General features: G+C 42.4%; 1 protein-coding gene across 2 annotated transcripts; it reads right to left on the bottom strand.

Annotated features, from left to right (window-relative positions):
* Positions 1–21,797: 21,797 nt before the first annotated feature.
* Positions 21,798–68,417, bottom strand: kitlga (kit ligand a). 2 transcript variants are annotated; one of them, XR_013963985.1, is made up of 11 exons: positions 68,161–68,417; positions 33,228–33,338; positions 31,379–31,435; positions 30,927–31,079; positions 30,355–30,562; positions 28,435–28,509; positions 27,023–27,126; positions 25,609–25,718; positions 24,020–24,083; positions 22,457–23,907; positions 21,798–22,406 (listed from the first exon to the last, which is right to left on the bottom strand). XR_013963985.1 is itself a non-coding variant. In XM_080762437.1 (10 exons), the coding sequence occupies exons 1-9, from the start codon at positions 68,173–68,175 to the stop codon at positions 24,053–24,055; spliced, it is 864 nt and encodes a 287-aa protein (XP_080618563.1). In that variant the 5' UTR covers positions 68,176–68,417; the 3' UTR covers positions 21,798–23,907; positions 24,020–24,052. The 2 variants fall into 2 exon arrangements, 1 of the variants encoding a protein (XP_080618563.1); XM_080762437.1 differs by having other exon boundaries at positions 21,798–23,907.
* Positions 68,418–72,089: the final 3,672 nt, after the last annotated feature.

The raw sequence follows: 72,089 nt of genomic DNA, 5'->3' as shown, positions 1-72,089 counted from the left end.
TTTGTGCTGTTTACTTTCTGTGTGGTTTAGGGCGGCCACCTTTAGGCCTTGTATGTGTATTGGAGACCTATACCTTAGCTTAATTAGTAATTCTCCTCACCTGGGTAGTTAATGTGGTGATTAGTTTGGTCAGAGTCAGTTCAGTTCAAGCCAGCACACTGTCAAGAGCTCTCTCTCTCACAGCATGTTGAGTTAAACCTTTCTATCAGGCCTTGGACAGGATAAGTCTGTAAGATTGTGTATTATTTGTTAAACTTTATGGCTCTTTAAGCATATCTTGGTTCTTAAAGCAATATGCTTGTAAGTTGGTTTTCAAAAAAATTCTAAAATGTTTTGTAATTTGATTTGTTGAATGCATTTTGTAGCCTACAGTGAGTTATTTTTGTAATCTTGTGTGATGCATAACAATAATTAATGTTTGGTTTATGATTGTACAGTATATGACACCAATGACACCAATTTATTCTGTATTGCAGTTTTACAGTTTTGAAGTTAACCTAAACCAAGTCACTGCCTCTTGGAGCTTTATTGGGAACTTTGTTGGCTGTCTGCCAAGCCATACATATGTGTACACCAAACATAATAGTAAGGGCAGAACAGTACTGTCTATGAAAAGATGCATACTTCTCCAGCCATGGCATTACTGTCTATGAAAAAATGCATAGCATTACTGGATACTGGTATAGAACAATCTGATACCAGAGAACTAAATAAATAAATCAGGATTTTCTGAAATATTTATGTAGCCCAGTGGCATATATGCCTGTAGTTCTATGTAAATCCACCAGGGACACTGTCACTTTAAGAGTGCCATGTTCTGGGGGTCAAAGGTTACATTGAAAAACGTCTTGAATAATAAGAAGCAACCTGTATTTGTGGGGATTCTTTGAGAAGATCTTGCTGGTAAAAATGCAATACTTGCATTGTATATTTTCAGATACAAATGTAAACACATTCTTGATGCAGTATAGTATGAGTGTATTTCCAGATGATTAAGAATACATGTTGTTGATGGTTGCAAATTGTAAACAAGAGGTGAAAGCTGAACTAGCTATTATCAACTTGGTTGATATGAGTTTTTGTGTCTTTGTACTGTAAGTACTGCTTCTTTGTATTTCTATTTCTAATTCTACATTAAGTAAGTTGTAAGGTTGATCTCTTTATAGAGGTTACTATAATGTTGTGAATGTAATGTGTTTCTCAGTGGAAAAGGGTGAATCTTGGGAGACCAGTGTTTGCTCAGTGTGCGAGTTGGCCATTCCTCATACACTGTTTGTGGTGAGTTTTAGGTTTAACTCACAATTAATGTCATTTTATGTTTGTTTCATTGAAATGGAATATCTCATTTCATTGTGGTATCTTTCCTCTTTGTTTTATGTAGATAGTGCCACTACCGTATTTTGTTTAGATTTATTTTATGTTACAGGCTTGCATGCCATATTTGCCAAACTGTGGCATTCTTTATACCAATAAGATACACCAACACCAACTTCTTGGGAAATAAAGAACCCCAATATATGTCTGTTTCCTGTGCCCTATTTGCCAGGTTACACATTTATACTAAATAGAATGGTGTCGCTAAACTAAAGTGTGTGTGTGTGTGCGCGCGTGTGTGTGTGTGTGTGTGTGTGTGTGTGTGCGTGTGTGTGCGTGTGTGTGCGCGTGTGCGCGTGCGTGTGTGCATTTCAGCTGGCGAAGGTGTGTGACCCAAACCGTGAGGAGGATGACATGTGGTAGAGATGGAGGAAGAGAGGCTGCGTATGAGAGAAGTCCTTAACGAGGTCAGAGAGACACACTCGCATACTGTACACACATACTGTATGGACACACCTTCATGTGTCCTCCACGTTTTCGTGCAGGGTTGATCAGATCAAATTGTGTCATCATGGACGTATTTGAATTAGTTTTTGTACTGTGTATACCCGATGGATGCTTCATGTCCTTCACGCATGCTGCATGCATAAGCTTACAGGGTAATAGTGTTGACGTTGCATTGTGTACGCGTTCAGGTATACCCGGTATACCCAGGATTGGCCGGATGATTGCGTGATGGGTGAAATGGGCCCTCTCTCCCTCCCTCTTTAGCCTGCCCCAGCCTGTGTGATTTCTGGTCTAGAGGGGTGGGGCGGGTGCCGGCGAAAACAGCCGGTGGTTCCTATTGGTCCGCCGTTCTGAGCGCCCGCCCCCCCATTGCACTAAACATTTTGTACTTCCTTGCTTACTTCCTTGCTCACTACCTTGCTTACTACCTTGCTTACACTCTCAAAGCAAAAGGTTGTCTAATGCATGTGAATATTGCTTATTGAGACAATAATATGGTAATATGACTTGATGAGTTTATGATAATCAGAATGTATGTGGCAGAGTTTTTGTTGTCTTTTTAGGCTAAAGGCAAATTTCCAATATTAAATATATCCATAAAGTGTATACTTAGTATGCACAGTAGCAGGTTGGTGTGACCAGAACATATGTCATTTTAAATGATTAAGTTACAGTAATTAGTAAAGGCATGGCAAGATTATTTTTGTATAGCACATTTAATACACAAGGCCTATACAAAAGAGACTTGTAACTGGTGGTCCTCACTATATCTCCCTCGTGGAAGCAAACGAGCATTTTGCAGCAGGGCTGCGTTCATAAATTAGATCAGTCTTGGAATGAGCAATGCCTTTACGATGATGTTGCTGCAGCGGTCTTTTAGCGTGACAGTGAGTCATGCTCGAGAGCATCCGGTGCCTTTATTGAAAACGACAGTATAGAAGCAACACACCGTTGTGTAACATTTTAGCACTGTTAATAACTCACTATGCCCACTATGTTGTGCTTTATCGCCGTAACCGTATCCATTACATATTTATTGTGTAGCATCTGAGAAAGAACAGGTGTCTTTCATGTCATTATAGTAAAAGATGGACATTGGCTTTTGTTGCCACGCTTTTGTCACCTGGCTTTCAGTCACGGTATTATCAAGTTTCCCCTTTGAAAATCACTCAAAGAGTAAATTGAATAGGGAAGCGGCGCTTTCTACGAGTTGAGAGAATACAATATGACAACACCCATCCAACTGCTTTTGTGGATGTGTGTGTGTGTGGTTCTTTTTGTCTTTTTAAATAAAGCCTCTCAAGGGAAACATTTGGTTTTGGCAGCACCATTAAATCTACAGGTTTGGCATTGTATATGCAAGAATTAAGATCCAAGATTTCGGGTCCGATCAAACTAGGCTACAGTACAGCAAAGATGGTGGAGCATCTATCTGTCGTGTTGCGCTTGTGTATAGTTGGCAGCCAGCAGTGACAATTATTACATTGATAGACAATTTGATATGAGCACTATACATTAGTCCAAAATAGCTTGGTAAATTATAATATTATTGTAGGATCAGAATAACTGGTGTGTACACACGCAGGAAACGTGAAACTCCACAACCTGATCAACTGTCCATATCAGAATATGATGAGCATATAACAATATTAATTGTTATCCTATACTCCATTTGGATGGGTAACGCATAGATTAACATTTTAATTTAATAAATAGCTAAATATTACTGTTGGTTGAAAACATTCTGTGAACCAAAAGTTGTTGCTTATCATGCTCTGTTTTGGAACATTTTGTTTTGATAATCGCTAGTGTCCCCTATAAGCTGTGAATTGACCACATCATCCACAGCAACTAGTGTTGGCATGGCGAGTTCCTCTTACTACAGGTCTGTCATATTGAAATCGCTCAGCGCATGGTGACACTTTAGCTTGGTCAGCTGCAAATATAACATTTTCACTGTGCATTGATAGATAGATGGATAGATAGATTCTTTATTTTTGTGTCATGCACCCAAGGCGCCCAGGCTCAGCCCACATGGACTTATAGGACACACCATACAAATCAATTCAATTCAATTCAAAGGGCTTTATTGGCATGAGAAAACATACGTTTACATTGCCAAAGCAGAAAGAACAATACAACAATACAGCAATACAATCAAAACAAAAATTATGTACTTTGAAGGTCAGAATCTTCAATAGATCAACTTCTGTGTACCAAGATAACTCGATGCAGGTATAGTGCAGGAATATACACAATGATTAGTCTTTAGGGTGGTTGTGTTCCATTTGATATCCTTCTCCTATCACAGCAACTCACAAATCTTGCTGCTGTGTTTGCACATTGTTGTACTTCGCCCAGCAGATATAGGAGTTTTTTGTCATTGGTCATGTTTTCAAAATCGCCGTGTGTGGTTGTAATCTGTGGGAAGTATGTGTCTCTGATGTCTTGGTACAATGGACAGATGGTTAGGAAGTGTAGCTCGGTTTCCACTTCGTTTAGTGTGCAGTGGGTGCATAGTCTGTCTTCTCTCGGGATACAAATCATTGCTTCAATATTGCATTGTGTACAAGAAACAGTTTTTCTTTCTTTTTTTTTCTTTTACACAAACAAAACATTCTGCCTTTTTTCCCCACGCTTTGCATAAAAAGTCTGTTAAAGCAAAAATACCTTTCCTAAAATTAGCATTGATTGAAAAACGCTAAGTTATATATTTGACTTTATTGAAGATTTGATCACATACACTTCATGATTTATCCAGCTTCAATTAAAAACAATTTGCAATGCCCACATGAAGGCTGCATGCGTTGAACCTAATGACGCCTTCTCATGTGGGCACGACGGGGCGAAGACTCTGACCAACATTTCCTGTGGAGCGTTTTTTAGGAAACAAAGTTACGCGCAGAAGTAATGGGATCCTCTCCAGAAATAATAGGCTAAAGTTCAGTGATTCATCTCCGGGGGGAGACGAGTGGTGAATAACGGGGCTTGAAAGCGTTATTCAGGAGCCACTGACTCACACAGTGCTCCGTCACAGAGGAGGGCTGACCTTGGATCAGGTGACAGGGGCTCCAGTTGATGCGCACCCTCGCCGTGCACCAAGGCGACACCGAACAAGAGCCCTCAAGGCCCTCCTTGTCTGACTCACTCATCCCAGCCCCCAGCGCCCCGCCCCCCCTCCCCCACCTCCCCTGTCAATACAGACTGGGTCCTTCCAACAAACACAGGTGATGCACATCTTTGTCCCTCTCACACAGTCTCTGTCATTCTCCTCTCGCTGTCTTGTCTGTCTGTCTGTCTGTCTGTCTGTCTGTCTGTCTGTCTGTCTGTCTGTCTGTCTGTCTGTCTGTCTGTCTGTCTGTCTGTCTGTCTGTCTGTCTGTCTGTCTGTCTGTCTGTCTGTCTGTCTCTTTCTCATTCACTTGCTCCCTGTCTCCCCACTCCTGCCGCGTTTGTCTTGCGCAGCGCGTCTGTCTGTCTCTCCCTCCCCTTCCATCCCTCTGTCTCCATCACTGTCTCTCGTCTTCTCTCCATCCCAATTCTCTCGCCTATCCCTCTCTCCTGTGTAGCTCCCCCCCCCCCCCACCCCCACAAATAATCCTCCCACCACCCGGATGCTTCCGAGGGACGTGAGTGGGAGTGCGCTGTGTGTGTGTGTATGGGTGGGTGTGGGGGAGTAGCCTGTCCGTCTCAGTTTCAGCCCTCCTGCCCAGAAAAATCAATATTGGGAGGTGTCCTGGAAACCCTTTCACAGGAGTATTACAGCACAGCCCTGCGCTCTGATAAGCCTCCTGTTACGTCCTCCCGGGACAGGGCTGGCTTGGGGGGGGGGGGGGGTGGGGGGGAGGGGGCGGCCTGTAGGGGGGGTAGAGCCTCATAAAGGGCAAGACGTGGATCACAAGTCTATTGGTGTGGGCTATTAGTAACCTTAGAGCACCTGACCTGTAACTAGGGTCCAGTGCTGTTTCCCACGCACGCACGCACGCACGCACACAGAGAGAGAGAGAGAGAGACTCGAAGAGAGAAAGAGAGACAGAGAGGGAAGAAGGGGACGCACTCACACACACACACACACACACGCGCACACACAAACACACACACACAAAATAGGACAGTTAGTTACGATAAAGAGCTTTGTGTCACGCATTCAAGAGAGCAGATAATGCCCCCTTTTTTTTGTTAATGTATGCGCTGTCATTGGAGAACGGGGAACGGAGCATTCAAGGCCGTGCATTCAGGACGCCCTTTCACTGTCTTTGGCTGTAATGATTATGCTGTTGCCCGCCCACACACGCACCGGCACACACACACACACACACACACACACACACCTAGCAGAGCGCGTGCGCACACGCACACACGCACACACACACACACACACACACGCACACGCACACGCACGTACGCGTATGCTCACACTCCCTCACACCTTGACAACACCCCCGCAGAACCCATACCCACATACCTCGATCGCTGGCTGTTGTGATTTATGGAGACAATGTTGTGGGAAAACAAACTCTGTGAACTGCAGACCTGCCGGGCGGGTACATCAGTGTCACACAGTCATGCATGCTGTACTGTGGCGACTATTGATCTATAGGTTCTTGATTACATAATGACATTAATTAGCATTTGAGGTTTGCTTTGTTGTTGCACAGGATTGCATTATGCATTTGATGTTTTGATTGATCTTTTAGATGTTTATCTCTGCTGAATATAATAGCACACCTCTAACTGTTCTAGTAGTGAGTGAGTGATGACAGGAGGCAGAGGGAAGAAGTATGCCATGTAACATTTCTCTGGCGCAGATTCGAAACAAACGTATACTGATCCAGACCAGTACGTACTATTATAAAACAATATGGTCTCTGCTCTGTCTGTCTATGCATTCTACTGTATTCTGCCGTCAAAATGTGGAATGTCCTACAAAAACCCATTAAAGATCTGGACTCCCCAGAGCCCCTACTCAAACTCAAAACTTGAGATAAACTTGAGATAAGCTTTATTGGCATGAGAAAACATACGTAACTCCTTGAACACCATGGCAGTATAGCATCCTCTCATCCCGCCTTAAATATTTAATTGTGAGTGGCCGGAATGAGATGATGTATGATGATAAGAGCGCCCCTCACTTCACACGGGTGTGATTTTACTTATAATAGATACAATAAAATACAATACATAATATCAGTAGAAAACTCAGTAGCATCAAAAGGTATGTTTAAAGAGAAAGAACTGAGGGGTGGTGGGATGAGAGGATGCTACTACCATGGTGTTCAAGGAGTTACGTATTTTTTCTCATGCCAATAAAGCCAAGTTTATCTCAAGTTTTGAGTTTGAGCAGGGACTCGGGGGAGTCCAGATCTTTAATGGGTTTTTGTAGGGCATTCCACATTTTGACGGCAGAATACAGTAGAATGAATCTTTCCCCAGTTAGACAGCCAGAGCACAGACCATATTGTTTTATAATAGCACGTACTGGTCTGGATTACCCTCTAATGTGTTTCTGTTTCGAATCTGCACCAGAGAAATGTTACATGGCATACTTCTTCCCTCTGCCTCCTGTCATCACTCACTCATTACTACTAGAACAGTTAGAGGTGTGCTATTATATTCAGCAGGATAAACATCTAAAAGATCAAACATCCACTTTATTTTGACGTTTGTCAAAACAACAAATGCAATCTTGTGCAACAACAAATCAAACATCAAATGATAATTAATGTCATTATGTAATCAAGAACCAAACCAATTGTCGCCACAGTACACCATTGCCAACGGCACCTGGAACCTTCAGATTCCAAGATGGCTGCTCTACCACCTGACCTGAGCCACTTAACTGCCGCATCGCAGTTCGCAGATCACTAATATATTATGCAAATCACATCAAAATCCTGAGTGTTCATTTAAATATTATGGCAATGGTTATCAAAGTGGGGTCTAGGGAACCCCATGGGGTCCGAGAGGGTTCCCCAGCCAAATTAATACATTTTATATTTTACGTACAAGCTCATAACGTGACGCGATGCAGTCTGAGCTTCTGCTATTTTTCCACATATATCTTGTGAATGTGTTTGTGGATCTTATTTAGCCTTTTACGGGACCCCGTGTCCCTTTTTAAAATCTAACTCTGCATGTTGAGTGTGTCACATTTGCATAGGAAACAAGCGACCACCAGAGTCCATTTGGAATGTTGGATACACGTGTCTGTACATGCACGCTCAGAGCTAACAGAACACTGCAGACAGGCCATAGGCGGTAGTCAGTCACCCCTAAGAGGGAAGGAAGTAGCTTCGATCTCTCTGTTTCGCAAGCTTGGCCTGAAGAACCCTCTGGCAGCAGCATCGCTGTAGCCTGTCCTCCCTTCACCGCACCTCACAGCCAGGAGGGCTTCTCTCTCCGGAGAGACAGGACCCAGCTGTGCTCCACGCCGCAGGAAAGGCATTCGGTGACCGGACCCCTTTCGTCTTTTGTTTCTGTGTCTTGACCACAAGCCAAATGAACTCTGACCATGCTGTGCGTTAGCCTCTTAATGGAGTGTGAGGATCTGACTGTATGCTGTCTGGGTGGCTGTGTGAGGAGCGCTGTGTGTGTGTCACGCACACGCGAGCATGTGTGTGGGTTTGTGAGCACGCACTTGTGGTTTGATGGATCTGTCCCTTAAGTATGAGTGTAAGCAACTTGAGGAGCACTCTCAAGTTTATTTTTATGATTAATGATCACCGGATCCAATATGTGTTTCCAGATTATAATGTAGCTATTTCATCAAATTATTAAAACAAACATGTTTAATGCTTCAAGACCCTGATTAACAGAGACTATAGGGTCAAAGGCTAAAGCTGAGTTATTTTGAGAAGGGCTGCCTCCCCTAGCATCCCTATTGTGGGGGTGGGAGGTGGTATTCACCCAAACGAGAGTTGTTGTAGAGCGGGGGAAAGTACATCACCGACCCTGGTCAAGTTTACTAAGTATAGAGGTTTAAGTGGCTAAGCCAGATGACTCAAATAGTTGCTCTGACACGCTTACAGGCTTGTAAAAAAAGGCTTGTAATTTTGCCCACTTATCCATTTACCGTAGGTAGCATGCAGGCTCACAGATGATACAATATGGCCTATAGGGACCAGTCGCAAAAAAGGTAAACACTTGCGTTTGAAGGTAATTGGTGTGCAAGCTTTACTTTAACAGGTTAATAGTCTGTATTTACTACAAGCCACCTGCTTTGAAGATGCATGCACCAAAAAACAACGTCAGCCACTTTACTGCATTACTATTATCCTGTGATGTGACAATTGTTTAAGCTGGTACTCCCAAAGAAGTTAAGGTCTTTAGTTGATCGCACAATTTTCTGTACATTGCGATCCTACTAGTCTTTTCTTTTTCATAGACCTAGCCTATATGTTGGTTTACAAACAAGGAAAATTCTATAAAAAGTATAAGCAAAAAGAAAAAATATATATTTTCCATACTAGCTTCCATGACTTGTAGTTCAAACGATAGGTCTGTGGTTTTGTGTTTGTGGCCAAACACCTCACCCAGCCCTGAAGGCAGCTGGGTCTTAAAAGATCCCTTAAGCCCTATTCTGACATTCTTTTGAAAATGTTTGCCTTGCCCAAAATAAGGATGCTAGGTAAAAGTCGCACTGTATAGTATACAAATGTTGCCCTTGAAGGGCACATACTACAGAACTTTTGTACGTTCATAAATTTACTTTTTGAACACCTCAAGTTCAACGTCAACTAAAACCTTGCTTTGAATTAGATTTCTTCATACCTCGATCATCTATATTCTATAAAGACAATGCATTGTCAAACAAAACAATATCCTTCTAAGAGCAGACAGTTGTCAGCCTCGTCTGCTAAAAACAGGCTATGCCTGCAGATTAAAATATAATATAAGAGTCAAGAAAGACCCTGCTCACTTCACTAAACACTGTCGCTAGGGGAATGAGAAATCCAGACCTGATATCTTCTTCAAAGGGATCCCAAAATGTAAATGTTTTCTTGGTGTACTGAAATGGTTAAGCCGGCTTTATACTGGCATATTCTAAAATCAGATCCCCAATTTTCACAATGTTTTTATTGACCTCCCTCGAGTATAGTGTTCTCACGAGGCGGAAACTTGACACTTTTGTTCATTCTGATCTGCATGGCTCCAGTAATTACAGTGCATTACAACTGCACTTTTAAATATACCGCCTCCAAACACTCCCATTCATGCAAAAACAATTCCCATCAAAGGGATCCTTATCTCGTACCACAAAGGGTGTTGTGTGCATTATCAATTTCCCCCCGTGTGGCAAATACTACGTAGGTAAACCGTAAAAAGTAAACATGCCCTAAAGACACGCATTACAGAGCATTGAAGCGCCATAGGATGTCAAAACACTTTTACTTGTCGTAGCACATTTCATTGTGGCGGGGTCATCCAGCCTCTGCCCTTCTTTACGTTGGATTAACATACCTGCGCCGACTATAAGAGGTTGGATTTAGACGGTTTGCTTTTGAAGAGAGAAGATCACTGGATTTTTTTCTGTCAATAGTAATATACCCTTAGGATTTAAAACCCTTATTTTGACTTTGTGTAGAGCTTAGCCGTCTACTCGTCTAGCACTAAACTTGAGTATATTCCCCTCTAGCATTATCTCATAATTGCTGAAAAGCTTGTGTTTTTTTTTAAAGACAAATATGTATCTTCTATGCAAGGATTTATTTTCTATACAATGTACAATTTACAATTTAGGCATTTAGCAGACGCTCTTGATCCAGAGCGACTTACATTAAGCGAAAACAAAAGCATGGCATACATCACATATATAAAAAGTAGTTATCATGAATCATGTATAAACTAAGAACGTAACAGTGGAGTATCTATGTCAACTATACATACTATACTATATTATATTTTATACAATATACTATAAAGTGCTATGTCTTACATAAAATGCAATTCTAGTGCTGTCTACGTAACGAGCTATAAGTCTGTCTAAAATACTATCCAAGTCTACATAAAGTGCTATCTAAGGGGCTTGGCCCGTAGCAAGTGCTACGGGCCATCTATAAGAATATTTGTTTAAGCCATGAACATGTATGAATGTACTGTACGTAGTAGTATACATTTTGAGCTCCCTTTATGAAGGGAGTTATGAATGTCCACGGCTTCTCTAGCCTCATGAATCAAATCGGGTCATGTTATTGTGCCCCTCCTATATACACGTTTAATGTTTGTTTTTAGTTCAATGTTTGTTTTAAAAACGCCATTGACAATGACAATGTCCCTCGTTACGTCATATTGTCTCTTTATTGTTAATGGCATTTAATGTTTGTGTTGGCACGGTTTGTTTTACATCAACATTACATCACCTAATCAACATGAGTTAGACTTTAATATATTAGCACCCCCCTAAAAGTATTCTATCCTGTTATCCCATTTTGGGCGGGAACCCCTTTTGGTGTTTTAAGCATTATGTTATACTTTAGCTATTGAAAAATAGCTAATTATATTATTTTAGAGCGAATGATTTTAACTCAAATCTTTGCTTCTGGGAGGTCCCTGGAACAACATATTTTCAGATGGGGGTCGGAGGCCAAATACATATAATTCTGGGGGTCCTTGACATGAAATAGTTTGAGCACCACTTAAGACCTGGAGGCGTGGTCAATGCTCTTTGGACACTCTGGTACTTAAGACACGCAAAATACAGCCCTATAGGGTTTTCAGAAAACTATCAGGATTTTAGAAGACATTTGTAGAATCGTCCTCAGGTCGAAATGAGTTATATAGACATAACGGGATAAAAAACATCTATGCGTAGCCAGTATAGTTAGACTTTGATTGATTGATTGATTACTTTATTAACACGTTTGTTAACAGTACAGGTAGTAGCCTACAGTCAAAGGTTAGGCTTAATTAATGGATAACACAAAAAGCCTCATGGGGCTATTTTCCATACTAGGTACTGTAGGTATAGCCGTGTGTGTGTGTAGGAGGTGTTAAGTTATAGTCTACACAGAACGAGTTTCTTTGTGTGTAAACTCTCCATTCAATCATCTAAATACAGCTATGGAATAAAATAGAAGCACTATGTCTAGACCAGAGGTTTTCAACTGATTGTGAACCAGGGACCACCACCTTGACTAAGAATCAACCTGGGGACCAACTGTTGTGTTGAACCAGGGACCACCACCTTGACTAAGAATCAACCTGGGGACCACTGTTGTGTTGAACCAGGGACCACCACCTTGACTAAGAATCAACCTGGGGACCACTGTTGTGTTGAACCAGGGACCACCACCTTGACTATAAAGAATCAACCTGGGGACCACTGTTGTGTTGAACCAGGGACCACCACCGTGACTAAGAATCAACCTGGGGACCACTGTTGTGTTGAACCAGGGACCACCACCTTGACTATAAAGAATCAACCTGGGGACCACTGTTGTGTTGAACCAGGGACCACCACCGTGACTAAGAATCAACCTGGGGACCAACTGTTGTGTTGAACCAGGGACCACCACCTTGACTAAGAATCAACCTGGGGACCACTGTTGTGTTGAACCAGGGACCACCACCTTGACTAAGAATCAACCTGGGGACCACTGTTGTGTTGAACCAGGGACCACCACCTTGACTAAGAATCAACCTGGGGACCACTGTTGTGTTGAACCAGGGACCACCACCCTTGACTAAGAATCAACCTGGGGACCACTGTTGTGTTGAACCAGGGGGACCACCACCTTGACTAAGGATCAACCTGGGGACCACTGTTGTGTTGAACCAGGGACCACCACCTTGACTAAGAATCAACCTGGGGACCACTGTTGTGTTGAACCAGGGACCACCACCTTGACTAAGAATCAACCTGGGGACCACTGTTGTGTCGCAATGGGGGTATGGGCTAAGATTAGTGCTTTCGTAACACATGCTATGGAATACTGTTTCTCAAACGATGGTCCACGGACTTAACTGATATACAGTACTGACACATGTGCCTTAACCTTTATCCCTAAACTTTTTTTGCCATATTTTACTATCTTGAAAAATATTTTAAAATAGTTCAACTAGTTCAACCGATCTACATCCACACAATATCATCTTGTAGATCGGCTATTTGAACTATTTTAATAATCGTAATAATAGTATATTATATATACTGCATGTAAATATGTCAAATACGTGCAAGATATAGCAAATGATGACATGATTATTATGGGCACTTTTCCTAATAATGATGACTCAATCAGGCAACTGGTACACTTCACCATGAGTCACCCTTCTTGACATTCTAAGTAACTGCCTTTTCTTTGGAATTTCTTAACCTCAGACTTCCCAGTAATTATGATAACATTGACACACTTCCACGGAACAGTGCACAGAAGGTTAGTGCACTGTTCCGTGGAAGAAAATACAAAATCTTCACTTTGCTACATTACTAAATGCACGGTCATGTGGGGACCACATGCAATAGCTTCACGGACCACCTGTTGAAAACCCCTGGTCTAGACCAGTATACCTGCTGATGTCACATGAAGGCGTGAATCTGGCTGCTCAGCAGACTTTGGGATACTGAGAGCCCGATGTTTGAAGGGGTTCTCCACCCCAAGAGGCCGATCACTAGTGCCACAGCACTTGCAGGTCACAAGAGCATCTGGTGATGCTGCCATTATGGGAAGCTGGCCGTGGAGAATAAGCCCACATGGGACTGTTTTGTTTTCATGCACGTGTTTGCGTCGGTTCAGCTTCTCAAAGTTGAGCACAGCAGGTCTTTCATTGTAAATGCCCCAATGGATTGCTGGTGAATGAGCTGGTATATAGAGCCTATAGTTCATTATTTCTTTGTTCTTGCTGCTCAATCCTCCATCGTGCTTCACTTTGGTGAAAACGGAATGTACTTTGCTGGCTGTAACACGCCCAACTCCGTATTCACGCCAGCAGGTTGGCGGCTTGCATGGTGTGTGTGTGTGTGTGTGTGTGTGTGTGTGTGTGTGTGTGTGTGTGAATGTAAAATACAGTGTAAAGCGATTTGGACCGTCCATTTACCACATTCAGTGGCGTGTCTTGTGAACAACAGTAGTAAAAAAGCCCCAGGTTCATGTGTGTGTGTGTGTGTGTGTATGTGTTTGTATGACAGCCACAGCCCTCCATGAACTTTCCTTGCACAAACCTGATATTTTCTTAACCTAAGTGTTATATTTTTAACCTGTATTCAACCAGGGAATGTCTTTGCTGTGCACACTCAGTCAGCAAGAATGTGAGTTCAGGGCGGCATGTTAATTGAAAATGCATGCCGTATACAGCTGGCTTCCATGACAGTACACTGAGTACACACGTCCATCATGTATCCAGCCAAGGTTTGCTGACTGTTTTGGCACCACACACGTTCATTCATACAGTATCCACGAGCCCAGTTACTGCAGTCTTCTATGGGTGAGGACTGCAGTCTCATCATTCTCTCTCTCTCTCTCACTGTCTCTCTCTCTGTGTGTCTCTCTCTCTCTCTCTCTCTCTCTCTCAGACACAGATGTAGCTCTGCATGCATACAGCACAGGAAGTCATGCCGGTCCCATGTGGGTTGCAAGATCCACATAATTAGATTTTATTGCTATCTACTGTTTCCATTTCCATTGTTATTTTATTGCTGTTTCGTGTGGCCATTATTGGAACATGAGCCCAAAGTCATACGATTTGTCACACACGTTACCGCATAGTGAAATTTGTTCTCCGCATTTGACCCATCTCTTGGAGCAGTGAACAGTTCATTTGACCCATCTCTCTTGGAGCGGTGAGCTGCAGCGTGCGCCGTGCTCAGGAATCATTTGATTAGTAGATTTTACCCCAATCCAACCCATTGATGCTGAGTGCCAAGCAGGGAGGCATTGGGTCCCATTTTTACAGTCTTTGGTATGACCCGGCCGGGGATCGAACCCCGACCTCCCAGTTTCAGCCAGGGCGGACACTCTAACCACAAGGCCACTGTCTCTGAGCCATGTGTGTAAATTCCGTCTTTTACCTCAAAGAAAATACAACATATGCCAGATAAGGCCCTGTTGTTGCCTCCTCGCAGCACCACAGATCACTCGTGCCAGCAAATGATCAGTGATTTCTCGAAAGTCCAGGAATATTGCTTTGCTATTTCCTCTAAATGCGGACCCACATGTATGTATGTTTGCGGCCAAGGTTCGACTCCTGCCATTGGCCCATTCAGTTGAAGCCTTGCTTGATGAAGATAAGGAGTGGTCTCTGGCCTAGCCTCGGAAAGCCAGACGTTTTTATTTCCAGGGAGAAAAAAGTCCACTTCAATTTGGCATAGAGTAGCACAAACGTTGATCACTCTCTGATCACCCCAGGCTATCTCTGGTTCCTTGCACATATTTGTTTTGATACTGTCTGATTTATGCAGGCTAACATAAATGTATGACCCTGCCTGCATGAATCGAACCTATGAGGCTTCACTCGAAATCCCATATTCCCTAAAGCACCCTTACTGCTGGCTCAAGTTTCAAACGTAAAGTGAACTACTTATTAATCGTATATATTAAACTCAGACCGTGAGAAGAAGCGGGTTGGGAGTGGCTTATTGTCAGTATCAGCCGGTAACACGCGGGAGTTACAATGTGCTAGACCCCTGGGAGATGGATTGCTGAGGTTGCTGAGATTACCATCGGCTCCCAGTACTTCCCGCACGACTTTCTTGCGGCACCAAGCCGTGTTACTCATACGTGGACTTGGCGGTGCCCGGGATCGAACCCATGGACTTGTGGTCCAAAGGCGAGAGCTCTACCGACTGAGCTACCCGGACACAAAGAACTAGATCTGTCATTGTTATATTGTACCAGTATGCCCAGCTAAATCCATTTGGTGTTGCTGGGGCTGAGTTGGCCTGTGGACACACTCTCGGACTTGGGATCTTGTCTTTCTTTTATCATTCATTTTTTAAGAGACTGCTCAGGGACTACAGATGAAATTTAGTTTGGGAAAACTCTGGCTTATTTACATTGAGGTGAAAACTGACATGTTGATTAATGAGCTTTGTCCCTGGACGAAAATCTATCAAAACTTGACACACTGAGCACAAGCCTGCCATGCTGGGTCATATGTTTTGGTCATGCCAATCATAATTCCCCATGCATTTCCCCCATAGAAATTTCAAAAAGTATTTATTTAAAGATATGTAAGCCTCGAACAAAGCCAACTCGGATCGTGACAAATCATGGCAACAAACACAATATTTTGGGCCAAACAAATAATTACAAAGAAGAAAAAGTGTTGTAACCTGCCCTTATTTTTTCTTCTTTCTAATTATTTGTTCGGCCCAAAATAATCGTGTTTGTTGTCATGATTTGTCACGATCCGAGTTGGCTTTGTCCGCCGCGTAAACATCTTTAAATAAATACTTTTTGAAAAGTAAAAGGGAAAATGAACGGGGAATTATTTCCTGGGCCCTCGGGACTGCGACGCTCTATAGCCAATGGCTGTCTCTGCTATAGTTGATCTTCCTACTATAGCCTATTAGTCTACTTGCCAGCCCATAGTGCTCCATTGTGAACCTGGACATGTTGAGTACACCAAGGCATTAGTTTTGCAAATTTGGCTATAATCGAGCGTTTTTAGCCCAATGAGTCAAAACTAATGCTTGGAATGGATTCAGCAACATGAAAACCCCCTAGTTTGACACGTCACATGCTACATAAAGCATGATTTTGAATATTTTGCCTTCTATAGGTTGTTAATGGTATATGGTCACATATTATGCCAATTTAGAAAGTTGCTCAACATAATGCAAGTTAGCATCTGGCAGTTTCTACATGCTGGGGACCCATACTCAACATTTCTAACATAAAACGTTGGTGTACTCAACATGCCTGGGTTCACATTCTGGCAAGTGGACTATATGCCTGGGCCCACATGTATCTTTGCAGCCAAGATTTGACTCCTGCCTTACATAACAGTCTCATCGTTTTTCTTCAAGGTTCAAGGGTTCATAAGGTTCTCCTTAATGTTACAGCTTGTGTGCAGGTGTACTCTGCGTACTGCGTGCAGTACACAAGATGAAAAAAAGAATGGTTTGGCTTCCTTCAGACATTTCAGCAGCATAGATAATAATAGCCTATAAAAGAAAAGAAGGTCAAAAGACAGTAGGCTAATACTAATACTCAAATACTGTATTCAAGCTTTGTCATCGGTCGATTTGCCTGTCTACTTCCTGATTGGTTAGTCATTTCGACCAGGGTTTTCTTCTTCGACCAATGACAAAGCTTCTAGGAACATTTTTACGCATTTACTGACATATGATGTCTGCGAACGCAAGCCTCCGATAACCGCTGGAACAATCAGCACCTAATCTCTTGTGCACACTGCCAGTACACCAAGGAGTCCAAACACATTTTTGCACAAACTACAAAGTGTATATTTTCGGAAACATTCACATCGGGCTGAATTAAACCCTGCCCTGTCCAAATTTGTATTTATACAATTTTGTTGCACCGCACGGCATGTCCCTTAATTGAACTCTTCTACTTTTTGGTAAGGCGCTGCTGCTGTGTATGTGTATCCTCCTCAGTCTCAGCCAGAAGCCCTTTGGGCACATCACTGCTTGGTTATTTCCTCAGTGTCACTTCACTTTGCCTGGTCTTGCCTTCCCTTAAAGTTTACATTCGGTCCACAGCAGTTTTAGGCCCTTTTCTCAGAAGCTGGAGTTGATGGTGTATTAAGCAGGTGGCCCGCAGGGTGCCAAATCGATGTGCAGTTCGGTGTTGCGTGTTGTGTGCTACAATCTCCATATGTGAATTAGTTTTCTTTGTTTCTGACATCAGTGCATGTTGATCATGTTGATCTGGAGGCCTCGTGAAGTTCAAGATCTAGATGGCAGCTACACCATTATTTTCTTGTTGTCAAGCGACACATCACATTGGCCAGGACTCCACATTCATGACTCACACGGATTGACAGACAGATACAGAATAACGGACACAGACTAAAAGATGGGTACAACGGGTATCTGACAATGAGTATAGGTCTATGACCGGTTGTGGCATGCATCCCCAACTCTCATCATTATCTACTTGCATCGTTCCCAGACTTGCTTGGCCCCCAATATGAATTCTGACTATCTGCAGTGAAATGTGTTATCAAAGAAATTAACGTTAATAGATTTATTTCTTTGGCTTTTTTAAGTTGCCCCTTATAGAGGCCCATCCTGATCTACCGCTAGATCAAAATCACATAGATGCCTGCCCACCTCTGGAGTGGTCCATAACAAAAGTCAGTATGCATCATCAGATACGTGTACTTTATTCATATCTCATAGTATGCTTGTTTACATTTATACAAAAATACAGAATACAGTAGAGTCTCACCCAGAATATCAACCGGGCAAAAATTACATTACTTTTGGCACCCAGACTTTTTTCCTGCCGAGAGCCTTTTGATTCTCCCACTGACGCGGGTCTATTTCACTCACTTTAAAAAAGCCTAAAAGCACTGTTTAACCACATTAAACCTACATCCCTATTTTGTGGACGTCATTATCCGCGAAACTCTCAGAAATAGCCTAGGTCTGTATGTTTAATTTCTACTCATCGTGCAGCGTTGTCGCACCACAAAAAAGACCAGATCTACAAGCTTTTAGATCGTCTTTTTTGCAGCGCAACACCATCGGACAACTGCATCTATCTATGATCTATATGGTGAGCTTGTAGGTCTGCTATCCTTGCCGAATGTTTGCCTATTTTCGCCGAATGTTCGGCCCGTTTTCTACAAATGTTCGCCTATTGTGACATACCCAGAAAAGGGACACTGGGGCTCATGTGGTTAAGAAGTGAGTCACTTAACTCTGATAACATCACATGCTAAAGACACCACACAACATCACAACCTCTATAGGAACAGTGCAATATTGTTCTTCTCATTACAAGGAAACACGCAGCCTTTGCTCTCCGTGCATCAATTTCTCTGATATTTACATACTGGATGTTCATAGGCTCTCAAACTGACAGGAAAATGGGAGACCTTTTTTAGTTTTAGGTTTATTCACAGCTTAGACCTGTTGCATCTCGTGTGTGTGTGTGTGTGTGTGTGTGTGTGTGTGTGTGTGTGTGTGTGTGTGCGTGTGTGTGTGAAAAATAACAAATGCTTTTTGTCACGTTCTTAGTAATGCATGATATCTAATAACGGCAACTAACTGACATTAGGCAAGTGCATAATGTCCAATACAGTATGTAACTTGTACATATTGTAAGTACAGTACCTATCAGGTGGATACTCATTACTATAAGTACTTACACAGTGTCATTGTGATCCCACAGTTTTAATATACAGGCCCATACACTATACCTTAAGGCCGATGTCAAGATAAGATATACAATAAGATAAAGATACCGGTAAGCCTTTATTGATCACCGTTGGGGAAACTCAGGTGGCATAGCAGCAACAGCAGTGAGAGGTTAAGTGTCAACATAAACGTTAAGCTAAAATTGATGGAGGAGAATGGGGTCTGGTCTAAGCATCAATACACTGTATACTGCGGCGTGTTCTAAATGTTGCTCAGAATCGCATATTTTAATGAATATAACATTTTCTCGCATGGCTTAACAATACAAACAACACTTTACCACACCAAGCATTTCAGCTATTCATGCTGAAATATACTTTTTCTCTGAACTATATGAACACCAATGTGGTATACATTTTGTTTTTTTTAACAGACTCAATTTATTCCACAATAAATACTCTTCCTAATAGAAAATTCCCAACAGCGTATTCCCCCAAAAAACACATTAAACAACACAGGTATTCTGTACCTGTAGAACTGTTTACTAAAAGGTTTCAACGTCTAAAGAGCATAACATGCAGACAGAGATGTGACAGCTTGTGATGTTTTACTGCTGAAACATGAAAAACCTTGTAATGAAGAAGACTGTGGGCAGAAAATAACTCAAAATAAAACCAGGTTCCTGTGCTGTAGCTACTGCAGATAGTTGTTGTTTACATGTGGGGCTGCTATATATTATAGCAAAAACCTTTTAAAATAGTTCAAATATCCCATCTACAAGCTCACAACGTGTCAACGTAGATTGGCTAGTTGAACTATTGTAAAATGTTTTTTTCAAAATAGTAAAATATGGCAAATGAGTTTAGTAAGGGTAAGGGGTAGCAAGATAGGGCCCGTGATCTTTATCTACAAAAAAACGAAAAGAAAGAATAAAAAAGGTCAATCATGGTTGTGAGATCATCCTATAATTATCCTGCCTTGTAAAATAGCATTTACTTTCTCTCTCTCTCTCTCTCTCTCTCTCTCTCTTCCAACCACAAAGACAGACAAAGCTTTGACAGTTCAAACATCAGCAGTCAGTCACATCCTTCAAACAAGGCACAAAACGAGTGAGTGGAATATGGTACAATGTACAGCAAGACCATAAATAATAGTATACATTCTTGTAATTCTCTAGCAGTCAGTACCCCACCCAACTTAGTGAGATGGGAGCATTTTGTCAATCTAGTTTAGGTGTACTAATAGCTGCCTGGCTTTTTGAAGCTGTGGCAGCCAACCCCGATATTCATATTCATCAAAGATGTAGCCTTTCTTGTGTGACAGATCACAGATCTGATTGCACCTAGTTTCTCCCTGACAGGTAGAACATTCTTCTACTCTCCAAGCCTGTTAAATGTGAGATTGCCGGAGGTGGTGGGGTGTGGGGCTCATTAATGGTCTTTGTACACCCGTGGGGGTTTGAGGAGTTCTTCCGTTTTTGCATACTGTGACAGAATTTTAATGGTGTAGGAGTCCCCATTTACCTGTGGGAAACTGTTCTGCAATTGTTTTTTTTTATGGTTCCAGGTCTGTTAAAAATAAGAGTCATGCAAAGGTTTCACATCGCAAAATGCTGAATTTCCTAAACAGAAAACACTGTTGTAATTTAGTATGTCATTTATGATAGTCCGTATAATGTTTAAATAATCATTCTCAAAGGACACCATTTTTTAAATGTTTATTTCAGGTTCAAAATGTCACATGCCATTTTCTTGACCTGGTAAGAATATATTTGCTTCCGTTTCTACTTTTTGACAAACACAGTAGGAAAGTCATGTTGCGCCATCCCAACTTAATTTTGTTAAAAATAATTTAGAATTGTTAATTGCTGTTAATCATCGGAGGATGGTTTGATATAAAGATTGAAGGCTTGCATGGCATTTCCACATGGCAATGTGCTGTACATGAGTGGATGTTTGACATGATTACACTACGGCTACGCCTTCCAGAAACCTATACAAACTGAAATATTGGTCCTGTCCTGTTTAGTGTACAGTACAGTTAAACACTACCTGGAACACTACGAATGAACCGACCTTGTCATGAGTGCGTTTACATGCACACTAATACCACTGCAAATAATCAGATTATGGTAATAATTCCATTGAAGCGTAAATGTGTAGCATTAGTGTGATTATAACGATAAACTGGGTTTTTTTCCTCGAAAGCTGGTCTTTGCTTGTAAACACTTCTAAATATATTAGGTGAAGGTGTTACATTTTGTCTATCCATATTCAGACCCTAACAAATGCAGACAAAAGCAAAAAAAAAAAAAGCATTTACAGTGCTTGCCCAAATCAATCAAATGACTGGGTAAAAAAACAATGACTTTTGCTTTAGTCGTCTCTATAGAGTATAGACTGTATCCTGATTCAGGAAATCAGATGCCGTTGTTCACCGTTTACATGCATTGCCTTAACCCATTCTGACCGGGAACCCGTTTTGGTGTTAGCATCATGTTATGCTTTAGCTATTGAAAAATAGCAGATCTACAAGCTCATAGCGCGCCACCGAGTGGCGCGCTACGAGCTTGTAGGTCTGCTATTTTTTTTAAATCGAAGAACGACTGACATTTTTAGAATATGATCTCAGGTCAGAATGGGTTAATCAGACCAGTGTGTGTCCAGTGGAAACCTCGTATGAATCTGATCTCAGGTCAGAATGGGTTAATCAGAGTAAGAATGACATAATAGAGGCGTGTTAGCGTACAGCACATGTAAACGCACTCGCCCATATAGATGTTTTTATGCAGGGGTTTTTATTGTGCAAAAGCACACCTGGACACCTGTTAAAGTCAAGACGGAAATGGGTACCTCGCAAATGAATGGGTTTGAGATGAGGACCGTTGTTATTACTGTGGATGTAAAAGAAAGGAACATTTGATGGATCATTCAAGGATGTACAGTATACTAAACTTGATGAGCTTGGTGTGAATTTTCCCCCCCAAAAATATTATTTTGTATAGTAGCTTAGCTTTTCCATTCCTTCAAAGCGTATTGCGCTCATCCTTCCTAGAACGGCATATATACTATACCAACATTAATGTTTGAATTGTGTTGTTTTGTTTGTCTGGAACTCGCCACAAAGACATACATGTAACACATTTTATTTATTTATTGTAAAGCTATAATATTATGGGAAGTCCCCCTCTGTCTTACATTTGGCCCAAAAACAAAACATTTAGCTTAAAACTAAAATCCTGGAATTTTCTTCCCTGATATTCATTATCACAAGGTGGAGTTATTTAAGTTAATGTAAGTTAGTCGATGTACAGTATTTGTCTCTCTACTTCTCCATTCATAACACATATATGTCATATACCAGTAATTACCAGTAATTACAGCATTATACATTGTACAATGTCATTTGTAGAGTTATGTGGTTTTGATGATATTCCAAAGGTTATATTATGCATTAGTATTCAGAGCAAAACAAACTATTAACCACTTGAACCCTAGTGTCCCTATTTTGGGCATGTCACAATAGGCGAACATTTGGCGAAAATAGGTGAACATTAGGTGAAAATACTACTATTCCAACCGGCTATTTCAGGTGAAGAGATTTTATGTAGAGGGGGGAAAGGATAGGGCCAGGGTTAAAACCCTTGGGGACCCCTCTCAAAGTTGTATAGAGTTTAAGTGGTTAATGAATAAAATCAATGTCCTATGACTATGTAATGTACCCTTGAGGAACAACTCCTCCTTAGTGAAATCGTGCTTAGATCACTCCAAAAAAGAAAATGTGCTGTTCATCTCACCGAGCGCAACAGCAGCTCAATGCTGTCACAAATAAATAAATATACATCATATAACCTCATCGGATAAAGTATGGATGAAGCAGAAAAAACAATGCGTGCTATGGGAAAACGCAGATATATTAAAATGTACAGGTAAATAAAGAGTATGGTTAACATAGAGGCCGACTAGAGCAGTGGTTTTCAAACTTTCTGCGCCCAAGACACACCAACGGGCAAATCAAAATATCAAGGCACACCAGGTATACATAGTGGAAATAGTTGACATACGAGCTGACAACGCAACGTGCTGACAACGCAACGCGTTGTCAAGTTTGTTGATTAAATATTGATTCTATTTAGGAAAATTTGCAAAAGCCTATAATGGCGTGCCAAATATAGTGATGTCAGGTTGGTCGGTGGTTAGGATATACTGTATTCACATGTCTGGAATTAGGCACACCTGGACTTGTCTCTCTGCACACCAGTGTGCCTTGGCACAGCGTTTAGGAACCACTGGACTAACAGGTAGTAATTCATGCCTCAGTGCTGCCAATGTCTCTCTGCTTTTGCCGCTTAAAGAAGGGTGTGTGCTGTATACAGCCCGACTCCAGCAATGTCCTGATTGGATCTGTGTATGCCGGAGAAGAAACGCTTTCCCAATGAGTTCATCCAGTCAACAGGTCCTGTTCAGAAGCTGGGAGCTGCTGTGGGGAAGTGAAGGGACAACGTCAATCCTTTCCAATAAGTGTTTTCCGTGATCAGAGAGGATGACCGGTGGATGGGGGTGGAGTGGAGTGGAGGGCGGCCTGGATGGGTCAGCAATAGTCTTTAAAAAGAAAGGCAAACGTATCCATACGGTATAGTAGCAAGCGTGATTCTTAACCGGACGAATCTCGGTATAGTGGCAGTGCCAATTTTTGGAGAGCAGTCACTGGACAGGATGCGTAATGGCGTCTCGGGTATCACTACGGAATACATCTTCGTGTTTAATTCGATCTCCGTTGTTGGGAACTTGGGACACAGACCGGTAGGACAGGAGTGGACGCCTGTGAAACAGACACAGAGAGAGTGATTGTAGGGACAGTTCTTTTTCTTACATGTTGGTACAGAAAATGTTTGTATAGCCATTACTCTCTTTAATATCTCGTATAATCTCACCAATGATGCTGAAGGGAATTGAAGAGATGACAGTTACACTGTATCAATGATGTTCAACTTGTCTCTGAAAATAATGTTTAGACGTGAAGACCGTTAATATCACAACAGGCCCAAAATGAAAAACCCTTTACCAATGAATTTCCAAAACTTTTCCAGAATATTTAACCCGATTTCCAGGCCTATATAACAATCATTCAGCGCAATAATGAGTCTCTTTCTCCTATGTGTAATGCCCAAAGACTAGGCAGCACAGTAACGTAGAACAATTTGATTCCAAACGTTGTGAGCTTGTCGATCTGTTATTTTTGTCATGTACTGTTACACGTTAGGCTGCAATCAAATCACGCTGCATGCATAGAGCGTCGCAGTCCCGCCTCCTTTCATGACGACGAGCGGCCCGAAGAGAATTTCCCATGTTTCAGAAAGTATTTATTAAAAGACAAAACAAATGATTAGAAAAAAGAAAAACAACAAAAAATGTGTTGTAACCTGCCCTTTTTTTCTTCTTTCTAATTATTTGTTCGGCCCAAAAAAAGTTGTCACGGTCCAAGTTGGCTTTGTCCGAGTCTTTAAATAAATACTTTCTGAAACGTCTATTGGAAAAATTAATTGGAAATTTATTTTCTGTCACACAAAGGCTACATCGGGGGCGGGACTGCGACGCTCTATTTGTCGAATAATGACTTAGGCTACATATTTCGTGTACAAAATTAATAGACAAAATCAATGCATAGTCAACAATTCTTCCAGGACCCTTGATAAATTCCAAACATTTTCCAAGACTGGAAAAAGTTTCTTTGCTAATTCCATGACCGTGGGAACCTTGACTTTTGTGCAGGGCCGCTTTTTAACCACTTAAAAGTACATAGTTGTCTGGCATCCCCCAAGGCTCTATACTTGACTTCCTCCATCCTCTTGACTTTGCTCTGCACTAAATATCTTTGCTGACATTGACCAAGCTGCAAGCTCACACAACATGCTGCGATGCAACACATGACACGTAGCCTGCAGAGTTAGTTCAGTCAGTCACACTCAAGGGAGTTCATGCCGTGCTCAAAGGCGCATTCTATACTCGAGGGGTTAACATGCTGCATTACTACAGTATGTGGGCGTATGCAAGACCCACATCTCATTAGCTGATGTGGCAGGCAGCTGGCGGGCTACTTAAGCTCACTAGTCTGCATGCTCTTACTGCCTGCCTCTGCTTATGGTTCCTGGTTGTATGTGATGTTTGCTCCCACCGCCACCCCAGCACCCCCGGTGGGCTCTGTTATGTATGCTCCCCGTGGGGGTTTTATTGTATATCTATGTCCCTGCTCTTAATGTTTTATGTTGGTGCTTAATCGTGCCGAGCAGGGAGAAAACCCAGCAGAGCCGAACGCCAAGTCAAATATCATATGCACACTTGTATTCTCATTCTATAATACATATTGGTTAAATCTATTTGTGTTGTCTGACTGAAGTGAGATTGTAGATGTGCTATTTTTAAACTAATTCGCCACAGAATAGGGACAGTAGGCTGAATCTGCATTTTGGTCAGTTGGCTGTATGCATACAAGAGACAATACAATAGAAACAACATGGCTTACTTTTCAGTTATTTCAACAGTAAGGGAAGGTGCAGTCACTTCTGACCCTGCGAACAGACCTCCTTCTCCAGAGTTCTGCTCAGGGTCTTCCCGGTTCCGTTTGGATCGGACCTGTGTGAGTAAAATAATGCTTTACATCCAAGCCTCCCATTTAAGCATATGGGAGCAAGCTGCTCGATGTGTGTGGCATGCGTGTGCAGTGCACATGCGTACACATAAACAGTACAGTATAATGGTCTTACAAATCCAACCCTACACATTTTTCTTCAATTCATAATAATTCCATTAAGAGAGTCATTTTAATCTGTTTACAGAGTGCTCAGGTACAGTAGGTACAGTAGGCCTACGTTTTACATCAGTTTAAAAGTGTTGTGGGGGAGCCTGGACATAGAATAACCACATGCTCCTTGCCTTCCCGAGGTTGAATCTGTCTCCTGTCACGTATCAAATCTCTCTCCCTCCTCTCTCTCTCTCTCTCTCTCCCTCCCCTCTCTCTCTCTCTCTCTCTCTCTGCCTTCAGTTCCCCGTCTCTCTACACTCTCCAGTCTAAATAAAACTAAAACTGCCAAATAAATGCCAAAAAGAGCACTATCAGCCTGCACACTGCCGCTCAAATACAGTACAGCACAATATTAGCAATGGAAATGGAATTCATTTTTATTTAATTTACATTGTATTAAATGATGCATGAACATCTGTTGCTTATTCCTAATGTAAACACATAATAATCCGAGGCAGTGTTCGCTGCACACCATATGAGAACATGAAAGTTCAAACAAGGGAATTAGTGAGACCAATGGAAAGCATCTATCTAGTAGCCGTGGCTGAAAGAGGAGACCAGAGGAGAGGTCATGTGGAAGGCTTCGGGACATTGCAGGTTAGCGGGTCGCAACCCTGCAGTACTTAGTTTAGACAGTTTAAAGGGCTGTATTTTGCATGTCTTAAGTACCAGGTCTTATTCCCTAACTTGAGTAAACTAAAGACCTGGAGGCGTGACCAATGTTCTTTGGACACTCAGAATAGCCAAATGGCATTGATCATGCCTACAGGTCTTTAGTTTACTCAAGTTAGGGAATAAGACCTGGTACTTAAGACACGCAAAATACAGCCCAATTTTTGGTTTAGACTAGTCATTTGGTTAGACCAGTCATTAGTCCTACAACTACAACCTCAAACCCTCACCCTAAACCTAACCTCCCACGGGGCAGCACACTGACCTAAACCTAACCTTAACCTAGTCTAAACCAAGTATGCACCCCACCCTGCATGATTTAGAACTGAAAAACAGCAGATTATATGAAAATATCATATCTATAAATTCACAATACATCGCCCTGCAATGTGTTGTGAGCTTGTAGATATATTCTATTGTCACTGCGCGGCACTAGCACGCAACCAAAGCCGGTTCAACTCACCTTCCACACAAGCAGGAATACAGCGGCTGCCACCGGAATGACCAGTAATAACAGAAGACTTCGCTCTACTGCCTCAGGGAGGAACCTCTTCTGTTGCTCATTCCCTGTGAGAAAATGCAAAAAATTAAATGCAACACGGTCTCTTATTTGATCTTTGTAAGAAGATCAAACAAAATACAAGATTTTAGTAGTCATTTTACGTGGCTTTGACTGACTTGAAAGGTAATATACCTATTGTAGATGTTTATGCCTATACAATTTGTGTTATTGTTATTTTTCTTCTTTACACCTAGTGCTCCGGGGACATACTGTAAAGAGTATTGGTTACATTATGTTGTCTATACTGTGACCCATGCTCTCCTCACTGCTGGTCTCACGTTATGTTGGTCATCTAGTAATTTTGGCCTACTCTACTGTTGCATTCATTGAAAAGTCTCTCTGAAAGAGGACACCATGTCTACTATCTACTGTGTTCAATAGAGAGCTATATGAAGGCAATATTGTACACTTGGTGTGGCTCAAGAATGAACATGTGCACTGAGACAGAGCTTCGTTGCTTAGTCCAGTACTGAGGCATATTCGAACGTGCAACGTTTTATATCGGAACATCTAACTCACAACGATGAAAAATACCTCAAAGGCAATCCTTAATTAATTGACAAGCAGCCTTCAGCTGTAAATTATTTTAAATACAGTTGAGGCACCACAATTTCAATAACATTAGATCTTGACATGCCAACTGAGCCTTTGGTGCTACTAATTTGCAACAAGCCTGTAATCCATCAACAATGACAACTGAACAAGCAAATGGATTCCAGCACCAATAGATCAACCATTATATCACGTCTTTTAAATGATATGGTATTTCGGAAATTATAGTTTTATGTTAAAACACATTGACCGATAGTAATTGATTAATTATTCCGCCACTGCAACATTTCTTTCAGTGAAGACTTATTTTGAAGGCCCACGGGTCCCGAGATGTGAACCAAAAGTAAACAAACGCTGTGTGGAGTGACAGACGATCGTATTTTCTTTCACCCGGAAAATAGATTTTCGCCAAAAATAGCTGATCTAGATCTAATATTTCAGCAGAATGTTAGCCCCAGAATAGGGATGCTATAGGGTTCAAGTGTTTCAAGCAGGTCGCTGTGTGACATTGACATGTTTGAGCCAAGCGAGACACGACATGAATGTCACAAGTTAACGCTCGCTAGATCTAATGGAGGGTTTTCCCGGCGGCGTGTCATTAATCAAGTGACAATAGCTTCAGGGAGATCCACTAATATGCTCGAGAATGCGGCAAAAATACTGTAGCAGGCAAAAGTTTACTGTTCAACACACCAGCTGGGCTGGTTCAACAACACTGTCCCTCTTTCAAGGGGAAGAGGCTTTCCTTTTTATAAACGTACATGATTTGCAGTCTGTTGATGCAGAATCACAGTCTGCTGCTGTACCAGAGGGCAGCGGTGATTCTGCAGAAGAGTCTGAAAAGTAAATGGACAACATAGTTTGGTTGAGTTTAAAGGAGATAAAGGACAGAAAAAGATGGCGAGTAAAAAAAAGTAGAAGAGGGTGGAGCGTTAATGGCCAACGATGAAAACGGCTCATTGTCAGGTGCTAAAAAGTCACCCTTTTCTTCCCCTCCCCAGACAAAGGCTCTGATCCGGCCGCTCAAGCAAAGAAAAGCCAAAGCGCTTCATGGGAAGATTGGAAGATTGCTCTGTAATCAACACTTTTACAATTGAGGTTTCGGTCCTTTTCTTCCTTTCAACATGGTCTACCTGGGGGACATCTTCCCTTGGTTCCGTGACTCACAAACCACAGCAAAGTTACAATGGGACGTCCGAGCACATGGGGCCATTTTAGATTTGTTTTATCTCACAACATTCTTGTTGCCTTGCTGGACAAAAAAATACAAAAAAAACTAAAGCAACTGTCACAAGAGATCTGGCCTAAAAACAGAGGCTATTCACAAAGCAGATGGCACGGTAGTAGGCAGTGGTGGACAAAGTTGAGTCAAAGCCTAGATACGCATCTCATGGTCAACGGTACTCAACTACAAGTGAAAGTTGCTCTGTCTCATTTGTTCTTCAGTTAAAGTACTGGAGTACTTAAAATCACACCTGTGTGAACTGAGCGGTGCAACTACATTAATTGTTATAGTTACGGTACTGTACTGTGCTCTGTACTGTATTGTAGTGTACTGTGCTCTGTACTGCATTGTGATTATTTTTGGAAGAAAATTACATCCAGACCCCCGGGAACTTGCCCAGGGGGGCGCTCCGCTTCCGGTGAGCCTTCCCATGTCTAAATGACTGTGTGGGGATCCCCGGGTAGTCCCCGGAACATCCAGACCCCCAGGGGCCAGGGGGGCCCTGTTCCGGTCCCCGGAACATCCAGACCCCCAGGGGCCAGGGGGGCCCTGTTCCGGCAAAACTTCCCGTGTCCGAAACGGTTGAGAAATGACAGAGTTATCGTGTTGCAGCTTTCCGTGCTGGGACGCGTACGTACACATACGTACATACCTACAGGGACACACATACTGTACAGTAGCTGCGTAATGGAGCGGAGGCACCGCTCAAAAATACTTTAGTATTCAAAAGTACAAATTAGAAGTGCATTCTCTTTGTAATATCAGTGTGTTACTTTAGTAATGCATTGATATTGCATTGACATTTTCCAAAACAAATTTCTGAAGATTTTACGAAAATAAATAAAAAAATAAAATAAATCAAATCAAAAAATAGTGAAAATAGCTTCTTTTTTTCCACTCTCATTCGCATTGAAATGCATAGGATGTGGGTGGCCGGGTTTGGCAAGAATAGTCATGTGCAAACCTGCACTCTTGCTCTTTCTTAGCACAGGATGACTGTAATTGCTACCCTCAAGCTAAATATGTAATTGCTCACATCTCTTGTAAGCAAATTTGTGCACCGGGTAAAGCATCTACTGTACAGCGATAGCCCCCCCAGCGATAGCCCCCCCCCCCCCCCCGCTATTCATGTCAGTGGAAGTTGCTCAGTGGTGTTTTGAAGCACCTGGAAGAACCGTCTACTATTGCAAATGAGTGCTCAATGTTAAAGCCCAGCTGCACGGGGTTTCCCGGTCATTAATCCACGGGTCCGCCTGCAGTTCACGCTCTAACCACTAGGGCCGAGATCTACAAGCTCATTTTTCAAAAATAGCAGACCTACAAGCTCGTAGCGCGGCACCTATCTTTGCATCTGGAGGGTCCCTGGAACATGACATATAGAAACATAGGTTTTTCGGAAAACTGTCAGGAAGACATTTTGTAGAATCGTGCAGGTCTAAATGGGTTAAACATTCACCTGGTAGATATTGTGTTGTTGTGGTTGTTTTTGTTGTAGTTGTTGATGGTGTGTATGTTGTTGTGGCGGGACACGGAGGGGGGTCACATTCATCTGAATCTTGTCTGTACTGCGCAGCTATGAGGAAGTCTTCCACAAAGTCGAAGTACCGCGCTGTCGGCCACCGCTCTATTCTGTAGTGGCATTCAAAATCGTACATTATGGGTTCCTGTGAACACAAAAACATTGGACATTTTTTTGTTTTCAAGCCTATAAGATTTATTTTGTCGTCGTCATAGATATGCAATTCATGCAAGAGGTGTCCAACTTGAGAAACGCAGACTGAGGCAGTAACAATAGGAACGTATTAGAATGCCAATCTCATAACATGAATAGATGTTTTATCAGTCACAACATAGATGCAAATCAAATCTGTCTCATCCAAAACATTCATCATGTTCGTCCATTCAGCTTGTTAAATCTTTGAGCATGCATTCTATTACATGTACTGTACGACAACACATACAGTACTGTAGGTCTACAGCACGACAGTGCAACTAGTAAAAGTCAATCCGTATTAAAAGTCAACATACCACAGACTCCAAATTGAGACGCAGCTCTTGCAACATTTGGATGAAAATGCTAATATCTTTTCTGTTGGACGAAATGTTCCCAAACTTATGCGCTAAATCTTTTAAACTTTCCTCCAAGTAGAAGACATTTAATTTGACCCAACACATTCCGGCCTGCAAGGAAAAGAGATAAAAATCAAAGTAGGAAAATTAGACTCATTTTACAGTGTAGGACACACAGTAGGATACATTTAAGCAAACTGAATTTTTGTAATCTAATTATCCATTTAATGATGTAGGTTTATATGAAAACATGAATGTTTGAGCTGTTGGTTTGTTTTCAGAAACGTATAATGAACATTTACAGTTATTTTGTACTTTATTTACTTATTTTACCATCATTTTATTGTTTTAATAATTGATTAATTCACGAATAATCAAAAACATTACATAATCTAATATAACCAACTCACCTCTTCTTTAGGAACGTAATGCACTGGAATCTTATAATCTTTAGGAATGTTTTGTCTCTGTAAAATAAAAATGAAAAGAATATACAATTAATTTAAGATTCATTGGCAAGGCATTAATTATATATATTTATAGCAAATTTCAGCAACGGTGAAGTGCAGTTACACAAAGCATTAAAGCCGCACTACGTAGTTTGGTGGTATCAGTATCCCCCGTAGCCAGACAACTATTCCACAATGTCTGAATGCTATGGAGAGTCTGGAACTACACCTGACGTGCCGAAATCCAAGCAAGGAAGCCGGCATTTCCGTTCACGAACATATATTTTAAAATATCTTTACATGTTATAGCAGTAAGCTATGCTTAGATGATTATGATTGATCGAGGGTAGCTACTGGGACGTAAGCCGGGACTTGATCACCCCGGGCTGGGTCACCTGAGTGAGGGGTTATGATGTTCGAGAGACCCGAAACCCCGATGACCTTGGGATACATCACTGAGGATACTTCTCAGGTGCATCCATGCAATGTTTTGTGTTATGGTTCTTCTATTCATAGTGACTCATAGGAATAGACTATGTGACAACCAGGTATAGTCTGGTGACCACCGGAGAAACGGGTGACAGCCAGAATGTAGATGGCACCCCAGGAGCAGTATGGGTTAGCGCCCCAGCCTGTGTCCTCCGTGAGGAGGAAGCCCCAAAAACCCTCCGTGAGGCCTTTAGGAGGGCCATTATAATAATCCACCACTCCTGAATGAAGTGACCGGTGCTGGGAGTCTGGTGCAACGCACAGGTCCTGGGCCTGGTGAGAGCAGGAGTGGACCTGGTGAGACGTTGCACCAGTCGGATTGTGTGGCCTTGGTCTTAAGAAATATTAAGAAAAGCAAATAGTCCTAAAGAAACACATGCAGTGCAGCAGAGAGATGTGCAAAAACAAAAACCGTCAATATAATTCAGCTGCAAACCGAAATCAGGTTTGATTTAGGTAAACCTTTCATTTTGGGTCAGTGTGTTATGTGGAGCATAAAAATCAATCTCAGCTTTTGCTGGTTTAGTTTTTAGTTTTTCTCTGGGGACAGAAAGCAGGCCTGTCCTAGACCTAGAGACCACCAGGTAGGTCTGGATGGTTCGTAATTTATACATCAAGATTTCAGAAACGTATCATTTCTGTCATGGATTAATGTGTCATTTGATAATGAAGACGGGTGGTGTAGAAGAGTAGCGATTACAACACTGCGACAGTTATGGTTGCCAATTTATGCATCGTAACTTATTAATCTTTATGGTTATTGAATTCAGTCATGATAAAATGGCCACCATTGACCTGGTTTGAAGTGACAATGTTGAACATTTGTTCCATTCGTTAATTAGAGTGATAGAGTAGAGAGAACACTCTATCACTGAAAGATGAAAGGTTTGATCACTTCTGTATACAATACCTCAGCTAAAAACGACATGGCTAATACATAATAGAAAAAGGCTTAATTTAGTTAAAGATGGAGTGTCATAGTTTTGTACTTTTTCTGTTTTGTATGTGTCTATGACTAACATTACTCGAACAGACCCCTGTGTGTGGTTATAATTTTCCCCTTTGTGTTTTTGGTTTCTTACCAAAAGCCTTTGAGTCAAAAGGCCCAATCAAAATACACTGCTTTAGTGACACATTAAGGCCATCCCCTCCCCTAACCCCTCCTCCATTATCATACAACAGCGGTTGGCGTGGTTGGGCGGTGCAAAGTTGAAAACCAGGTATACTGGTGGGTGTGGCCACAACTTTAACACTTTCTGTAAAACATTTTGGGAAAAATGGGCGGGGGTGTAGTATTAAAGTTTGTAGTATTAAAGCTTACCAAAGGCCAGAGTCTTGAGATGTCATCTGTCACAGGGCTGACGACAAATTCACTGGAATAGCCTCCAAGCGTGATGATCAGCAGAAAATGGACACAGACGCGTATCCAAATCTGAAAAGTTAGAGGGACAGCAGATGTTCAGACAAATGCAGTACAGTCACGTATCTGGGAGTGGGAATACGCTACATGTAGCAGATGTTCAGACAAATACAGTACAGTCATGTATCTGGGAGCGGGAATACGCTACATGTACGCCGGTACATGTAGCGTATGGCAGAGGGTATAGCCTTATGGATAATAAGACCAATCATTAATTGTCTTTATGTTCGCAAACACAATGTAATAAATATAATACAATGGAATAGATTTTCAAGGTGATATTTCAAAAGACTAAAGGAGCATGTATACATACTATACTATACAAACACCTCCGAAACACAGAGAATCAAGAGCATGTGACATCACTCCTCCTGGCTACCGTTGCATTTCACAATGAGCCAGTGTGCAACCTGACATCTTTGAATGAAGCTTTTCTGGCTGTTCTAGAATCTAGACTCAAAGTGGCCGTGACTTTGCCATCTGGGCCGCCAGGCTTTAAGAATGAAAGTGAGGAGCTGACTTGAGCCAAAAGGTCATTTTCCTCACAAAATTACTTAGGCCATTAGTTTAAAAAGGTGACGATTTGGTATTCCCTTCCTTGACAAGACACATGCTTTTAAATCCAATTCATCATTAGCCTCTGGCTCATCTGCAGCAATTACAATCTGGAGTGTTAGTTTACCCACAGGATATTTAATATGAATCCCATGCCTTTGTGTCGGACTCCCGAGCACGTGCCAGAAGATCACAGCCATGTGCACTTTGGCGCAAATGTTCTGGAAACGGTAGAAAAGCTCTGATATGTCCCCCAATAGGACAATATGATAATGGTAAACTATAGGATGACTAGGTTCACTTACATATCATGAGCTTTCATTAGTTTTCATTAGTTTCACCTGACAAAAACTGACATTCTGGATGTTGCTGTGCAGACTGATACTAAAAACTGCTTTAATTGATAGTCCACTGCCAAAGGTGGCAACAGAGGCCCTGAGAATCATGAACCATAACTACAAATAGATCGCATGGATGCACCTGGGACTTATCCTCAGTGATGTATCCCAAGGTCATCGGGGGTTTCGGGTCTCTCGAAACATCATACCCCTCACTCAGGTGACCCAGCCGGGGTCAAGTCCCGACTTACGTCCCAGTAGCTACCCTCGATCAGTCCCATTAGGGCAAGACCAAGGCCACACAATCCGTTGCTCCGGGACTACTCTACCCAGCACCAGGCACTTCATTCAGGAGTGGTGGATTATAATGGCCCTCCTAAAGGCCTCACCAAGGGTTTTTGGGCTTCCTCCTCACGGAGGATACAGGCTGGGGCGCTAACCCATACTGCTCACGGCTGTCAACCGTCTCTCTGGGCGTCACCAGACTACACCTGGTTGTCACATAGTCTATTCCTATAAGTCACTATAAATAGAATAACTATAACTAAAAAGCACAGCATTATAGGATAATAATATGCTTCTCTCCAGTAGGCAGCCATACCCCTGGGCCCTGTCTGTTGTATTCAAGTCTGAGCATGTTATGCAACTGCACCTCTCTCAGTATGGGATTAGCGGCATCATAGATCCCCACTCAAAAACAATGACAATACTGAGAGTAAACCGCCAACGTAATGAACCAAAGAAGAACAGCTCAAGAGGGGATTAAGGGGAAAGGTTCGGTGCCAGGGAGAAAAACATCGTACACAAGGCTGTCTGGAAGAAGCTGGCAACCCAGTGCAGTTGTCAGACTATATATTCAGAAGGGGTTTACTGGACAGTGGACACACAGGATTTATTTCATCAATATGTTTGTTTCTTAGTGATGCAATAAGCACAAAATCACTTTGGTACTTGGGTTACTGACACAGACAACTACACATCCCTACGCTACTTTTCGCCATAGAACAGCTTAACAGAAACAGTTGCAGGGATGACTGCCTTGCTCAAGGACATGTCAAACCCTGGTGGTCATGGGTGTCACAATCCGTGGTCCCTATAGTGGTCCTTGTTCCTAGTTTTGATGAATGTTTTCTGTTGTGTGCTTTTATTTTGTAGTATTGTTTCCTGTATGCCTTGTTACCGTTTTCCTGCCTTGTCTCACCACCTGTGATTATTAGTTTTCTCCACCTGTGTCCTGTTAGTCTCTTAGCCAATCCCGTCTTGATTTTAAGTTATGTTCACCTGTGCCCTGTTATCCCTGTGTGTATTTATACTCCAGTCTCTGTTAATGCACTGTTTGCATTTGAACTCTTCGGCCTCTCTGTTCTGCATTTGGGTCCTACCCCCCTTGGATCACCGTGACAATGGGGAAGAGTTACCTAGTTGTCTATACCCACGTTTTGAGGCTTTAACTTGGCAAGCTTCCATTCACCTCTAATGTCTCTCGTATCACTTTTCACCACACACGGGAAGAGAAGAGGACAATAATCCATCAGAAGCAGGATACTGCGTCGATCAAAGTAAAAACCCGAGGGCCTAATTCAATTCTGTGTCACTTCTCTAGCTTATGAAAACAAATCAAACCTTCAACCACTTGAACCCTACTGACTCATTAATAATAATGATTATAGGTGGAAGAAAACAGACAAACGGGGAACATAGCATGCTGGATAATACTTTTTCCAAATAGTGGTATGTTGCTGCACATTGCTGGATAATAAACAACGGTTAACCCATTCTGACCGGGAACCCGTTTTGGTGTCGGCATCATGTTATGCTTTAGCTATTGAAAAATAGCAGATCTACAAGCTCATAGCGCGCCACCGAGTGGCGCGCTACGAGCTTGTAGGTCTGCTATTTTTGAAAAGTCGAAGAACGACTGACATTTTTTTAATCTGATCTCAGGTCAGAATGGGTTAATCAAACCAGTGTGTGTCCAGTGGGAAACCTCGTATGAATCTGATCTCAGGTCAGAATGGGTTATTAAACAATCAAATCCATCGAGGGGTACTTTAATGTGCGGTTGCTGCTCACGTACAATATCCAGTTCAAAATACACAGTTGAATGCATAGGACTAAAACTTATGTAGCTTAGATTGCATTTTATGTATAGATATAGCACTCTTTATTACACACACACAGCTTGGTTGAATGCTTGATTCTGATTGGACAATCGCTGAATTGAGCGCGGTGTTAGTTCTTGATAAAGCCTGCCTCAGAGCACTCGGCTCATATCAATCCGCACTTCCGCATCAGCGCCGTAAAAGAGGTGCCGGCCCGGTGCAACTTTTAAAAGGAACTACTTTCTTGAGCGGGAATACCCGCGGACATATTCTGTATGCTAAATAAGCCTAAATAAAAACCATTTTTTAGATCCCGCTAGATCCCGCTCCCAGATACGTGACTATACTGCATTTGTCTGAACATCTGCTGTCCCTCTAACTTTTCAGATTTGGATACGCGTCTGTGTCCATTTGCTGCTGTTCATCACGCTTGGAGTCTATTCCAGTGAATTTGTCGTCAGCCCTGTGACAGATGACATCTCAAGACTCTGGCCTTTGGTAAGCTTTAATACTAAAAGCCATTTTGTGGCAACTGTCAATGTATTATTTTATGTGAGTAGCCGTGTAATAGGTGGGATAATGTCTGGCTAGCTGGTCATTGTTGGGAGATAATACACCGACCAGGGTGATTAACCAACGACGCGAAGCGGAGGTGGTTAACCCATTTTGACCTGAGATCAGATTCTAAAAATGTCTTCTACATCCTGACAGTTTTCTGAAAAAGCTACATGTTTCTATGTCAGTCTGTCTTCGACTTTTTCAAAAATAGCAGACCTACTGTACAAGCTCGTAGCGCGCCACTCGGTGGCGCACTATGAGCTTGTAGATCTGCTATTTTTCAATAGCACCAAAAGGGTTTCCCGCCCAAAATGGGTTTAATATCCCTTTTATATCCCTTACATAGTGCATGGGTTCCCAAACTAATGCTGCCATTGACTCGCGACTCCAACCTAACCCCCGGAGGTCATTTTATGCACATGATACACATGCACGCTTGGTGCGCATTTGTCCGCACATGTAATGTATTAAGCCCAGGGCTATAGAGGTTTTGTAACAATCATGGTTAAAATGTACTTATATGGATTTGATGTATTACCATGTGTTGTTCTTGCTTATAAATCGCAAATCGCTTGTAAATCGCTCTGGATTAAGAGCGCCTGCTGTATAGTATTTAGGAGACAGGATGAAAGGCAGCCTCACTCCTAACTTGGTCTGTCTCTGGGGACGGAGACAATCTGCTTCCCAGAACGTTAAATCTAACTAGTAACCTTGTTATGTGACACTTTGCTTTCCTGTTTTTTTTTTTGTTTACAACTCTAGAAAGGGGGGGGGGGGGGGGGGGTTAGTTAAGTTTCACTTAACACAAGCTCCCGAACCAATTAACTCTTGGGTAAAGGGATGACCTACAATTATGCCCTGAAATGATAAAACAATGGCCCGCATGCAGAGAGAGTAGGATGTCGCTATGTTGAAAAGAATTACGCAAAATACTTTTAACGTCATTGGAGGTTAGAGTGCCAACCCTGGCAGACATGTCTGGGCAAATGCAAGGCATCCCATGTCTCATTAGCCACATGACGTTTTTGGCCAAATTAGATAAATGAAATAAATAACTATTTGGACTGAGCAAAAAAAAAAAATCTATTTCAGTGTGTCTCCAGTTAATTTGAAACATCGTCTCGTCATCGTCTCGTCTGTCATTGGCTGGTGTTGTTTGTGCCACCGTTTCTGCACACAAACACTATGCGTGCATGTAACGTTTAACAGAATGCTAATCATGAAGAAACCATCTGTGCACGGTTTCCTTGGTTGATATTTGTACAGTAAGTAAGCCTCGGGGGATTAAAGGATGTGATGTGAAAATAATTTACACTAATACTGTACACTGTGTACACTGTAGTGTAAAGTATCCAAACACAACTACTTATCTCCAAATTAATGGCAGGTGCTCTGCAACGTTTGAGTCCACACAACGGTCTCATACTGTACTCTCATATAGAACGCTCATACCTCAAATTGGCCTGTCACAATTATTTGTGATAATGGCTATTATTTTTGCATATTCGTCAATCATTTACATGTTCCGATGTCCATACATTTTCAAACTTTTTTCCAAAGTAGCAAAATCGCAATTATTTGTGTGACAATTAATTAAAATTGTTATTCGTGACAGCCCTGACTGCCAACTGAGACTGTACTCTCATACAATATGCTCATACTGCAAACTCATACTGTGTCATGATGTGATGCAACACAAATTCATTTGCACATACCAATATCAATGGAAATAAGTTTATGGCTTTTGATAATAACATACCGGTATTTAATTTGTATTATTAATAAAGATGCCAATGTCAAAGTACTCATCATACTATTATGCTTAACCCATTTTGGTGTTGCATTATGTAATGCTTTAGCTATTGAAAAATAGCAGATCTACAAGCTCGTAGCGCGGCACTCGGTGCCGCGCTATGAGCTTGTAGGTCTGCTATTTTTGAAGAATCGTGAAAAGTGACATGAAAGTGTTTGAGAACGACTGACATAGAAAAACATAGCTTTTTCAAGAAAACAGTCAGGATTTAGACATTTGCTGAATCGTTCCCAGGTCAAAATGGGTTATATAGCAGGGGTCTATAAGTCCAAAGGCGTCCTATGGCACTGAGTGAGTTTTAACAGGGGGTCCGGGACCGCTAGGGGGTCCTCCGAGAGAGTTACTACAGGACGGACAAATGAGAGGATTTTTTTAGTCTTTCTAAAACGGTTAGTCCCAATACTTGATTCTGATTGGCTCTTGGCACTTGCATGGAGGGCCCTGCATGGCATGACCAGTGTATGGAACTCCAATCTCCCCCGACAAATCAAACTCAGCTTCTTCTACGCAACAGTGGAGTCTGTTCTCCTATACGGCAGTGAATGCTGGACCCTGAAGCCAACCCTGCAGAAGTCCCTTGACGGGTGCTACACCAGAATGCTGCGTGCAGTACTTAACATCAGCAAGACAGTACATGTTACTAACAAGACTCTGTATGAGGGAATACCACCAAGGGTGAGCCAGAAAATAGCAGCCAGGAGAATGAGACAAGCGGGACACTAACAAAGGCATCAAGAACTGCCAGCCAGCAAACTGGTGCTCTGGGAAGCAACACACGGGCATCGATCACGGGGACGTCCCACGCTAACATAATGTGGATGTACTCAAGAGCGATGCAGGAGTGCAAAGTACCAACGAACTGGCCGGATGTATGGAGAACCGGGATGACTGGAAACGACGTTGCGGAAGTGCAAACGGGCGCTCAGTGTTAAACTCCAGCTGCACAGGGTTTTCTCATCATAACTCCACGGGTCCGCCTGCAGTCCCTCCTCTTACCACTAACTAGGGCCCAACGTTGGAGAGCCACACTGAGGGCTTGAGTAAATCTCACGATAATCCACACCTTCGATCACTTTATATCATTCCCAGCTGCGTTGCATTGATCCCGCAGCTCTGTAGCTGAACTGGGGAAGGGGAGCACTTGATTGCCTTACAAACCCAGGCCGTGCGGGCGTCTAAGCACCACCCGCGCTCATATGACTGTGAACGTGTGGCTCCGGGCGGCCTTGTAAAGACATCAAGCGCCTCCTATTCCCCCGTCACAGAGACTGGCCGAGTAACAACAAGGAAGTGTGGCTCGCTCTGGTGGGCGCAAAGCGGCGCAAAGTGTAGCTACTTTTGTGAATTAGGAATAGTTTTATGAGGTTAATATTGCTATATATACTGTATATATGTTTGTAACTGTTTTAGAAAAGCAATAAGCAACTAAAGGTCTCAGGTTACCGGGTATTTTATAATGTCTGAGAGGGTCGGGTCTCTCTACGCCTCTCAGCCATTATAAAATACCCGGTAACGCTGAGACCTCGTTCACACGTACCAAACAGCAATAAAGCAAAAAAATGTTTGGTCGTTTCCTTGTTTTTTTAGGCCACCACAATGCTTTTCCAATGGGAGTCACATGGTTTGACCAAACATTTGTGTTTGATTGCTGATCGCTGGTGGTGTTCTGCCCCTCCCCCTCCATCAAACAAAAATGTTTGGTCAAACCATGTGACCCATTGGAACATTGGAAAAGCATTGTGGTGGCCAAAGAAAACAAAAAAAACGACCAAACATTTGCTTGATTGGTGTTTGATACGTGTGAATGAGGCCTGAGACCTCTTGTGTTTAATTATTGATAATAGCATCCTGATTCTGAGGAGAACTTTCCCCAAAAGTAGCAGATCTAAAAGCGCACAACGCCGGCTATAGGTAAAATCTTGAAAATACAACATGAATCCAACACTATGAATTCTATATGATACAATACATATAACTATATAGTGGGGGTCCCTGTTTCATCTGTCTCTCTCTCAGCTATAGGGTGTCCTTGGGTTGAAAAACGTTGAAGACCCCTGCTCTATACTGACAATTTACTCTCATAACGGTATGCTTAGATTGTACACAAAGGACTCCAGCCAGAAGTTTAGACATGTGTGCCTCCGCTATGCAAGCATCAACTGTGATAGGAAAATGACTTAATAAACCTCTTAAACCCCAGCGGGGTAAAGGGGGTAAATCCCCAACATCGGAGTTGGAACCGGAGACCAATTGGGGTCTCCATTGACCCGCTGAGCGCTGTTCAGAGGTGGACAGCCGCTGCCCCCGCTGGCGGGGGCAATGGGGCACAAGAGTAACTACTTTTCATGTCTGTGGAGTGTGGACGCTTCATGCTGAGCACAGAGCTGCTACATCACTTAAATATATACAAAATTAAGTGTTTCCATAATGGTATTGATATGGTGTTGAGTGCTTCTCGCTCACTCTCTCTCTCTCTCTCTCTCTCTCTCTCTCTCTCTCTCTCTCTCTCTCTCTCTCTATCTCTCTCTCTCTCTCTCTCTCTGTCCCTCATAATTCACAGTTTTCCACGTGACATAGATTGTTACACAAAACGGGGTCAACTTAGTGATATCCTCAGCAGGATGCGATGTCGGAGTGATACACGCCATATGCACTGCTGTTCTTCCATGAGACAGGTTCACTGCCCCCGGGGGCGCCCGGGGAAACCCTGAATGATTCAGAGGGCCATGACCTAGACAGGGGGCCCTGGAACGTGCCAGAGATACCAGGCTATATAAATACTTGGCATCGGTTAAGTACGCCCGATGGCAAGAAAGTTGAAGAAACCCTTGCTTTCTCAAATGCATGCCTTCATCAATTCAGAGTATTTTAGTGAACTGTGTAGCAATCTTTCTGCTCGCCGGCAGTAAAAAAAGAAAGAATCACGCCCGTGTGAAGTAAGTGGTGCAACTCCGTGTGGGGGTCCCCGGGGTTTGGGGGGGGCCGTCCTGATTCCAGCGAGCCGCCCCGCGTCCGAAACGGTTGAGAAATGACAGAGTTACGGTGTGGGGGTCCCTCTACTGTACTGTACTGTACTGTACTGGCACACCCGAAATCACCATACAGTTAATATGTGTGTGTGTGTGTGTGTGTGTGTGTGTGTGTGTGTGTGTGTGTGTGTGTGTGTGTGTTTGTGTGTGTGTTAGGTTGCACACAGGTGGTGAAAAACCACCTGTGCGCACCCAGCCAGCCACCCACCCAGCCACACACAAAGTCACTTAAGGAAGTGGTTGCACCACTTAAAAACCAACTTGCAAAGATTATCGTTCCCATAACCTGAAGTGACGGCTGCAAGTATTTAACCCATTTAGACCTGAGGACGATCCTACAAATGTCTTCTAAATTCTGACAGTTTTCTGAAAAACCCATGTTTCTACGTCAGTTGTTCTCAAACATTTTCATGTCAAGGACCCCCAAATATATGTAATTGGCCGCCAACCCCCATCTGAAAATATGTTGTTCCAGGGACCACCCAGAAGCAAAGATTTGATCTGAAAGAATATTCAAAGATTTGCGCCACATTTAAAAAAGAAAATCCAAAATAGCAGACCTACAATCTTTGTAGATTGTGCCCAGTGTCCATGGTAACTACTGTATGTGAGCCACTAAAAATGTCAGGTCAGATTATAACCTATACTGTACGAGCCAAGTGGCTCACAGCCTGCTGTGAGACGATCCAAATGATATAAATGAAGTGAACCCAAAAGAAATATGGTTCACTGGGTTGTCTCTGACTTACACAGTATAAACCAGTTTGACAGTTTTAGTCACAGTGCGAAATGTTGTGAGCTCTATTTTCGGAGAGTGACACCTGCACACTTGTCTTTTAGTTCTACTGAATCTCTTCTGCACTAGTTCCTCACTAACATTTTAGTCTAGTTGCCATTTGTTGTTCTGTAAATGCACCACGTCTCTGTCTGTCTGTCTGTCTGTCTGTCTGTCCGGCTGTAATGCACGTAACTCGAGTAACGTGAGTAACTGTTTGCCCCACCGATCGGACCCACGGTTGTCCAGAACCGCCACAAAAGGCCTCTGCCTGGGCTCTGGACAGGCCCCATATATGGAGCTGGCCTGTTCTGACATCACAACACTCCATATTTGGGCATGCCTGACACAGAACTCCATATATAGGAATAAAGGGACACATGGGAGACAGATACAGAAATCTCCATATAGGGGCATAAAAGGGACACAGGCAGATGGGTGGAACCAAGGCTCTGGGTGGAACGGGTGCTCTGACACGGGTTCAATGGGACACAGAACTCCATATATAGGACACAGAGAGAGAGATACAGAAATCTCCATATATTGACAACGGGCATAGCCGGGTGGGTCATGGATCTCCAACGTCCAACGTTACAAGAACTCCATATATGGGCATAAAAGGGACACATACATAATAACTGCAGGGTGAGGCATCGTTCCAAGTAGGCCAGTCAGTGCCCAACGGTCACCACTCTAGTATATCTGATCATAGTTTTAGTCATCATACTGTAGCTTAGTTCTTATTTTTCGTTTTCGTCTGTGAAAAAACTTTTTTGAGTGGTGCAACCACTCCAAGGAACAGCAATGTCCGTGTTCCCGTGTTCACCTATGTATTCACCTATGTGTTCATTAATGAGCACCAGTATAATGAGTACCAGTAGGGGCGCTGTTGTGCCAGAAACAGAGAGAGAGACAGTGCTGCACTGTTGCCTGCTAATATGAGAGAGAGAGAGAGAAAGAGAGAGAGGAGGGGGGGGGGGGGGGAGAGGGGAGTTGCACCACTCGGTTCACACGGGTGTGATTTTCATCATAGTTTTAGTCGACAAAATCAACACTAGGTACTAGAATCTTGAATGAATCTTGGGTCATGGGTCATGGGTCATGGGTCGCAGCCGTCTGGACCAGAGGAAGTCATGGGGGTGTTTGTGGTGCCACCAAACTGTCAGATGTGAAAGGAAAGCGCCTTTGCATATGTGCTCTATGGACAACACCATGTGATTACAATTTGAGGTTGATTGGATGCTGTGTTCAGTGGTTATGCTGTTCTTTGCTAAAAATAAGCCCCCCTCACACAAATTTTGGAAGCTAATTACAGGCAAACAGTACATGCCATATCAAAAAGCTGTTTAACGCTCATTTTCACATGACTCCCGAGATCATGTGTATAATTTGGTGAAGATTGATTTAAAAAAAAAAAAAATGTTTATGCGATAAACACTGACATTTGGGGTCAATCGGACAATGCATTCATGTGTTTTAGCCTGTTGTTGTGCAACGCCCGCACTGGGCCGCACACTTTAGAAGACAATTTACACGCACGCAGGCACGTGTGCAACTGTGCACGCACATGCACACGTACACACATGCAAGCAAGCACGCATGCGTGCGCACACGCACACTGCACACACACACACACACACACACACACACACAAAACCAAGAGAGACGTGACACTGATCCTATAACCCAGCGTGACAGGCTGTTAAACGACTGAGAGGCCATTAGTAGGCCTAATGATCGAGTAGTATCATTTTAGTGTTTATGGTACAACAAAGGCTCAAATGAGTACTGTGAAAATGCTTGTAGATAGCTTGTACTGTATCGGCGAGGACTCAAAAAGAAACTACTGGTAGTTGGTCAAGAAAAAGTGCACCCCTTCCTTTCTTATGTTTCAGTGGTGATAATATTCCAGGTTTCAGGGAGGCCCTAGTCTCGTGTGGCCAGACTGTTGCCTCCCACAGTTTTCAAATAATCCCGGAATACAGTCTGGAGCACGGAAGTTTTTTTGATGATCAAGCGATACATCGGATGTGAACCCTCCTCCTCTATATACGTAGCATTCAGAGATTGTGGAATAGTTGTCTGGCTATACGTGAGACTAGGGAGGCCTGCTGGCCTGTTACAGGGGCAGTCAGGGGTGACAGACCAGCAGCAAGAGATTCACTCCTATCCAAACACAATAATAATAAAGCGACAGGCAGGCTGGGGGTCATATCTCCTACTCTGTCTTTGTCCAATAACTCGTCACACTAATGTAGGACAGATGCATGATAGATGTATGACCTCAATCTCGACTACTGCTGTATAGTCGAGATTGAATTTTGACCGTGACGTCAAAAGGTCAAAGAAAAAGGTCCAGAAACGTGATTGTGTCAATTCTTGTCAAGGATCGTGTCAAACCGGACACATGATCTAAATGTCTCAATAGATGAGCAGGGAGACCAAATACAACCACCCCGGTTGTATAAGTTGTATCAACATACTCTGCCTTACAGATTGGACAAAATAACATTTATATTCTAAAAAGGTTACATAGCTTCAATACAACACATCACAATGCAACATATTACAGCTACACAATTGTATCTCACAGTAAAAAAGGATATTGGGAACATATGCACATTATTGGGTCGGTATTAGCCATCATTGTCCTGCATCAAGTTTAGCCTTAATCTTGCTTCGCTCACGTTCGTAATTTATGCTGTCACACAGCTGTGTCATGCACTGAAAATAGCCGATCTACATGCTCACGTGTCCACGATGCTTTTGTTTTACGAAGGAACGAAGTGTCGCTCCGACATCACAACGATGGTGTCAGAGGTGATGTCACCTCTGCCATCACGACATTATAAATATACGCCTAGCAGGTTTACCAGTAGAATTAAGCTTTGGAACTTTTGTTGTGACTTACTCACCTTTGACTATTGAACCCATATAGCCTGCCTCAAGAGCTCCCATTTCTATCCCTTACTACTGAACTAAGGTGGGACCTCTCGGCTGCAATTCCCAGACCATATCAGGCTCTTGATTTAGAGCCTCGGTTACACTTTTTTGAGCTTGTATGTAGATAGCCTTGTTTCATCTCGTTGTGAAATGTGTTCTGCAGCGCTAGGCCTATAGGCTTAAGCAGTGGTGCGTGTCTAAAGATCTAAAGAATGCAACTTGATTAAAAACAGAACATGCAAGTGGCAGACCTATCTGTCATATCTGCTTCCCCCGGCAATCATTAATGTTGAACCCTGATTTAAAGAAGCAGCAAGGCAGGCAGCAGAACGTTTTCGCAATGCATTCTATTTTTAAATGCTTTAGCAGTCCAAAGAGGGACACACAGCTGTTTTAGTTTAAACTAAAGCTCCATTAGAAGACAATGCTGGTGTCACATCTGCATGCAGGCCACATTCTCCTTATGACCAACTTCAAACCAAAAATAATTTCCTCACACACTGTGGGTTTGCACAGGGTTGCTTGTTATTTTGCTGGGGCATCTCAAACACTGTACAGCTCACTAGTGTGTAAATCAATTTGCATTCTTTTCAGTATTAAGGGGGGGGAGGGGGGGGGGGGGTTGAGAGGGGGAGGAGAGAGAAAGCGTGGGGAGGCTGGGAGAGAGGGAGAGAGCACCTATTTCATCCATGTAATAACCCGGCCAATGCTGGATTTGGCCGGGATGTGGGTGTTCAGGAAACTTGAACGCCCAGATCCTGTCAGCACAATTTCCCCAACAGCATCATGCATGAAAACATAACATAAGCAGAACACATGCAGAACACAAGCATACAATGTGGCACTTTCGTGCTTGTGTTCTCTATTAACTGGCTTATGGCCAGCCTAAACAGTGGATTGTGCGCCTTCTGCCTGCACTATTCATATGTTTATACATATGTGATATACACACAATATCTCATTCTGAAACGGCAATCCTATAGTATTATACCCAGTCCTGATAGTGGCGGTAACTTCACCATTATGCCGATTTTGACCAAATAGAGCGAATCTGGCGATGTCACTTTGCTACATTAAGCCCCCGATTACAGGGAATTAAACGATTACATCAATTACGTCAGTGGCCATAAGGGATTTATTGATTCATTACATCAATTACATCAATAGCCATAAGGGGGTTAAAGAATCAACCATAGTTTATATTACATTTTTTGAGCACCTTAAATTATATGACTGTATACTACATACAGTAGTCAAATCATCCGTGATAATTTAACCCTGACGGTGTACAAATTAGGATCAAAATGGATCAACTTTGACCTACGTTCAAATTTCACATACATACACAACACTCAACAATAATACCGCAACACTTAAATTATCCGTTAAATTATTTGTGTTACTGCACTTTGGCATAGCGTGATAGAAGTGTTTGTTCACCACCAAGTGTCACTGTTGCACAGCCTAACACACAGACACACACAGGCCAGGGAGGAGGGCTTGTACAGTACAGTACAGTACAGTACAGTACAGTACAGTACAGTACAGTACAGTACAGTACAGTACAGTACAGTACCTTCAGACGGGTCTGATTTCTTTTTTCAATCATAGTAGCTTGTCAAGCTCGGGGGGCGTGCCCATTTGGCGCAAACCCGGAAAAAAAGTCAGTACTTGCAAGGTCTCTTGAGCACTAGCCTGGCGTTGCGATGCTAATATATCACTGCGCTGGGCTATGTGGGCCTCGGGGCATATGCAATAGGGGCGGGTGAAGTGTGGCCGCGCGCCAGGCTACTTGAGCACTGAACTTCCAACATGCTCTCTCATTAGGGGAGGTCATTGAGTACAGTAAAAACATCAAAATGTTCAGGCTATAGTTCAGGCTAATCTATAGCATATGCGTGACCCCTAGACACTTGCCCGAAAGACCTGCTTATGTCACTGGAAATATGCCTAGGTAGGTGGCCTGTCTTTATGAAACCAGGGCTGGGATAATTGTGTCCCTGCGGTCGGTGGCAGAAAGTAGTCAAAGTACCTCACGCCTCGCTGCGCGGCATCAAAGCAACGGCCTGTCCGTATGGTGTTGCTACTCTACAGGTCACTGGGGTTTAATCTCATGAGGCGTCCTGGAGAGCTGGGACATGCATGGCTGACGTTGTGTTTAGTGTCCTGGACTGAACCCTGCTTTACTGCCTTAATGAGGGCTCTGTTGCACGGCTGCACGCACACCAGGCATTAATGGCAATCTGTCATGGTCTGTCACTTGGTAGGCCTACCACTGCAAAGATTATAATACAGTACATTACTGTTGTATTGTATGTATAAGATTTGACACTCTTAATATAGCCAACTACAGTACAAGCTAATTACTAGGAGTGTTCTTTCATTTTTGCTGTTGTCATTCTATCCAAGACAATGAAGACTACAGTTTACTTCTAGCTTGTAAGTTCAATCATTGTTAAGGACAAGTTACAACACAAATCATCATAACTCTCTTGCTCTCCTGAATGACATGTTTGTGACAGGTGCATTGGTGGTGTAGGCACGTGCACATACTGTATACATTCACACACTGATAGCCAAGGAAACCATGCAGCAACCTGTGTATCAACACAAGCAATTAGTTTGCTATTCTGAAAACATTTCACACTGATTACAAAACGTCATGGACAATAAGCCATTATCTCCTACAGATAATGGCTTATTGAAAGCCACAAGGGTGAAACTTCTCATCCTTTTCCATTCCCACTTATCGTTGTGCTCTCAGGCTGGAGCTGGCGTAGATGTGACACATAGCGCTACTGTAGTAAGCAGCTTCCCTTTATATTCTATGGATGAACTTGCGATGTGATGATAATGGGGCTTGCGGTAGCCCAACTCTATGCTCCCTCTCAGAACAACTGCCATGATGCCCTAAAAAGCAAGGCACTTAACCAACACAACTCTCCTGCAAAGCTGCCCTGTGGCCAACACAAATATTGTGGTTGTAGATTGTCTTCCAAGCTCCTAGGCAGGACGTTAACTGAACAAATAGCAGCGAGGCTGTTGCAGTCAAAAGAGCCTCCTGTGTGCTCAGCAAACCAAAATGGGATGAATACAAGACCATTCAGGAATCAGGATGCAGACAGCTGAAGCATTGTGTAGCGTGTTGAGTGTTTTGAGTGTATAATGCCGTGTCTCCTGCATGATTCAGTTTACCATCCTGCAACGTCTGTAATTCATGTTATTCAAATATTCATATATTCCAATAAACCATTGGACTGGTGCCTCTGACCAGTAAGATGACTGGTTTGTATCAGGTAACTGCACCTGAGTATACAGTGTTTGATCTATTATGACATTGACATTATTTATAAGGACTTTGGAGAACCGAACCCTAACCCATTTTCCTATGCAATACAGCTGTCATGAGTTTATAGCTTACTTGATGGGTGGCCTTCTCAAGCATTCCTAAAATGAATGTGTGCTCTCTTACATACTTTTGCACGCACCTCCCAACTGTTTTTGCATGACTTTAGGTTATGTGATGGCTATCAACATATTTGCAAATCAAATCATGGGACACTTTAGAATGGTAGTAAATACAATAATTATAAAACCAGATAGAAAAACATCTTATATAAATGAGGAAGGTGGGAAAATAAACTTGAACGTGTTTCCCACAGAAAGGGGCCAATACATTAATGTTTATTGAACGGAATGCATGACGAGAACCAACCATATCAACAAATAAAGTGAGGACACACAGCAAGTCGGCAACATAAGTTCAGATGAAGGTGGCCAACCCCTCTCTCTCGTCACTGCACTCAACTGGATTCTTTCCCTCGTTACTTTCGTCGTTAAATGTGTGTACAGTAGCATGTTTTCAGTAATCAGTGGGGGTTGAACTTTAACAGTATTCAAACAAAACAATTCTACGCTCAAACAGGTTTTTGAGTTGTCTGGCACAAACATGAATGGCATGCAGCCAACAATTTCATGTAAACTAAACGCAGACATACAACCTTGTTTAAAGGTAGCGCCAAGTATAAGCAAAGGTGACTGATTATGATGGTGACACCATCTGAGAGTGTAGAGATGGAACCAAATGGACATTAATGGGTCCATTACAGGTTCAAACTCTCAAAAAATGATTCCATGTGTACACTCTCAGTGTTACAACCCGTACGTAAAGGGTACATTTGGATCCCAGGTGGTCCCCTGACCAGACATTGAGAAACAGTGTTTTAGCAAATCACTATCCTTAACTGCTCCCAATGAGCAGGTTTTCCTCTGCCATCACTTTGGTTAAATGTGTTATACAAATGCACCATTTACCATTATTAGCCTCTAATATTGGCATTAGAGAAGGCCTATAAAGTCTGTAACCTTTTCCACAAAATCCTGAGCTGCCTATCTAGCTGCCCATTTTTCTTCATATTTTTCACGTCTAATTGTTTTGTACCTTATCATCAGGCATGTAGTGCAAGTACTGCATGCATGAGCTTTGTGCCATTGCAGAGTTTATGAACTGTATCAAACCAAATCAAAATCATGTCATCGCATCCTGAGCTAACGCGAACAGATCTACACTATAATCACATCCTCCCCACATCCGTGGATTTAACAGGAGATCTGGACTGACAAAACCTGTGCACATGTGCTCTCCATGGTGGAAAACTGAAAAGCCCTCTCATCCGTCACGGAGGTTGTATTATGGCTCTCAAATGTCTGCAGAGCCTGCTCTCTGTCACGATGTTGACAATGATTGCTCCTGTCTCGTTTTGTTTGAGCCAGGCCGGGCCACCATTAGTCTAATCGGCCCCTCCAGATGCCCAGTCTTGTCGGCCCTCTAGATTTAGAACCACATAATCTTGTAAAAGAGCAACAGGAGACATTGCACAACATTTTGTAGATCACAGTACCCATTTGTCAGAAGGGTCAAAAGTACTTTTCTTTTCTCCCTTAATCTCTTGACTTTAAAAGACAATACTGGTGTCAGTAGGTAGACTATACTTAAGTACATTTTTGGAGTATTCGTTTTTTTGCAAGCTGCTAACTTTCACCCCTCTACATTTCACTTTTGACTCCACTACCTTTCGGAGAAGTAGCGTACAAACATTATGAATTTACCATATTTCAAATATAGTGAAAATAGCCGATCTACAGAATTCCTGAAAATGTACTTCACAATTTGTATCTTTGAATACTTGAGTATTTACTGTGTATACTTTGTCCAACACACTGCTGGTGGTCTGGCATGTGGACCTTATTGACGACGACTCGACCATTTCCCAAGCATACTTTGGCTTGTTTGGTCTTTGAGGAAGCCAATGCTTTCCATTCAGTTCAGTATGCTATGAAAATCTATTGAATTACAGACTTGATTACTTTACTAAATTTAAACAAACATAAAACAATTGCAACCTCTAACAATGAAGCAATTAACGGCAAAAATGGTCTATCTGTAGCCTATGATACAGTGATGAATATTGCCAAACCTGTAAGATGAGATTGATGTGTTTATACCAGTAGGCCTATACGGCCCTTTAAATAATTGCTTTGACTGTCCCAAGAAACGTTTCCAGTGTGGCTTTCACACCACACAATCTGGTTAATGGCACATGTGTTGGTTTTAATTTTTTCCAGTTATGGTTGGTGTTTTACTTTTCTGTTGTGTCCTAACCCTCTTCACATCGTAACAGTTAAGACGTAGGCCCTACAGTGCTTGTAGGCAAAGTATAGTGCCTTTTTCATATTTCGATATGAAAGTGTACCAGCAGAATATGTAACATTTTGTTACAATTAGGCATAGTTATCTTGCATACTATAACAATGTTATGTATGTATAGGCAATGTTTTTCCTTTTTTTTTTTAAGATATTTTTTATTTTATTATGTCAAACTCAAGGCCCGGGGGCCAAATCAGGCCCGTGAATGAATTATCTTTGGCCCGCGGGATGATATTTAATTAGTATTAGAACTGGCCCTCTGGTATACTGCACGGACCACCATAATACTACAAGTCCTGCTTTGTGAGGATCATAGAACAGGAAACTGAGCTTAATAATAATGCATTTTCAGTTTTAAATGCATTTACTTTTTTGCTATTTGCCTGGGACTTCCTCCTGACCGCGGTGCCCGTGTGTTGAAACACAGTCCGGCCCTTGACTTCTACCAATTTCTTTATTTTGGCCCACGTACCGTGTATTTGAGTTTGACATCCCTGATAGTATAGTGGAGAGAGAGATGGGAAGTTTCAAGTGACACGCAGCAAGTCATCAGCGCCTTAACCACAAGACCACCGGCGGTGCCCCATGCAATGTGTTCTGAGCTTATAGACGGAACATGTCATAATAGGCAATCATTTGGCAAAAATATGTAAACATTCTGCAAAAATAATCGACATGCAGTCACAATGCACAGCAACGTGATACGTTTGAGCTTGCAGATCAGCTATTTTTGGAGATTTTTGATAGTAGTACAGTAATAATAAATAATAATAATATATAAGATTTATATAGCGCTTTTCTAGGTACCCAAAGTCGCTTTACAGAAAGAGTACAGACATATTTATTAGAAAACTATTTAAAAAGGTTTAAAAAGTTAAAAACTAGAAATCAAAATCAAAAGTAACTATAAACCCAGAAATCAACCACTACATCTTGGTGGTGTCTGTTCATCATTCCTGTAGATTCTGCTTCCAAGGCACAAAACCAGGCGGCAAGCATTCGGTTTTTAAATTGAAGCCAGGCATCAATTTAAAACGTTCTATGAAGTGACAGTTCATATGAATAGCCCATGATTTCCTCCCTGATCTGGCTGCAGAAGCAAAAACTCTCCATTCAAGCGAATTAGTTTTTGGCCTTTGGACTTTACACTTGATTTTATTACCTTAATAAATGTCATAAATACTAGTTTTTGCTTTCAGTCGCCCATTTAAAGTCTTCTTTTAATTCCATGATATGTGTTTAGTAAATTATGGTTCCATTAATTATTTAATTTGTGATAAAATGTACAGTATGTTTCTGGGGAAGATCCGCCCTCACTGCGGTTGCAGCCTCTTCATAATTTTATTGTAATAATTTAGTCCCCACTCCTATAAGTACGTGAAATTCGTCCTGCATTTTCCCTTCCTGTAAGCTTGATAGTGGGCTCGATAAGGACCCGGCTCGATAAGGTGTTCGTTATCAATAAAAATTAACGAGCTCCATCCCTACGATCACAGGATGTGATAGATTTGTAGGCCTACAGCTTAGAAAGCGACCCGTGCCCACTTTATACATGTACAAATCAAATTAGCATCTGAAAACATTCTGTCTGCCGCCTTCTGCTCAGGTACACTTACAGTATAGAGAGCCAAAATTGAACTGAATAGAGGATTGAGAAGCACTTGCAAGTGTTTTAAAACTGAGCTTGGTCTAATCCCAAATGGCCTTTGATTTGATTTGTTTGATTTCCCTCGATACGAGGTGCATGCAAAGCACAGTGGAAGCAAATAGGTAAAATAATGTATTTCAGTTCAGCAACGTGATAAGCTACTGTGTCAGTCAGTCTTTACAGGGCGGCTCGTGGTCACACTGAGAATACAGTACATGTACACAGTGACAGTGGAAAGAACTAATAAGGAAGTTGTGTAAGTATATATACACAGCAGAGAGTCCCAGAGTCAACAAACTACCACAACTTGTCAGATTATTTACTTGTTTCATAGATTCTTAAAATAATCACGGGAGAATGTGTCTATAAACAAGTACATAAAAACAACAAAGCTACTGTGAGGCACTGACAAGTGAAGTGCAACTCTCTATGGTTACAACTCTCAGCTATAATTTTCCGTGAATGTGACAAAAGTGTGTGGTGCTAATCGTAGGGCGCATACGTTGGTTAGACAACATGCGTTAATAATCACTTCTGGCTCCTGACATGTGTGGCCGGCTAAGACACATGCGTGGCAGCCTGGCAGGTTAAGACTCACCAGTGGCTCCCGACATGCGTGGCTGGCTAAGACACATAATGTGGGTGGCTAAAACTCACGTGTGGCTTCCACGTGTGGTTAGGGTTTGGGGTAGCGTGTCAGACTGTCAGACAGTGTCTACTATACACACATGCTGATTCAAGATTCAAGAGACAGTATTAGTCACATGAATATGTACAAAGCAAATGAATGAACAGTGAAATGTTGGTGTGGCTGTGCAACAAGTAAGGTCCAAAATAATAAAGTATACTGTAAGTCGATAACGTTGTAATACAAGGTATTTGTAGTATTGAGTTATACACTAAGTGCGTGTAAAAACCTAAGTGTGCAAAGAAAGACAGACACAGACGTCGGTGTAGTGAATGACCATAGACTAATTGCACCTTCCCTGGGTCACTGAGTCAGAGGGGGGGGGGGGGGGGGCAATAATATTTGAAGTTAATAGAGATGCATACTGTATGTGAAGTTGTGAACAACTCTGTTTAACCCATTCTGACCTGAGATCAGATTCATACGAGGTTTCCACGGGACACAAACTGGTCTGATTAACCCATTCTGACCTGAGATCAGATTCTAAAAATGTCAGTCGTTCTTCGAATTTTTCAAAAATAGCAGACCTACAAGCTCGTAGCGCGCCACTCGGTGGCGCGATATGAGCTTGTAGATCTGCTATTTTTCAATAGCTAAAGCATAACATGGTGCCGACACCAAAATGGGTGCCCGGTCAGAATGGGTTAAAGAGAGTGAGTACAGGGGTAAGCGGAGTAATGCAGCTTTAACGATTCAGTGGTCATTCTGAGCCTAAAATCCACAGTATTTTTTTCTGGGCCGTAAATAAGTGATTATAATCAAATATCAGCTGAAAAGCCATCCAATGCCAATGAGCTGTGACATAAGAGCTCAACACACAATCTACAATCTGTCACTCACAATCCTGGATGATCTCGTCGTGACATCACTATGACATCATCAGGGATGATAGTAAAATCCACGTATTGTGGAAAGCCCCCATATATTGTGCCCAGGTTTCACTATGACGTCATCAGAGATGATAGTAAATCAGGGATCATATCACAGTAAATGCGACCGACCTGCTGTCGCAATTAAGCCCATGTGGCCCATCATCCCCACACTGCCCCCGCTGCCACCCTTAGATCTTTCTCCATATATGGAAATGACCTGTTCTGACGTTCCATATGATGATCTGACCACATCACACCCGAAGGGGCCGAATTAGAAACAGAAAATATTTTGGAGGGCCAACTTAATTATGCATAATATAATTTTCATTTCTATATAAAAAGCAGGAAATGGCCATTTATGATGATGTACAATAAGAGCGCCCCCTTTACATGGGTGTGATTTTTTTTACTTTCTACTTGCATGCTTGAGACGTTTCCTTTCCCAGTTGAAAACTATGTTATTGTTATAGTTACAAGTCATGTAAATACTAGCCTTTCATTTTAACAATGAGAACATTAGTGGTAGCTGTTTTAATAGTTGTTCTTCCATACGGAGCCACTTTCACCACCCACATGGCGCACTGCTTACTATCAGCGTGAGAGGAGTGTTGAGTCACTCACAACCATTAAACAACAACGTTCTGAAAACACAATAACAAGCCAACCAGTGATGATATTGTTGGGACTTGGCAGCCTGGCAGTCATTAATGTGTGCACGTTCTGCCAGATTTACTTTGTGGTACAACGGTGTCGACTCGTGTGCCGAAAACAGACGATCCACAAGCTCACGGCGCATCGCCCAACCGTTCTGAACTTCAGAAGCATGCCACATTTGGGGTGCAACACCGCCATACGACACATCATCTTAAGACATCTTAAGTTAACTTTATTGGTGAGGTGGGTTAGAGCGGGTTAAATAAAGCATAATGGGATTTAACTTGTCCTCCTGCGAGGAAGTTTGGTAATCATGCCCTACCGATTAAATCTAAGCTAAAGCTGATATGAAATGTGAGTTTTAATCATATGCCATCATATGCAAGTGCTTTTGGAGAGAAATGAGACAGCTAGACTCCATGCAGTCACTTTCAGTAGTAGAAGCCTGCAGAGGGGAGCTGTATGTGTCTGTGACTGTGCCCAGGTGATGGTCGTTGATGCTCATTAATACATCAAGGAAGGCAATTATGTTTCTGCACTGTCAAATAGATCTACATCTATCCTAAGATAAAGCTTTTTTTTTTTACATGTTAACTCAACCTAGGTTCTAAACAAGAGAAAGCATGTTTACAGTTGTTGCACAGAAATCTTATAAGTTTACATGAAAAGTAATGCTACTTTTGCAATGTAGTTAAATAGAAATTGTGAAGAAAAAAAAAGCCCGGGGGAAGATATATATTTTTTTTAAACGCTAATTTGTCTGGAAAATCATTTTGTGTTTAAAATATCGTGAAAAATCATATCGTGAACCTCATATCGTGATACGTATCGTGAGTTGAGTGTATCGTTACATGCTTAGTGTGTGTGTGTGTGTGTGTGTGTGTGTGTGTGTGTGTGTGTGTGTGTGTGTGTGTGTGTGTGTGTGTGTGTGTGTGTGTGTGTGTGTGTGTGTGTGTGTGTGTGCGTGCGTGCGTGCGTGCGTGCGCTTGTTCAATGCAGCTGTCTGTAGCTGTATCGCTGCACGGCGACAACATGCACTGTCCTATCTATGCCCTTCAGACCAGTGTTTCGCACTGCATTTAAGAACCACACACTGAATGCACAACTGAAGCTTGCTGCAGATCAACCTCACATGGGCGTCAAAGGGATGCAGTGCAGACTGCAGACCCATGGACAAGGCTTGAGCACTATACCTAATCAAATACAAATTCACTTTAGAAAACTATACGGCATATGTTTGGAAAACAATGTCCATTGCATTTGATTACACTAACTGAGGAGTGACCGTAATTAAGGGATTCGCTTCTTTAGCATACTGGCGTGTATCAGAATTTTAGACACAGACCGGCACGTGCACGCACGCACTCACACAAACTGTAGTGTTATATGTTAAATATTCCATCCTCGTTGCAGTTGTGCAACCACTTTACAAGTTCCACTTGACAAATACATCAGATACTATACTATACTGTGTAATAGTTAGTACTCGACTAATACATCATCTACTTGAAAGCTATTCAATGATTTCCTGATTGTATAAACTGTCCCAACGATGGTGAAATGATGCCAAAACATAAAGTGGAAAACGGTAACCATGGGCACCTGCAAGATTTGATTATCTCCGCCAGGCTGAAGGCTGGGCACAGGGATGTTTTCACCTGTCTGTCTGTCTGTCTGTCTGTCTGTCTGTCTGTCTGTCTGTCTGTCTGTCTGTCTGTCTGTCTGTCTGTCTGTCTGTCTGTCTGTCGTCCAAAATAAGTGGGAGAGATATGTGGCTCTGCGTCTGGCTGACTATAACTTGTTAAATAGTTTTTAATATTTTTTTCATGCCATATATCATGTTCCCAAACCTTTTTTCAGGGGACCCATTCCTTTAAGACGACCCTATTCCCAATATTGTCTTTACTTCCTAATTAATTTAAATCCTAATTCACCGTTTGTATGTGGTTGTAAAAGGCATAAGTAGCATAACGCTTGCTTTACTTAGCAGAGGATATACTTATCCAGAACCAGCTGGACTGGCCACTTGACACACCGCAAAAACAATATTGTCTTTTGGGACAAAAATTGCTCCCCATATTAACTAATCTAATCTAAAACATGAATAAATATTGAAAATTCTTCAAATGCAATGTGCCAACCACAATGCCTTTCATTGAGTCAACACATTATCTTTTGTCCTGCTCCCGGTGGAAAAACACCACCGGTGGAAATCCATGGTTCATCTATTGAACAAGTTCCATCTTACAAATATCTGGCGGTGATGATAGACGCCACCTTATCATGGTCATCTCATACATTGACTACTATTTGTAAGAGGATACAGCAGTGTACAGTATGTACCCAATGATCTTTGAACAACGTCTGTTGTTCAAACTGTCATGTTGTACTTACTGTACACGGCCTGGTTTAACAGCATATCAATGGTATATAAGAACAAACTGTACAGCCAAATTAAGATCTGCGCTAAAATTGTTGGTAGGCCAGTTGAGGTCGTGTTACGTTCCTTTAAAGAGGCCCAGACCAAGAGCATGCTCGGACTGGCGAAGAGCATCTCTTCTCCTCTGACCCCTTACATGTTTTTGTAATGTATTGTCTATGTACATTATCATAATGGAAAGGATGGGCCTGATGACCTGCAGCACAGTGAAAACAGCAATGGCTGAATGGCAATATACTACCTATTTTACCTAAATGAGACGTAGCTTGCAAGTCAGTTCAGGCAGACACACTCGAGGGGGTTCATGCCATGCTCAAAGGCGCATACTATACTCAAGGGGTTAACATGCTGCATTACTTGTGGGCGTATAAGTGTGTCCCACATGTCATTCGCCAATGCGGCAGTCAGCTGACTAATTGGGCAGGCTACTTAAGCTCACTAGACTGCATGGTTGTATGTGATGTTTGCTCCCAGCACCACACCAGCACCACCCCAGCACCACCGGTGGGCTCTGCTATTTATGCTCCCCATGGGGGGGGGGTTATTGTATATGAACTATTTTTGTCAATAAAACTTTATTTCAACCAATCTAAATTGTATGCTAATTCACATGCACACTCTCAACATTTTGCAGTGTGGTGCTGGAAGTAAATCACTTTAGATTAAAAATAAAACTTTCACAAAACAATACTCTTATCTGCTTTATTAATCAACATTTCAGACATAGGTTAGGGACCTTCATTAAGACGATGATGAAGGTCCTCTTGTGACTGAAACGTTGATTGTGACAGCAGAGAAAGGTATGTGTGGGACTATGCATTTTTATGTGAATGCTGAGTATTACAGTTTGTTACAACATAATTAGCTAGCACAACTGCAGGTGGTCTTCCCTTCTCTTCAATTGAATAGATCCTGTGGTTGGCTAGCATAGCTACATGCAGTATTGCATGAAACTCAAATGGGAAATAACTTGCATTCCCAAATGTGTACTCTATTATCCACTATCTAACAGTAAACACTTCGGTGCTCGTGCAGGGGACCGGGTTTCGAATCCCGGGGACATGAAAGTTGCAGACTTTAAAATCAATGTATTTTCCATCGCTGTGAGTCCATTCATTTGCATGTAATTTTATGACTTTGCTGACATGACCTCACAACAGAAAAGTAAAACTGTAGTGTAGATGAAGATAAAGCACTGTAATAAGAAAGGTGTCCTATAGCTGGTATATAAACCAGTGTGTACATACAGGCACTGCCATGTTCTCAACGCGCAGGAAATCCCAGCAGGACAACCATTCCCATTCATTCCAACGGTTCCTCATTGACAGTTAGTGTTGATCAAATGCCATTTGAAGGTTTGCTCATTTTTCAGCCTGCATGAGTGCATACTGTATGTGCCGTCACCAGTGTACTACTCTGTCTGTCTTGAGTTCAACGGCTTTAAGTTTACAAATGCTGTTTTCTCTAGGCTATAATTGGAGGCTTGGCTATAGGTTACTGGCCTTATGTGATGAACAAATTATCACCCAGCATTCATCATTGGCTCTCGTAAATCCATGGTGGAGCATCAGGCCAAGACAGCATGCTTGCCCGTGGTTGGATAACGGGAGGCAACAATCATGAATGCCTGAGTGATAATATGCAACAGCGCACACACACACACACACACACACACACACACACACACACACACACACACACACACACACACACACACACACACAGATCCATGCACATGTGCTTGGCGTAGCTCAGCCGTAAAGCAAGCAAAAGAGCACTAATCAAAGGATTCCTCATGCACAAGCAAAGCAAGCAAACAAACACTTGTGTGCAGTCTGTGCACACGCACGCTACATGCACACTCACTCACTCACTCACTCACAGACACACTCACGCATGCACGACGCACACGTACGCATGCACGCATGCACACACACACACACACACACACACACACACACACACACACTTGTCAAAGGCCTCCCACTTAATGGTGCACTATAGACTTGCAGCCAACAGCAGAATAACTACACATACAGTACACACAATTAGCTGCAAATGCTAGTGTAATTTATGCTCTGCCGAGTGTTGAAAATAGCTGATCTACAAGCTCACAATGCTTGTAGATCAGCAGGTTTGTCATGCTGACACCATCGTATGACATGGTAAATCAGGCTTAAGAGTAAGACACACTAAACATTCACAAATAGTAGCAGGCTGGTTTGTTTCTTGTGACATCTTCAAAAACGCTTAGACGATTCCTTGAGTTTTCAGTAGGATTTTTGTCACGCATGACTAAGCCCTTTGACATGAAGTGTAAATTCAATTAACTACGACAGTTCACATTTCACACCTTCTGTTGTACATTCTAACCCAGGAAGGGTAAAAGTCTTTGGCAGGCTGCCAAAGACTTTTACCCTTCCCTGTCTTTATTTACCTGTAGTCCTGTACTATAGTCTCAACTTTATTTTATCTTATTGAGCGGTGCACAACGCTCCTTTAAACAGCTATGTGTGTCCCCCTGTGGGTGTAAGCAGACCTAAGATTCCATGCACGGTCAAAAGAAGCTGTCTGCCGGGGTCTATTCCGGGTTTTTAGACAGCTGGAAATGAAGCTCCACCCACGCGGCAGAATGCCGCTGGGGCAAGCTGGTTTTCCGGGAATCTGGCCGACGCGGCAATCTGCCACGTGGGTGGAGTTTAATTTCCATCCACTAAAAACCCGGAAGAGACCCCGGCAGACATGCAGCTTCTTTTGGCCGCACAGTTTGGCTGTATGTCTGTCTAGAGTACGACCTATTGACCCCTGCAGCTGCCAGGCAATTCACACTAAGCACTAAGCAGTCAGCTAATTGGGGCCGCATTGGGGTCAACACACAAACGCACGCACGCACGCACTGCACCACTCAGTTCACACAGGTGTGATTTTTTTTATTACATCCATTATTATTTTAGTATTATTTCCTCATTGTCATATTGAAATTGTCATTGTTAGCACAGTGTGCGGACACTGCGGAGCATAGCGTTGCTTGTACCGGTATATATCTTGTAGTCTTCCTCTTGTGACCAAACTCAGCTTATTGACCATCTAAGGACTTTCCTTAACCCATGCACCCACTAGTCAAAACAGCAGCTGAAGCAGCGCTCAAAGGCTGTTCTACCAGTCTAACGGTGACAAAAGTCAATTCAATATTACCGTATTGAAATGCGCTATTGGAAATCCAGGCAATCGGTTCACAATAAGACAATCATGTTCATGTTTGCATCACAAGCTTGTGTAAGGAAAGTAACATAACTCCAGTCTATAGAGATAGATGTATGGCTAGCATTAATTGCCTCGCAGCAAGAAGGTCCTGGATTCAATTTCAAACAACGGGGGGGCCGAAAAAATAAATCAACCAGGTGCTCAGTGGAGGTACAAAAGTCTTTTTTTTAAAGGTACGGTTGGTGCTCGAAGGATCAATGAGAACAAGAAAGAGGGGTGATCTGAGCACTACAAAAAAAGTTAAAAGGAGGAGAGAGCAGACATAACTGCCTAAATGGCTAAATATCCATGCCTCTGCTTTAGATATCCCTTCTGCTTTAGATATCCCCACTCCCGAGTCCCCACGAACCCTCACAGTACATTTGCACATAATGTCAAATTTGTCTTCTGCATTTTTCCCACCCGAACTATTGGGAGCAGTTAGGGGTTAACCCATTTAGACCTGAGCTCGATTCTAAATCATGAGTTTTCTGAAAACCCTTATGTTTCTATGTCAGTGGTTCTGAAACTATTTAATGTCAAGGACCCCTAGATTTTTTTCATTTTTGTTTTAAGATGGGTTTTTTTTTTTGCTTTTTCTGCCTTCATTGATAGGTTGAAAGTAGACTGACAGGAAATGGGGAGAGAGATGGGGGGGGGGGAGACACGTGGCAAGGGCCGTCGAGATCAGGAGTCGAACCCGCGGCACACCGTCAGGCTGGCTTAGCAGCCTAGGTGCCCAGACGGTTGAGCTATAGGGGTTCTCAACCTTTTTGGCTGGGGACCCCCGGAAATGTTTTGGCCATGTATCGCGACCCTCGCCCCGCCCCCCCTCCCCACCCCAATACAAAATGACTGCAAAAATAACCTTAATAAATAGAGAAGAATATATCAAAAATGTATACTGAAACCAGATATAATCATTAAGGAAATGTATGCATGTACTTGTGTATTGTGTACTATGTAAACTCTTCATTTCCCTTTTCCAGCCATTAGTTGCAAAGAAAAAATAAATTGGGGACCCCCCCCCCCCCCCCCCAATATAATTTGGCGACCCCCCGAGGGGTCGTGAACCACGGGTTGAGAACCCCTGAGCTAACTGTCCGCCGACCCCCATCTCAAAATATGTTGTTCCAGGGACCCCCCAGAAGCAAAGATTTGAGTTTAAAACGTTCGCTCTGAAACAATATATATTCAAAGATTAGCGCCACATTTTCACGATAAATAAGCAGACCTACAAGCTCGTAGCGCAGCACTCGGTGCCGCGCTATGATTTTGTAGATCTGCTATTTTTCAATAGCTGACATAATGCTTAAAACACCAAAAGGGGTTCCCGTCCTGAATGGGTAAGTGCCTTGCTCAGGGACACACAGACCAGGCCTGGGAGGCAAACCGGGAACCTTCTGTTTCCCAGCTGGCATCTCTACCCATTCAACTATGGCCACACAGTACTTCTCTCAGGTCCGTTTGGGCTGTGTGTCTGTGTCCGTTCAGTTGGTGTTGGTCTTCAGTACTGTAGGCTTAATGACTCTGAATAATCTCTTGTCAAGTATTATGTGACAAGAGATCAACAAACCAAGCGGTGAACGGCTACACTATTCTATCAGTCAGCACCTAATCTAATCAACTTTACCACTGTTTCTAATTTAAAGCACCAAGCTGTCTAGACCCTGTTAATACAAATTAATATTCATAAGACAGCATTACAATTTACCACTCTTGTTACCATGTAGGGATTAGTCGGATGACATATCCCCACCTTCGGATACCCCATGACCCCTAGGGGTACTTGAGGGAGTTCCAGGGGGTACCTAGCTCAATTAGAGATAGAACCAAATGGACCCTCATGGGTCTGTAACTCAGAGAGTGTACAAATCCAGGTCCTAATGGGTCCATTTGGTTCCATTTGTCAGAGTTAAATTAACATTGGTTTTACAATATAAATTGGGGTACCAGAGATAGAAATGCCATTAAATCGTAGCATATAATGCGTGTGAAACTGGGGATCCATGAAATGTTTCTGAATCACTGCTAGAGCCGTAGAATTCCTCTCCTATCGGGGTCACTGGCATATGTTTTCAAATGGGGGGGGGGGGGGGGGGGGGGGGGGCGGTGTCCGTGGCCTAATAAATGTTGATTTGGGGGTCCTTGACATGAAAAGGTTTCGGAACCACTGCCCTATGATACCCCTGAAGGCAGCAGAAATTCAGAAACGATTCCATTCAGTGTTTACAAAATGCACTGCCGGCGAATCTTCACAATAATGTGAATGAATGATTCTGGTCACATAAACTGTTGACTGGACCCGGATTAAAACAATGGTCCTGGCTCATAATGATACAACTTTAATTATACTCTTTTACTTATATTGCACCTTTCAAAACAAGTTTGCAACATGAATTGCAAAGTGCTTTACAGTTAAAACTGTAATTCAGAACTTTTTTTTTAATTAATAAATTTATATTTTAACAACTACTACATCCAGCTGGTTGGAGGTGGCCTTCCTTTGAGAAATGTAGACGCTAGTGTAGCATAGGACACCTACTGGCTGACAAGTAGTACTGCCTAAAGCTAAACAAACCAGAAAGAAAAAAAACTCAATATAAAGTCACAAGGACACTTGAGTGGCACGAGGGGGCTCTGTTTCGGCTTGGCCCAGAACAGGGAATAACCACAGAGTTGCCACATTTAGCCTGCATGGAGAAAATTATGCCATTTATCCCTCCTGCCAACCGACTGCATGGGCCGTGTCCAGCTTGCGTGCCTACAAAATAGGTTTATTGAATCACTCATTTTCTCATTAGATTTGGGTTTCTTTTGATGTGATTGTTTACTCCTTTTTATTATTCATGAACTCCTTCAGCTGACAAGGCTATATAGTACAGTAGTACATTTCCCAATGCATGTATTAAAATCATTCTGACCAGAAGTATAGTATATAAAAGAAAGCATATCCCCATCGTCCATAAAGATTTTATGACCAGAGGGGATATCAAATCCAACCCTGCTTCCAATCCTTGGAACCCTTAACCTTTCTACAGTGGGGAATCACTACCTATACGTACAGTACATCCTCTGTTGTGAAACTGTTCTCACTACGACACCTAGAGTAAGAATGTCACAGTCACAAACCAGTGTGACGTGAACTTGTAAACACACAATTCCCTATAACACCCTGTGGTAAATGCATGCTTCAAAAGACGGTCAGACACATCACCACATCCATGTACTGTAACACCAACGTGCAGCAGGGCAAATATACAGTACAACAACTGACACTGTCTAACATGACAGTGATGGATTGTCCTCAATTTGCGAAAGCGAAATGAACGAGTCCCAGTGGGACGTTATACAATAGTGCCGGTTTGCGAACTAATGACTAATGGCTAATGAGTCACACAGATACTAAGATGCTGCGGATTGATCGCCAACAAAATGTGCATGCCTCATGAATATGGTGGAAATCTCTGCACGCTGCAAACTGATCTCTTTAGTCACGCCTAGATTTATTATTATCACAAGTATCGTGGTGACATTTTGAACAACCCTGATCAGACACGAATGACCAAGACACACGGCACCTTTATTTGAGCCGTGCAGACAGGGTCACCAGACAGGTCACATGACTGGACTAACCGATCCACATTATCAGATATTACCCAAATACAAACCTTGTTACTCTAATTCACGTACTGTACAGTATATAAACCATACACTGTGTGTTCAATATATAGAACACTTGCAGTGTATGCAAGATTTACCCTATGTATTGTATTATTATACATAAATGTGAAAAAGACTAAATAGTAGACAGAGAGAACATACACATAGACTCAAAGAATTCACTGCCTTTCACTCTCAAGAGGCATCCTGTGAGATTTAGAGGGTGTGGAATTGGCGGCCATAAATCTGCTGTAAATCTGTTCAGGTTCACAGGTTGAATAATTATGTGATGGGGGAAATCATTAACATGTCATAGTTTTGTTGATGAGATCAAACCTTGCCTGTCTCGTTACTCCATTTGAATGCAAAGCAAAGCCATCGAAGGAACCTTGATTTAGAGGTATGTTCAACTTTGGTAAACCGCATGGCTGGCCATTATATGAGTGAGTCCAAATAGTGTTGATCGACATCCTTATGTTTCTGTGATTTAGGAACCAAAAATGAAATGATTCCATTGGTAAATGGTAAATGGAATCACTATTCCATTCACCACATGGAATAGTATGGTGCAGCAGTAAACTTTCATAATGCTATAACATAATTAATACAACCACTTCTCCCCAAATTATATACAGTACCAGAACCTATTTCTATTTACAATATTGTCAGAATCTGCATCTTTTTTTTTCCTAAAACAGTTTCATTATTCAATGAGGGAGAGAGAGAGAGAGAGAGAGAGAGAGAGGGCAATACATACATTAGAATGGAAGAGATTCAGAGTTAAGGTCCCTGAACACTGGACGCGTTTTGGGATTTTTAGCAGTGTTCTTTTCCGTCGGTTTTCCGAAAAACGCATCCAGGTGTGCAACCACCTTTATGGTCAGGCTTTGCAGCCATAGCTGGTTTCATCATAATCACCTTTGCACTTGCTGAATGGTGTGAAAGAATGTGAACCCCCTGGCATGGCCTGCATGCTACTGTAGTGAAAATCTGTGGATTCACGTACTGTATTTCATTTCATGACTTCTTCTCTGCTCTGTCATTATCGCATCCATGCATTCCAGAGGGCCAGTGATTCTCAAAGTGGGGTTTCCCCCCACAAACCCCCCCACGGGACTACCTTTTTCGCACAGCCTGGTAGTCGACGCGCACTGATGGGACGCTTGTTAGGGCGGTATAACCTCACAAAAACTATGCCAAACCCTAAACCTAACCTCAGTAAAACTATGCCTAAACCTAACCCTATAACCCTAACCCTAACCTGTAAAACAAGGACCCCCTCAGCGACCATCGACTCCCAGGCTCTACAAAAAAAGACTCTCCCTGGCCAGAGACTCTCGCCTCTGGCCAGCGCTCCTTAGCGCAGGCTTAAGCATCAGTAAGCTACAGTGCTGACTATTTAATAATCATGATGGGTTCAATAGATCAGTGGTTCCCCCAGAACATCCTTGGAGCTCGCTTGGTAATGTATGGTTGGCCCTTGGGTGTTTTAATAATTTCTAATTTGAAAAAGGTTTGGACACCCCTGACCTATAGTACCAAACAGACATACGTGGAGCAGTGGAGCAGACATACGTGAACGGCTCCACTGCAGGCGCACGTCTCCACAGCAGTGGCTCCCAAACGTGTTTTCGTGTCAAGGACCCCCAAATCAACATTTATTAAGCCACGGACCCCCCATTTGAAAACATATGCCAGTGACCCCGATAAGGGAGAATTTTAGCACTGATTCCGAAACATATTAATTTCATGGACCCCCAGTTTCACACGCATTACGCTACGGATCCATGATTTTATGGCATTTCCAACTCTGGTACCCCAATTCATATTGTAAAATCACTGTAAAGTTAACTCTGAGAGTGTACAAATGGTACCGCCTGGAACTCCCTCAACCTCAAGTACCCCTAGGGGTCCCCGGACCCCACTTTGGGAACCCATGTTCGACTGGACCCAGACCCTGCACTCACACAGTCACACAGGCTCACAGACCGGCTAGATAGCTTTCACTTGTGTGTCCTCATTACTAGGTTTGTGTGATTCATTCACATCATTGCTTCAGTCCAGCATGGGTTGTACAGTATGTCACAACGCATGCTTCGGGATAATTCTTTTCTTATTTTCTTTTCTTAAGAGTTCTGCTTCCTTGAAGCAATTTGGCAATGTTCACACATTTTGTTGTAATGTATTTCATAAGAAATACAGAACTAGATAGTAGGCATTTATGATCTAATACTATAATAATGCCAATTAAGTTACAGTATGTGTATGGTTGGTCATTCATTCACCATACTGTAACTTAATTGGCAGATCATAAATGCCTATACTATATTTTTCTGTATTTCTTATGAAATACATTACAAAAAAAAAGTGTGAACATTGCCAAATTGCTTCAAGGAAGCAGAATTCTTATCATATTTTATGAGGCAGCTCAATACCAGTTTGATAAGAAAAGAATTACCCGAAGCATGCTTCCTTGAAGCAATCTTGGCAATGTTAACACTTTCTATTTAAACACATGCATTTTAAGAAATACAGATTAGATAGCCTATAGCCTACAGTAGCACATGTGATAGATGTATGTATTCCAATCTCAATCTGATTGCTCAGTTGCGAATCAAGGGAGCAGAAAATCAGATACAGTATGAATCGAAAAAACCCTTAAAAGGTAAACCGAACCATATACATAACGAGCATTTGCAGTAAATCCAATTATAATAGCTGTGTGGCACTGAAACGGCCACCGTTCCCTCTGAAGATCAAAGGCTTAGCCTATTCTTCTAAACACACAGGCGCGCGCGCGCGCGCGCACACACACACACACACACACACACACACACACACGTACACACACACACACACACACACACACACACACACACACACTTCCCGTACCTTGGCCCCACCAACGAAAAATAAAAAACAAACGAACAAATCATGATTTGTTTATAGGCTATATTATTATTATAATTATTATTATATATATATTTTTTTACCCTTATTATTATTGAATAAACAAGATTTCAAGTAGGCTTTTGATATTGAAAACATGTAGATAACCTGTGCAAAGTGATACGCTTTTAAGCAACCTTGGAATAGCTGTTAAAAGTATAGGCTATAATATATGAATGTATCAATTTATTTATTTTACGAGAATGCTTGACTGATCAAATAATAGCCTGACGCGTAAACGTAGCCTATACATAAAGAGCCTTATATCGTCACGATAATCTGATTGACGATTAACTTTTACCAAATTGCACTAACACGCGTCGAAAGCTTGGCTCCCCAAATCTTGCAGAGTGAACTGTAGCCATAGGCGCGATCTTATCTCACCAAAACCGGTACCTTGTCCCAAAGCAACCTGCATAATATGATGTATGTATTGTAATGTATAGTCTAGGCTTGGGCTGGGCTGGGCGGCGTACATCATTAACATCATTAAACATGGTTTCTAAAGAAGGCAATTACGTGCAACAATTATCTAAAGTGAATAGGTTTCTACGCTACTTGCAGCCAGACTGGCGCCGTTGATGAGCGTATCGATTAGTGAGCCCGAGTGGACGTGGATCATGGATGCTTTACAGATATTATTTGTTAAATGACAGTAAGAAGCAGATATTTATATACTTATTTAGGCGAAAATATAGGCTATAAAATAGCTTTTAGTTTTCTACTTTACGGTATATTTATAATGTTGATTGACTCATATAGTTGGCTATGTGGAATATCTCGATCGCCAGTGCAAACTGCAAACTGAAGAAAAAACCCCAAAAACCCCCAAAACAATAACAAAACATGTCACTTACTTTTGACTTCTTCATATGGAACGCGAGGAGTAATCCAATGTACGCGAAAGCCTATTTTATCTTACTTCTACGGTGAGGAAAGGGGTTCTCATCATCCAGCGTGCACATATCCAAATGCCTATACGTTCACGGTATCCAAGCAGGGAAAAAAAAATTAAACCATATTGAAAACCCGTACAACTGTATAGGCTACTGATGTCCACGACAACATGGAGCTTTCTCGGGTATAGATCCAGACACAACCGTCCACGGCTGACAGACAGACCATGCCGAGCGCACTGAGCCAACTGTCAGGGTGGAGACTGGAGACTGTGTGTGCGCGCGTGTGTGTCGTGAGAGAGAGAGAGAGAGAGAGAGAGAGAGAGAGAGCTGCGGGGGAAAGTCGGAGTTCTATAAGCACAGGACCAACCTTTATAACACTAGAAGTGCCGCCCTCAGAAGTGCACCGACTGCACGGTCTGCCTGCTGTCTGCAGCACGGACAGCGGGGGTTGACAGCTGGCTTGTCTGCAATCTGCATACATTATTAGATACACGAAGAGACGACTCAAAAAGCGGCCAAGTAAAGCCTATAAAAGGTGTCCAGCTATTTTGCAGCGTTTGCCATTTTTTAGCAAAAATGTATGCATGCGTATGTTGTGAAAGCATGGATGTTAGTATTGCCATGTGAAGTATAGGCCTACTCCCTACAGGTGAATTGACAGGCCTATATCTACATGTTAAGTTGCAGTCTCTTTATCAGCAAAGGAAAAAAATAACAAAAGTTGGGTTAGGTATTTAGCAGTTTGATATAGGCCTACCTGCATAGCACAATTCCCATTCCTCATATAGTGTTAATTTACTGTGTGTGAGAGGGAGGATGACTGATTTAAGCCTGAGTCAAACTAGACCAGGTGTGACTGCTTAAATCAGTCATCCTCCCTCTCACACAGTGGCACTCAGGATTTTGAAAATCAGTTCAAGATTTAAGAATAACCAGAGATGTTTGCCAGTTGCACTGTCATCCCGCTCAGTATAGCATCTTAATTTATCACATGGTGATAGCCTAAACCTATAAAGCATGCAGCTATAGGCTATAGCATAAAGCAGCACCAGGAATGCCAGCAGTGAGCAGTGAATTTCTCCTGCTTTTGCTCATTTCATCTATGTTGTAATCTGATCGCCCATGGCTGTGTACTTGTACGTAAGAGCACAGTGTAGGCTACTTGATAATGTATTGTGTACTGACTGAACTGTAGCATACTTTATAGTTAGCTACTGGAGACATCTCAGACAGCAAGGTCAGCTTGCTGCAGCATTATGTCTCGTCACGTGAACCTTTAGCGTGATATTGTCTCGTGTCGCGTTATTGTTCTCCCGGGCCCGTCGACCGCCGCCGTCGTACCAAGGTATACTTCAACCATCAACCGGATTGTAACACACTATACAGCTTTACAGCCGGCACACACTACCTGTCTGTCAAACCAGATGAGGGTTCAGTACTTAAAGTTTACAACAATCTACACCTCCTTTATGTGTCTGCAGTCAGTCGAAGGTCACGATGACCACAATCCAGGGAACAAAGTTGCTATCTGGATTCAACTCGCATGCTCCTCGACACTGTCAAACATAACATGTAACAAATCACTTTTCCCGGTAGCTTTCACTAAGAACATCATTGCTAGGTCTTACTTTACAGCTTCAAAACATGCTTTTACAGAAGGCTTTTACAAAGAACACTGTAACCACCAATTTGCGCTATAGGGCTGCACGATACACGGAAAACAATTCATATTGCGGTATTTATGCCAAATATTGCGATATCGATACGATATTTCATATTCTATATTTTATGTGTTGCAAGTAACACACACACACGCACACGCACACACACACACACACACACACACACACACACACACACACACACACACACACACACACACACACACACACACACAGCATGAATGAAACATACAGTAACAGCTAACATTCCAAGCGAACTCATGTCTACTTTATGCCAGTGTCTAAAATAAAGTCTAGTCTAAGTCTAAGAAAACTGCTAGTGTGAAGAGGCGTGAAACAAATTCTATCAGTTCTTGTGCCAAAATGTACAGAGTACGTAACGTAGGTTTCAGTTTAAAGAAATGTCAAATAAATCATTGTGAACTATAGCTGGCTGGCATGTACATGTTCTGCATCATTCAATGAGCCCCACACTATGCCACTGTAATAACAATAATAATAATAATAATAATAATAATAATAATGGTTTATATTTATAACGCATATAGTGCTACAGCAAATGAATGAAAACAGAAGAAACAACACACCATTAAAAACATCTAATAGAACGGAAACATTTAAAACATAAGGACAAGGCTACGAAAATGCTTTGGTAAAAAAGTTTTTAGTCCTCTCTTGAAACTTGTTCCACAGTTCGGGGGCGACCGAGCAGAAGGTACGCGGTAACCACCGGCCTACTTGAGAACGATGCAACTTGGGAACCTAATAATACCCGTTGTCAACTTGTCATAGCGCACCCGTTTTATCTGTCGGTGTCCCTTTTGTGCCCATACTGTATTATGGAGATCTCTGTATCTGTCTGTCTGCCTGTGCCTGAAGAGTGCAAACTGACTGTGAAAAGTGGACTAGTTAAGCAATCAATTGGCTGAGGCAGAGGCAGAAAATTGCACAGGGGAGGGGAGATGGGCTAATTAGCTCCACTGGCAGAGCCTGACCTGCAGAGCCTTTTGTGGGCTTTCTGGACAACAGTGTGTCCCACCGACTCGAGGCCAGGCCCTGCACTTCCTGTGGTGGTTTGAACGTGCGTGTCGAATTTGAAGTCGGTGGGGCAAACGGTTCTCGAGTTACGTGCATTACAACCGTACACACACACACGCACGCACGCACGCTGCAGACAGAGACGTGGCGCATTTATAGTGGGATGGGTTTTAGCTTTAGTTGAACTGAGTCTTTTAGGAGCCGCTTGATGCCAATTACCACGTCACTAATGATGGATTTCTTCACCGGTGAACAGACTTCACCCTACGGGAGACCACAAACTGGTTTTTACGGTCGGTTTACGTACAGTAGCTTTTGTGAGGCTGCATCCATATGTGAGCTTACAGCTGTCATCACTTACTCATCTGGTGCTCATCAGCAAAGAGTGAGCATTAGCCACACAGCAGTAGTATATAGGCCTATAACTGCATGGGTGGGTACCTGCATGCAAGTATCATTTCAAAAGGCAAGTTTATTATAGAATTATAAGGCATGAAAAGGCATTTAAAGAGAAATAAAGAATGGAAGGAATAAAATAGAGGTGGTGGTGGTGGTGGTGGGGCAATTAGCTACAGTACATAATGTGTATAACTTTACCCTCAGTCTTGGATTGTGGGGGAAGCTATGGATCCTCCTACGATCGTGTGTGTGTGTGTGTGTGTGTGTGTGTGTGTGTGTGTGTGTGTGTGTGTGTGTGTGTGTGTGTGTGTGTGTGTGTGTGTGTGTGTGTGTGTGTGTGTGTGTGTGTGTGCGTGCGTGCCAATCAGCAATGATTGCCTGAGGGAATTATCTTATCGGAGCTTACAGCTCTTGGTCCTGGAACAAGTTTTAGACAGTGGTTTGAGTTGTGTTATTAACTGAAAGCACATATTATGTCAAAGTCATTGTTAAGCCTCATTGTTGATTTCCCCACAGCTCTCTGAAGTTTGGCAAGACTTTGGCACATCATCACTTTGGCTACAATATTTGGGCTTAATACTAGCTCAAGGAACTAAAACAAAAGGCTGTGTAAACTAAGATAAATTTGTCAGTAACTAAAAAGAGAAGGAGAACAGTGTTTTAACCCCCCCCCCCAAAAAAATAATAATAATATATATATTTCAACGCAAAAGCAGCTGCGTAATGTATTTAAAGGTTTTTGTTCTGCCTGCTGAGGAATAGCCCACC

Source organism: Protomyctophum bolini, assembly GCF_963924005.1.
Source record: "Protomyctophum bolini genome assembly, chromosome: 4".
Lineage (NCBI taxonomy): Eukaryota > Metazoa > Chordata > Actinopteri > Myctophiformes > Myctophidae > Protomyctophum > Protomyctophum bolini.
The sequence above is the reverse complement of the archived record's forward strand: the minus strand, read 5'-3'. Positions and strand labels throughout refer to the sequence as shown.

Bases quoted from the DNA above. Each gene is read 5' to 3' on its own strand.
- kitlga (XM_080762437.1), bottom strand. The intron at 30,563-30,926 runs GTATGTTGACTT...TTGTGTTCACAG, and splicing joins GTCTCAATTTGGAGTCTGTG to GAACCCATAATGTACGATTT. The intron at 27,127-28,434 runs GTACGTTTATAA...ATTTTCTCACAG, and splicing joins ATCAACAGACTGCAAATCAT to GGAATGAGCAACAGAAGAGG.